The sequence below is a fragment of the Chenopodium album genome, chromosome 3 (assembly GCF_948465745.1).
Source record: "Chenopodium album chromosome 3, dcCheAlbu1.1, whole genome shotgun sequence".
In the NCBI taxonomy this organism is placed as follows: domain Eukaryota; kingdom Viridiplantae; phylum Streptophyta; class Magnoliopsida; order Caryophyllales; family Amaranthaceae; genus Chenopodium; species Chenopodium album.
Window position 1 is genome coordinate 79,769,221 of NC_137836.1, and position 61,083 is coordinate 79,830,303.

Sequence of the window (61,083 nt, forward strand, 5' to 3'; positions counted from 1 at the left end):
TTGAAGAAGGAATGAAAGAGAAAGAGAAGAAAGAGAGGAAGGAGAAGAAGAAGAAGAGAGTCCGCGTTTTTTTTAAAAAAATGGGTCCGGTTCAATTGGCACCGGTTCAAACCGGTGCCATTTTAATTTTAGGCACCGGTTCAGGCCAAACCGGTGCCTTTTCTCTTCTTCTAAAATCCCGCCCATTTCTGGACCGGTTTTTGGCACCGGTTTAGCCTGAACCGGTGCCATATGGGGGGTGCCTAATGCTTTTTTTCTACTAGTGCGCCAATGTTGATTTTCGATCTTCAGACTCTGTTTTGTTAAATTATCTTTTTTGGATGATTTTCTCTATAAATATCGTATCAAAAACTCCGTTTTGATTCACCAATTCTCTTTATTCTTAAGTTTTAATCAACTTTTTCACCAACTCTCATCAAGATTTTCTTGATTATTCTCTCTCTTTTTCTAAACTAGCCTTTTCTCAAATACAAAATTCCGCATTCACAAGATCTAGAAACACCTAGCTATATTCGAAGTTGCCTTCGTCCTAGACGTGAAAGGTTTTAATTTCTGAGGGTTTGGTCCCAAATCTCTCTTTCAATTATTTAATTTAATTGTTTGATTATTATTTTCCTTGAAGTTACTAACGTGTGTATTTTGTTATTAGAAAGAGGTACAAGGCATCCAAGTAAGAACTTTAATGGTTTAATTGATATTATGATGTAGAAATCATGCTTAGATTGTTTTGATTCCTAGTATCATGTTAGGATATTTTCCTTAATTTGATGTTTAGGGTGACAACAATAAATTCCTAGTATCATGTCTAGGGTAACTTTAATATCGAGTATGATTAAAAGTACGATACTTCCTATATTCTTCCTAATATTTATGATTGTTAGTATCATGTTAGGGCTAAAGATTTGATTTTTATTGCTTAGTGACATGCTAGGGTTTGTTATTAATCTTGTTAGTATCAAGGATCTTGCTATGCTTTAACATGATTATGATTATTATTATTATTATTAATGATGTTGATTATTTATTATTGTTGCTTGATATATTATTTATATTGTTATTGCTTGATCACACCTTTTATTGCATGTTTAAAGGAAATTTGTACTTGTAACCACGCTTAATAAGATAATTAATAATCTTGTTAGGTTAATTGTGATTATAATTCGAGTGATCACCAATAATAGTTTATGTGTGCATTAATGTTCAACCAACATAGATAAACAGGTTTAGGGTTAATCCTATTGATTGCATGTTAGTCAGAAAGCGCACATGAATACGATCAGAATAAAGTAGAGGCCTATTATTAGGGCAGGTTCAATCTCTTTTAGGTTGGATTTGTACCTTCATCCCCGAACCCTTATTTGGTTCATGACCTTATGGAGTTGACGATCTCTTGGATCGTTAAGGGGTGTAACCTTCACCTCGTGAACGGTTTACAAGTTCCTAAAAAAACTTGTTGGCGACTCTTTTGCTCTATCTTCTTCCCTTTTGGACGCCACCGTACTTTAGTGTATGATCACAGTGGGGTTCAAGCTAGTGGGATTTTAAAGGCTTGAAATTATTCCCTACAATCATTATACGTTGTCATAAATATTCGTGATAGGCTAGATTTAATAATATCGATGCAAATATTAACCAATAAATTGGCCGTTTAAAGGAAAATTAGATGGTTACACCCAACCAATTGGACTCTCGGAGGTTATTAGGGACCACGTTAAACATTTCGGCAATTTTTATTTTACGGGAAGAAAAAAGTAAAAAAAAAATCCAAAATTGTAGGCTAAGATCCATGCTTTTTCATAATTTTCTAAGGTTTCGAGGACCGGTGTCAAAAAGCCCATAAATTTTAAGGGATACATCTCGTGATCATATAATGCCGTTTGGAACCATATATGATCTTTATATGTTGTCATAAATGTTTGTGCTAGGCATGAGTAAATGAAATCGGTGCAGGTTGTAAACCAGTAAATTGGCCGTTTAAAGACGAATTGGGGGGGGGGGGGTTCCACCTATCCAATTGGACTCCCGGAGAGTATTAAGGACCATGGTAAACATTTCGACAATTTTTATTTCCGGGCGAAATAAGTAATAAATTTCAAAAATTGAAGACTATTATCCACGTTTTATAGACATTTCGAAGGTTTCGAGGCCTGGTGTCCGAAAACAATGAGATTTTAGAGGATTAATCTCACAGTCATATAATTCCGTTTGAACCATATATGATCATTTTATGTTGTCACAAATGTTCGTGGTTGGTTTGAATTAAAAAAATCGGTTCCACCTACCCAATTGGACTCCCAGAAGGTATTAGGGACCATGGTAAATATTTTGACAGTTTAAATTTCCGGGCAAAAAAAGGTCAAAAAGTTCCAAAATTGAAGGCTAATATCCACGCTTTTTGAGAAATTTTAGAGGTTTTGGGGCCCGTTGTCGAAAAGCCTTTAGATTTTAGGGGATACATCTCGGTGTCATATAATGTCTTTTGGAACCATATATGATCATTATATGTTGTCATAAATGTTCGTGGTAAGCTTGAATTAATGAAATCAGTTAGAGTTGTAAATTGGTAAATTGACCGTTTAAGGGCAACTTGAATGGTTTCACCTACCTAATTGGACATACTCCCAAAGAATATTAGGGATCATGGTAAACGTTTCGACAATTTTTATTTACGGGCGAAAAAAGATCAAAAAATTCCAAAATTGAAGGCTAATATCCACGCTTTTTGAGAAATTTTAGAGGTTTCGGGGTCTGTTGTCGAAAATCCTTGAGATTTTAGGGGATACGTCTCGGTGTCATATAATGTCGTTTGGAACCATATATGATCATTATATATTGACACAAATGTTCGTGGTTGGCTTGAATTAATGAAATCGGTTAGAGTTATAAATCGATAAATTGGCCGTTTAAAGGCAAATTGAATGGTTCCACCTACCCAATTGGACTCCCAGAAGGTATTATGGACCATGTTAAATATTTTGGACATTTTTATTTCCGGGCGAAAAAAGGTCAAAAAGTTCCAAAATTGAAGGCTAATATCCACGTTTTTTGAGAAATTTTAGAGGTTTTAAGACCCGTTGTCAAAAAGCCTTTAGATTTTAGGGGATACATCTCGGTGTCGTAGAATGTCTTTTGGAACCGTATATGATCATTATACGTTGTCATAAATGTTCGTGGTAAGCCTGAATTAATGAAATCGATTAGAGTTGTAAATTGGTAAATTAGCAGTTTAAAGGCAACTTGAATGGTTTCACCTACCTAGTTGGACTCCCAAATAATATTAGGGATCATGGTAAACATTTCGAAAGTTTTTAGTTCCGGGCGAAAAAAGGTCGAAAAATTCAAAAATTGAAGGCTAATATCCTCGTTTTTTGAGAAATTTTAGAGGTTTCGGGGTCCGTTGTCGAAAAGCCTTGAGATTTTAGGGGATACATCTCGGTGTCATATAATATCGTTTGGAACCCTATATGATCATTATATATTGTCACAAATGTTCGTGGTTGGCTTGAATTAATGAAATCGGTTAGAGTTGTAAATAGGTAAATTGGTCGTTTAAAGCCAAATTGAATGGTTCCACCTACCCAATTGGACTCCCAGAAGGTATTAGGGACCATGTTAAACATTTGGAAATTTTTAATTCCGGGCGAAAAAGGTAAAAAAATTCCAAAATTGAAGGCTAATATTCACGTTTTTTGAGAAATTTTAGAGGTTTTGGGGTCTGTTGTCAAAAAGCCTTTAGATTTTAGGGGATACATCTCGGTGTCATGTAATGTATTTTGGAACCGTATATGATCATTATACGTTGTCATAAATGTTCGTGGTAAGCCTGAATTAATGAAATCGGTTTGAGTTGTGAATTGGTAAATTGGCAATTTAAAGGCAACTTGAATGGTTTCACCTGTCCAGTTGGACTCCCAAAAAATATTAGGGATCATGGTAAACATTTCGAAAGTTTTTAGTTCTTGGCGAAAAAAGGTCGAAAAATTCCAAAATTGAAGGCTAATATCCACGTTTTTTGAGAAATTTTAGAGGTTTCGGGGTCCGTTGTCGAAAATCCTTGAGATTTTAGGGGATACATATCGGTGTCATATAATGTCTTTTGGAACCATATATTATCATTATGTATTGTAACAAATGTTCGTGGTTGGCTTGAATTAATCAAATCGGTTATAGTTATAAATCAATAGATTGGCTGTTAAAAGGCAAATTGAATGGTTCCATCTACCCAACTGGACTCCCTGAAGGTATTAGGGACCATGTTAAACATTTTAGAAATTTTTATTTGCGGACGAAAAAAGGTCAAAAAGTTCCAAAATTGAAGGCTAATATCCACGTTTTTTGAGAAATTTTAGAGGTTTTGGGGCCCGTTGTCAAAAAGCCTTTAGATTTTAGGGGATACATTTCGGAGTCATATAATGTCATTTGAAATCGTATATGATCATTATACGTTGTCATAAATGTTCGTGGTAAGCCTGAATTAATGAAATCGGTTAGAGTTGTAAATCAGTAAATTGGCAGTTTAAAGGCAACTTGAATGGTTTCACCTACCCAGTTTGACTCCCAAAGTATATTAGGAATCATGGTAAACATTTCGACAATTTTTATTTCCGGGCCAAAAAAGGTAAAAAAGTTCCAAAATTGAAGGCTAATATTCACGTTTTTTGAGAAATTTTAGAGGTTTTGGGGTCCGTTTTCAAAAAGCCTTTAGATTTTAGGGGATACATCTCGGTGTCATGTAATGTATTTTGGAACCGTATATGATCATTATACGTTATCATAAATGTTCGTGGTAAGCCTGAATTAATGAAATCGTTTAGAGTTGTAAATTGGGAAATTGGAAGTTTAAAGGCAACTTGAATGGTTTCACCTACCCAGTTGGACTCCAAAATAATATTAGGGATCATGGTAAACATTTCTAAATTTTTTTGTTCCAGGCGAAAAAAGGTCGAAAAATTACAAAACTGAAGGCTAATATCCACGTTTTTTGAGAAATTTTAGAGGTTTCGGGGTCCATTGTCGAAAAGCCTTGAGATTTTAGGGGATACATCTCGGTGTCATATAATGTATTTTGGAACCATGTATGATCATTATGTATTGTAACAAATGTTCGTGGTTGGCTTGAATTAAAGAAATCGGTTATAGTTATAAATCTATAAATTGGCCATTTAAAGGCAAATTGAATGGTTCCACCTACCCAATTGAACTCCTAGAAGGTATTGGGGACCACATTAAACATTTTAGCAATTTTTATTTCCGTGCGAAAAAATGTCAAAAAGTTCCAAAATTGAAGGCTAATATCCATGTTTTTTTGAGAAATTTTAGAGGTTTGTGGGCCCGTTGTCAAAAAGCCTTTATATTTTAGAGGATACATTTCGGTGTCATATAATGTCGTTTGGAACCGTATATGATCATTATACGTTGTCATAAATGTTCGTGGTAAGCCTGAATTAATGAAATCGGTTAGAGTTGTAAATTGGTAAATTGGCAGTTTAAAGGCAACTTGAATGGTTTCACCTACCCAAGTTGACTCCCAAAGAATATTAGGGATCATGGTAAACATTTCGATAAATTTTTATTTTTCGGGCGAAAATACTTAAAAAAATTCCAAAATTGAAGGCTAATATCCACGCTTTTTAAGAAATTTTTGAGGTTTCGGGTCCGTTATCGAAAAGCCTTTAGATTTTATGGGATACATCTAGGTGTGATATAATATCGTTTGGAACCATATATGATCATTATATATTGTCACAAATGTTCGTGGTTGGCTTGAATTAATGAAATCAGTTAGAGTTATAAATCGGTAAATTGGCCGTTTAAAGGCAAATTGAATGGTTCCACCTACCCAATTGGACTCCCAGAAAGTATTAGGGACCATGTTAAACATTTTGGATATTTTTATTTCGGGCGAAAAAAGGTCAAAAAGTTCCAAAATTATCCTTTTTTTTTATGAGAAATTTTAGAGGTTTTGGGGTCTGTTGTCAAAAAGCCTTTAGATTTTAGGGGATACATCTCGGTGTTATATAATGTCGTTTGGAACCGTATATGATCATTATACGTTGTCATAAATGTTCGTGGTAAGCCCAAATTAATGAAATCGGTTAGAGTTGTAAATTAGTAAATTGGCAGTTTAAAGGCAACTTGAATGGTTTCACCTACCCAATTGGACTCCCAAAGAATATTAGAGATCATGGTAAACATTTCGACAATTTTTATTTCCGGCGAAAAAAGGTCAAAAAATTCCAAAATTGAAGGTTAATATCCACGTTTTTTGGAGAAATTTTTGAGGTTTCGGGGTCCGTTGTCGAAAAGCCTTAAGATTTTAAGAGATACATCTAGGTGTCAAATAATGTCGTTTGGAACCATATATGATCATTTTATATTGTCACAAATGTTCGTGGTTGGCTTAAATTAATGAAATAAGTTAGAGTTATAAATCGGTAAAGTGGCCGTTTAAAGGCAAATTAATGGGTTCCCCCTACCCAATTGGACTCCCAGAAGGTATTAGGGACCATGTTAAACATTTTGGCAATTTTTATTTACGGGCGAAAAAAGGTCAAAAAGTTCCAAAATTGAAGGCTAATATCCATTTTTTTTTTTGAGAAATTTTAGAGGTTTTGGGGTCCGTTGTCAAAAGCCTTTAGATTTTAGTGGATATATCTCGGTGTCATATAATGTCGTTTGGAACCGTATATGATCATTATACGTTGTCATAGATGTTCGTGGTAAGCCTGAATTAATGAAATCGGTTAGAGTTGTAAATTGGTAAATTGACAGTTTAAAGGCAACTTGAATGGTTTCACCTACCCAGTTGGACTCCCAAAGAATATTAGGGATCATGGTAAACATTTCGACAATTTTTATTTTCGGGCGAAAAAAGGTTAAAAAATTCCAAAATTGAAGGCTAATATCCACGCTTTTTGAGAAGTTTTAAAGGTTTCGGGGTCTGTTGTCGAAAAGCCTTGAGATTTTAGGGGATATATCTCGGTGTCATATAATGTCGTTTGGAACCTTATATGATCATTATATATTGTCACAAATGTTCGTGGTTGGCTTGAATTAATGAAATCGATTAGAGTTATAAATCGATAAATTGGCCGTTTAAAGGCAAATTGAATGGTTCCATCTACCCAATTAGAATCCCATAAGGTATTAAGGACCATGTTAAACATTTTGGCAATTTTTATTTCCGGGCGAAAAAAGGTCAAAAAGTTCCAAAATTGAAGGCTAATATCCACGTTTTTTGAGAAATTTTAGAGGTTTTGGGGTCCGTTGTCAAAAAGCCTTTAGATTTTAGGGGATACATCTCGGTGTCATAAAATGTCTTTTGAAACCGTATATGATCATTAGACATTGTCATAAATGTTCGTGGTAAGCCTGAATTAATGAAATCGGTTAGAGTTGTAAATTGGTAAATTGGCAATTTAAAGGCAACTTGAATGGTTTCACCTACCCAGTTGGACTCCCAAATAATATTAGGGATCAAGGTAAATATTTCGAAAGTTTTTAGTTCCGGGCGAAAAAAGGTCGAAAAATTCCAAAATTGAAGGCTAATATCCTCGTTTTTTGAGAAATTTTAGAGGTTTTGGGGTCCGTTGTCGAAAAGCCTTGAGATTTTAGGGGGATACATCTCGGTGTCATATAATATCGTTTGGAACCCTATATGATCATTATATATTGTCACAATTGTTCGTGGTTGGCTTGAATTAATGAAATCGGTTAGAGTTGTAAATCGGTAAATTGGCCGTTTAAAGCCAAATTAAATGGTTCCACCTACCCAATTTAACTCCAAGAAGGTATTAGGGACCATGTTAAACATTTTGGCAATTTTTATTTCTGGGCGAAAAAAGGTCAAAAAGTTCCAAAATTGAAGGCTAATATCCACGTTTTTTGAGAAATTATAGAGGTTTTGGGGTATGTTGTCAAAAAGCCTTTAGATTTTAGGTGATACATCTCGGTGTCATGTAATTACTTTTGGAACCGTATATGATCATTATACGTTGTCATAAATGTTCGTGGTAAGCCTTAATTAATGAAATCGGTTAGAGTTGTAAATTGGTAAATTGGCAATTTAAAGGCAACTTGAATGGTTTCACCTACCCAGTTGGACTCCCAAATAATATTAGGGATCATGGTAAACATCATTTCGACAATTTTTAGTTCTGGGTGAAAAAAGGTCTAAAAATTCCAAAATTGAAGGCTAATATCCACGTTTTTTTGAGGAAATTTTAGAGGTTTCGGGGTCCGTTGTCGAAAAGCCTTGAGATTTTAGGGGATACATCTCGGTGTCATGTAATGTCTTTTGGAACCATATATGATCATTATGTATTGTAACAAATGTTCGTGGTTGGCTTGAATTAATGAAATCGGTTATAGTTATAAATCAATAAATTGGCTGTTTAAAAGCAAATTGAATGGTTCCACCTACCCACCTGGACTCCCAGAAGGTATTAGGGACCATATTAAACATTTTAGCAATTTTTATTTCCGGGCGAAAAAAGGTAAAAAAGTTCCAAAATTGATGGCTAATATCCACGTTTTTTGAGAAATTTTAGAGGTTTTGGGGCCCGTTGTCAAAAAGCCTTTAGATTTTAGGGGATACATTTCGGTGTCATATAATGTCGTTTGGAATCGTATATGATCATTATACGTTGTCATAAATGTTCGTGGTAAGCCTGAATTAATGAAATCGGTTAGAGTTGTAAATTGGTAAATTGGCACTTTAAAGGCAACTTGAATGGTTTCACCTACCCAGTTTGACTCCCAAAGAATATTAGGGATCATGGTACACATTTCGACAATTTTTATTTCTGGGCGAATAAAGGTAAAATAATTCCAAAATTGAAGGCTAATATCCACGCTTTTTAAGAAATTTTAGAGGTTTCGGGTTCGTTGTCGAAAAGCCTTGAGATTTTAGGGGATACATCTAGGTGTCATATAATGTCGTTTGGAACCATACATGATCATTATATATTGTCACAAATGTTAGTGGTTGGCTTTTATTAATGAAATCGGTAAATTGGCCGTTTATAAGCAAATTAAATGGTTCCACCTACCTAATTGGACTCCCAGAAGGTATTAGGGACCATGTTAAACATTTTGGAAATTATTATTTCCGGGCGAAAATAGGTCAAAAAGTTCCAAAATTGAAGGCTAATATCCTTTTTTTTTTTGAGAAATTTTAGAGGTTTTGGGGTCTGTTGTCAAAAAGCCTTTAGATTTTAGGGGATACATCTCGGTGTTATATAATGTCATTTGGAATCGTATATGATCATTATACGTTGTCATAAATGTTCGTGGTAAGCCCGAATTAATGAAATCGGTTAGAGTTGTAAATTTGTAAATTGGCAGTTGAAAGGCAACTTGAATGGTTTCACCTACCCAATTGGACTCCCAAAGAATATTAGGGATCATGGTAAAAATTTCGACAATTTTTATTTCCGGGCGAAAAAAGGTCAAAAAATTACAAAATTGAAGGCTAATATCCACGTTTTTTGAGAAATTTTAGAGGTTTCGGGGTCCGTTGTCGAAAATCTTTGAGATTTTAGGGGATACGTCTCGGTGTCATATAATGTCGTTTGGAACCATATATGATCATTATATATTGACACAAATGTTCGTGGTTGGCTTGAATTAATGAAATCGGTTAGAGTTATAAATCGATAAATTGGCCGTTTAAAGGCAAATTGAATGGTTCCACCTACCCAATTGGACTCCCAGAAGGTATTATGGGCCATGTTAAACATTTTGGCAATTTTTATTTTCAGGCGAAAAAAGGTCAAAAAGTTCAAAAATTGAAGGCTAATATCCATATTTTTTGGAGAAATTTTAGAGGTTTTGGGTCCGTTGTCAAAAGCCTTTAGATTTTAGCGGATACATCTCGGTGTCATATAATGTCGTTTGGAACCGTATATGATCATTATACGTTGACATAAATGTTCGTGGTAAGCCTGAATTAATGAAATCGGTTAGAGTTGTAAATTGGTAAATTGGCAGTTTCAAGGCAACTTGAATGGTTTCACCTACCCAATTGGACTCCCAAAGAATATTAGGGATCATGGTAAACATTTCGACAATTTTTATTCTCGGGTGAAAAAAGGTCAAAAAGTTCCAAAATTGAAGGCTAATATCCACGCTTTTTGAGAAATTTTAGAGGTTTCAGGGTCCGTTGTCGAAAAGCCTTGAGATTTTAGGGGATACATCTAGGTGTCAAAAAATGTCGTTTGGAACCATATATGATCATTATATACTGTCACAAATGTTCGTGGTCTGGTTGAATTAATGAAATAAGTTAGAGTTATAAATCGGTAAATTGGCTGTTTAAAGGCAAATTGAATAGTTCCACCTACCCAATTGGACTCCCAGAAGGTATTAGGGACTATGATAAACATTTTGGCAATTTTTATTTCCGGGCGAAAAAAGGTCAAAAAGTTCCAAAATTGAAGGCTAATAACCACGTTTTTTTGAGAAATTTTAGAGGTTTTGGGGTCCGTTGTCAAAAGCCTTTAGATTTTAGCTGATACATCTCGGTGTCATATAATGTCGTTTGGAACCGTATATGATCATTATACGTTGTCATAAATGTTCGTGGTAAGCCTGAATTAATGAAATCGGTTAGAGTTGTAAATTGGTAAATTGGCATTTCAAAGGCAACTTGAATGGTTTCACCTACCCAGTTGGACTCCAAAATAATATTAGGGATCATGGTAAACATTTCTAAAGTTTTTTGTTCCGGGTGAAAAAAGGTCGAAAAATTACAAAATTAAAGGAATATCCACGTTTTTTGAGAAATTTTAGAGGTTTCGAAGTCCATTGTCGAAAAGCCTTGAGATTTTAGGGGATACATCTCGGTGTCATATAATGTCTTTTGGAACCATGTATGATCATTATGTATTGTAACAAATGTTCGTGGTTGGCTTGAATTAAAGAAATCGGTTATAGTTATAAATCGATAAATTGGCCATTTAAAGGCAAATTGAATGGTTCCACCTACCCAATTGGACTCCCAGAAGGTATTAGGGACCATATTAAACATTTTAGCAATTTTTATTTCCGTGCAAAAATATGTCAAAAAGTTACAAAATTGAAGGCTAATATCCACGTTTTTTGAGAAATTTTAGAGGTTTGTGGGCCCGTTGTCAAAAAGCCTTTATATTTTAGGGGATACATTTCGGTGTCATATAATGTCGTTTGGTACCGTATATGATCATTATATGTTTTCATAAATGTTCGTTGTAAGCCTGAATTAATGAAATCGGTTAGAGTGGTAAATTGGCAGTTTAAATGCAACTTGAATGGTTTCACCTACCCAGTTTGACTCCCAAAGAATATTAGGGATCATGGTAAACATTTCGACAATTTTTATTTTCCGGGCGAAAATAGGTAAAAAAATTCCAAAATTGAAGGCTAATATCCACGCTTTTTAAGAAATTTTTGAGGTATCGGGTCCGTTGTCGAAAAGCCTTTAGATTTTAGGGGATACATCTAGGTGTGATATAATGTCGTTTGGAACCATATATGATCATTATATATTGTCACAAATGTTCGTGGTTGGCTTGAATTAATGAAATCAGTTAGAGTTATAAATCGGTAAATTGGCCGTTTAAAGGCAAATTGAATGGTTCCAACTACCCAATTGGACTCCCAGAAGGTATTAGGGACCATGTTAAACATTTTGGATATTTTTATTTCGGGCGAAAAAAGGTCAAAAAGTTCCAAAATTATTCATTTTTTTTTTGAGAAATTTTAGAGGTTTTGGGGTCTGTTGTCAAAAAGCCTTTAGATTTTAGGAGATACATCTCGGTGTTATATAATGTCTTTTGGAACCGTATATGATCATTATACGTTGTCATAAATGTTCTTGGTAAGCCCGAATTAATGAAATCGGTTAGAGTTGTAAATTGGTAAATTGGCAGTTTAAAGGCAACTTGAATGGTTTCACCTACCCAATTGGACTCCCAAAGAATATTAGGGATCATGGTAAACATTTCGACAATTTTTATTTCCGGGCGAAAAAAGGTCAAAAAATTCCAAAATTGAAGGTTAATATCCACGTTTTTTTGAGAAATTTTAGAGGTTTCGGGGTCCGTTGTCGAAAAGCCTTGAGATTTTAGGAGATACATCTAGGTGTCAAATAATGTCGTTTGGAAACATATATGATCATTATATATTGTCACAAATGTTCGTGGTTGGCTTAAATTAATGAAATAAGTTAGAGTTATAAATCGGTAAATTGGCCGTTTAAAGATAAATTGATGGGTTCCCCCTACCCAATTGGACTCCCAGAATGTATTAGGGACCATGTTAAACACTTTGGCAATTTTTATTTCCGGGCGAAAAAAGGTCAAAAAGTTCCAAAATTGAAGGCTAATATGCATTTTTTTTTTTTGAGAAATTTTAGAGGTTTTGGGGTCCGTTGTCAAAAGCCTTTAGATTTTAGGGGATACATCTCGGTGTCATATAATGTCGTTTGGAACCGTATATGATCATTATATGTTGTCATAAATGTTCGTGGTAAGCCTGAATTGATGAAATCGGTTAGAGTTGTAAATTGGTAAATTGGCAGTTTAAATGCAACTTGAATGGTTTCACCTACCCAGTTGGACTCCTAAAGAATATTAGGGATCATGGTAAACATTTCGAAAATTTTTATTTCCGGGCGAAAAAAGGTAAAAAAATTCCAAAATTGAATGCTAATATCCACGCTTTTTGAGAAATTTTAGAGGTTTCGAGGTCTGTTGTCGAAAAGCCTTGAGATTTTAGGGGATATATCTCGGTGTCATATAATTTCATTTGGAACCATATATGATCATTATATATTGTCACAAATGTTCGTGGTTGACTTGAATAAGTTAATTAAATCGGTTAGAGTTATAAATCGATAAATTGGTCGTTTAAATGCAAATTGAATGGTTCCATCTACCCAATTGGACTCCCATAAGGTATTAGGGACCATGTTAAACATTTTGGCAATTTTTATTTCCCGGCGAAAAAAGGTCAAAAAGTTCCAAAATTGAAGGCTTAATATCCACGTTTTTTGAGAAATTTTAGAGGTTTTTGGGGTCCGTTGTCAAAAAGCCTTTAGATTTTAGGGGATACATCTCGGTGTCGTATAATGTCTTTTGGAACCGTATATGTTCATTAGACGTTGTCATAAATGTTCGTGGTAAGCCTGAATTAATGAAATCGGTTAGAGTTGTAAATTGGTAAATTAGCAGTTTAAAGGCAACTTGAATGATTTCACCTACCCAGTTGTACTCCCAAATAATATTAGGGATCATGGTAAATATTTCGAAAGTTTTTAGTTCCAGGCGAAAAAAAGTCGAAAAATTCCAAAATTGAAGGCTAATATCCTCGTTTTTTGAGAAATTTTAGAGGTTTTGGGGTCTGTTGTCGAAAAGCCTTGAGATTTTAGGGGATACATCTCGGTATCATATAATATCGTTTGGAACCATATATGATCATTATATATTGTCACAATTGTTCGTGGTTGGCTTGAATTAATGAAATCGGTTAGAGTTGTAAATCGGTAAATTGGCCGTTTAAAGCCAAATTGAATGGTTCCACCTGCCCAATTGGACTCCCAGAAGGTATTAGGGACCATGTTAAACATTTTGGCAATTTTTATTTCCGGGCGAAAAAAGGTCAAAAAGTTCCAAAATTGAAGGTTAATATCCACGTTTTTTGGGAAATTTTAGAGGTTTTAAGGTCCGTTGTCAAAAAGCCTTTAGATTTTAGGTGATACATCTCGGTGTCATGTAATGTCTTTTGGAACTGTATATGATCATTATACGATGTCATAAATGTTCGTGGTAAGCCTGAATTAATGAAATAGGTTAGAGTTGTAAATTGGTAAATAGGCAATTTAAAGGCAACTTGAATGGTTTCACCTACCCAGTTGGACTCCCAAATAATATTAGGGATCATAGAAAACATTTCGACAATTTTTATTTCTGGGCGAAAAAAGGTCGAAAAATTCCAAAATTGAAGGCTAATATCCACTTTTTTGAGAAATTTTAGAGGTTTTGGGGCCCGTTGTCAAAAAGCCTTTAGATTTTAGGGGATACATTTCGGTGTCATATAATGTCGTTTGGAATCGTATATGATCATTATACGTTGTCATAAATGTTCGTGGTAAGCCTGAATTAATGAAATCGGTTAGAGTTGTAAATTGGTAAATTGGCAGTTTAAAGGCAACTTGAATGGTTTCACCTACCCAGTTTGACTCCCAAAGAATATTAGGGATCATGGTAAACATTTCGACAATTTTTATTTTCGGGCGAAAAAAGGTAAAAAAGTTCAAAAATTGAATGCTAATATCCACGCTTTTTATGAAATTTTAGAGGTTTTGGGGTCTGTTGTCAAAAAGCCTTTAGATTTTAGGGGATACATCTTGGTGTTATATAATGTCGTTTGGAATCGTATATGATCATTATACGTTGTCATAAATGTTCGTGGTAAGCCCGAATTAATGAAATCGCTTAGAGTTGTAAATTGGTAAATTGGCAGGTTAAAGGCAACTTGAATGGTTTCACCTACCTAATTGGACTCCCAAAGAATATTAGGGATCATGGTAAACATTTCGACAATTTTTATTTCTGGGCGAAAAAAGGTCAAAAAATTCCAAAATTGAAGGCTAATATCCACGCTTTTTGAGAAATTTTAGAGGTTTCGGGGTCCATTGTCGAAAAGCCTTGAGATTTTAGGGGATACATCTAGGTGTCAAATAATGTCGTTTGGAACCATATATGATCATTATATATTGTCACAAATGTTTGTGGTTGGCTTGAATTAATGAAATAAGTTAGAGTTTTAAATCGGTAAATTGGCCGTTTAAAGGCAAATTGAATGGTTCCACCTACCCAATTGGACTCCCAGAAGGTATTAGGGACCATGTTAAACATTTTGGCAATTTTTATTTTCGGGCGAAAAAAGGTCAAAAAGTTCCAAAATTGAAGGCTAATATCCTTTTTTTTTTTGAGAAATTTTAGAGGTTTTGGGGTCCGTTGTCAAAAGCCTTTAGATTTTAGCGGATACATCTCGGTGTCATATAATGTCGTTTGGAACCGTATATGATCATTATACATTTTCATAAATGTTCGTAGTAAGCCTGAATTAATGAAATCGGTTAGAGTTGTAAATTGGTAAATTGGCAGTTTAAAGGCAACTTGAATGGTTTCACCTACCCAGTTTGACTCCCAAAGAATATTAGGGATCATGGTAAACATTTCGACAATTTTTATTTCCGGTCGAAAAAAGGTCAAAAAGTTCCAAAATTGAAGGCTAATATCCACGTTTTTTGAGAAATTTTAGAGGTTTTGGGGTCCGTTGTCAAAAGCCTTTAGATTTTAGCGGATACATCTCGGTGTCATATAATGTCGCTTGGAACTGTATATGATCATTATACGTTGTCATAAATGTTCGTGGTAAGCCTTAATTAATGAAATCTTTTATAGTTGTGAATTGGTAAATTGGCAGTTTAAAGGCAACTTGAATGGTTTCACCTACCCAGTTGGACTCCCAAATAATATTAGGGATCATGGTAAATATTTCTAAAGTTTTTTGTTCTGGGCGAAAAAAGGTCGAAAAATTCCAAAATTGAAGGCTAATATCCACGTTTTTTGAGAAATTTTAGAGGTTTTGGGGCCCGTTGTCAAAAGCCTTTAGATTTTAGCGGATACATCTCGGTGTCATATAATGTCGTTTGGAACCGTATATGATCATTATACGTTGTCATAAATGTTCGTGGTAGGCCTGAATTAATGAAATCGGTTAGAGTTGTAAATTGGTAAATTGGCAGTTTAAAGGCAACTTGAATGGTTTCACCTACCCAGTTTTGAAGGAGTTATGTCTTCGATAAGTGCAATTACTAGATATATCAAGGATCACTATTATGGAGATAATAAGTTCGTTCTCTTAGGGCGTCATCATCTGTTGGTAGACTATGAGAGATGACCTTTGGGCTAGTCAAATGGTCCATAGCCCGCTAGAATGGATCCTATGAGGTCACACAAAAGGGTATTGGGTTAAGCAAGTTAGAGGCCCATTAATGGGCCTCATGAGCAATTAACTAATCATGAAATGGATTGGGCTAGCATAGTTAGAATGGAATTAAGTTTTGGGCTTTTAACATGGGCTCTTATTTAGAGATGAGATCTATAAATAAGATCCATGTTTAGGGTTGCAAGCAAGTAGTCATAATTCACACATAGTGTACTTTGACATCAAGGCAACCAATCCCAAAACCCTTATTCCCTCTCTAATTCACGGCTCCCTCTCCTTCCCCTTTGGACTCACGGCCGGCCACCCTTGGTGGCGCGTGTGGTGGTTTATGGTGGTTCATGGTGGTTCGTTGCTCGCACTTCTCCATAGAAGGTCAATTGAAGGGTTCAATTGCAACTAACTAGCATTAGTGGAGGTCTTAATCTGTGCCCGTTGACCAAGTAGAGGAATCACGCTTGAGGTTCTTTATCTCCCATTGTTCTTGCTCGATCGCACGTGGAATCACGCTTCAAAGGTACGATTATATGTCCTTTATGTGTTATGCATTAGATCTTGGGATTAGGTACTGTATGAATATGATTCATGTTTATTTCCGCTGCGTAGTACCTATAATACCCTACAAGTTTGACTCCCAAAGAATATTAGGGATCATGGTAAACATTTCGACAATTTTTATTTCCAGGCGAAAAATTGTCAAAAAATTCCAAAATTGAAGGCTAATATCCACGCTTTTTAAGAACTTTTTGAGGATTCGGGTCCGTTTTCGAAAAGCCTTGAGATTTTAGGGGATACATCTAGGTGTGATATAATGCCGTTTGGAACCATATATGATCATTATATATTGTCACAAATGTTCGTGGTTGGCTTGAATTAATGAAATCAGTTAGAGTTATAAATCGGTAAATTGGCCGTTTAAAGGCAAATTGAATGGTTCCACCTACCCAATTGGACTCCCAGAAGGTATTAGGGACCATGTTAAACATTTTGGAAATTTTTATTTCCGGGCGAAAAAGGTCAAAAAGTTCCAAAATTGAAGGCTAATATCCATTTTTTTTGAGAAATTTTAGAGGTTTTGGGGTCTGTTGTCAAAAAGCCTTTAGATTTTAGGGGATACATCTCGGTGTTATATAATGTCGTTTGGAACCGTATATGATCATTATATGTTGTCATAAATGTTCGTGGTAAGCCCGAATTAATGAAATCAGTTATAGTTGTAAATTGGTAAATTGGCAGTTTAAAGGCAACTTGAATGGTTTCACCTACCCAATTGGACTCCCAAAGAATATTAGGGATCATGGTAAACATTTCGACAATTTTTATTTCCGGGCGAAAAAAGGTCAAAAAATTCCAAAATTGAAGGCTAATATCCACGTTTTTTTGAGAAATTTTAGAGGTTTAAGTGTCCGTTGTCGAAAAGCCTTGAGATTTTAAGGGATACATCTAGGTGTCAAATAATGTCGTTTGGAACCAAATATGATCATTATATATTGTCACAAATGTTCGTGGTTGGCTTAAATTAATGAAATAAGTTAGAGTTATAAATCGGTAAATTGGCCGTTTAAAGGCAAATTAATGGGTTCCCCCTACCCAATTGGACTCCCAGAAGGTATTAGGAACCATTTAAACATTTTGGCAATTTTTATTTCCGGGCGAAAAAAGGTCAAAAAGTTCCAAAATTGAAGGCTAATATCCATTTTTTTTTTAGAAATTTTAGAGGTTTTGGGGTCCGTTGTCAAAAGCCTTTAGATTTTAGTGGATACATCTCGGTGTCATATAATGTCGTTTGGAACCGTACATGATCATTATACGTTGTCATAGATGTTCGTGGTAAGCCTGAATTAATGAAATCGGTTAGAGTTGTAAATTGGTAAATTGGCAGTTTAAAGGCAACTTGAATGGTTTCACCTACCCAGTTGGACTCCCAAATAATATTAGGGATCATGGTAAACATTTCGACAATTTTTATTTCCGGGCGAAAAAAGGTATAAAAATTCCAAAATTGAAGGCTAATATCCACGCTTTTTGAGAAATTTTAGAGGTTTCGGGGTCTGTTGTCGAAAAGCCTTGAGATTTTAGGGGATATATCTCGGTGTCATATAATGTCGTTTGGAACCATATATGATCATTATATATTGTCACAATTGTTCGTTGTTGGCTTGAATTAATTAAATCGGTTAGAGTTATAAATCGATAAATTGGTCGTTTAAAGGAAAATTGAATGGTTCCATCTACCCAATTGGACTCCCATAAGGTATTAGGGACTATGTTAAATATTTTGGCAATTTTTATTTCCGGGCGAAAAAAGGTCAAAAAGTTCCAAAATTGAAGGCTAATATCCACGTTTTTTTAGAAATTTTAGAGGTTTTGGGGTCCGTTTGTCAAAAGAAATGAGATTTTAGGGGAAATATCTCGGGGTTATATAATGCTGTTTGGAACCGTAAATGATCATTATATGTTGTCATAAATGTTCGTGGTAGGCTTGAGTTAGTGAAATTGGTGCAAGTTGATTGTAAACCGGTAAATTGGCTGTTTAAAGGCAAATTGGATGGTTCCACCCACCTAGTTGGACTTCCGGAGGTTATTAGGGACCATGGTAAACATTTTTGCAATATTTATTTCTGGGCGAAATAAATTCAATATCCAGGAATATACAGTTTAATAACCCCAACTTTACTCAAATTACTTTAAATAATCCTAACGTTTGATTATTCTGCACTAATCCCAACTTTTACCTCTATTTTCTTCTATCCATTCCAACCCGATCAACAAATTTCAACCATCTTTTATTGTAGGTAATTTGCCATGTGTCAAGTTGTAAATGGTCCAAAATATTTTTTTTAAAAAAAATCAGTAAAAAAAAAAAAACAATACATGCCACCACCAGCCCACAACCACTGGCGGTGGCCATTCCCTTCCCCATCCCAACCGAACCACCACGTCCCAAGCCTCGGCCTCCCTAACCTCCCCTTAAACCGCCCCACCCCCGCAAAACCGGCCTTTCTCCTACCCTTACCCCGTAAAACAGCTATAGCCAAAACCCATAACCCCGAAACAACCACCCATAACCTCGAAACCACCCATAACCAAAGCCCCGTCCTTAAAGTCGTCTTCCTCCCCTGTCCCCGCCCCCGAAACCACCTGAAACACCATCCCCTGCCCTTGAATTCACCTTCTGACCAGCGAAACAACCAAAAATGCAAATTCCTAATTTCTTTCTCCTTCATGCGCCAGAAAACGCAAACAACAGGTGCGAGGGGAAGGTTTCCGGTGGATAAAGGGAGTGAGGGAGTTTGGAAAAGTAGGGTAGAGGGATCTAGAAGGGTGGTTTGGGAGTGGGACTTGGCAGATGGGGAAGGAAGGCCACCAGCATTTGGTGGCTGACTGGCTGGTGGTCTTCTTTATCCTTTTTTTTTGTTTATTAATTTAATTTTTTTCGAAGTAATTAGAATGCAACACGTGTCAAGTAATTTGTTTTAAATTTTTTAAAACCTTTTTTACAGGTAACTGGTAATTTGGCTTGAAGAAAGAAAACGCAGGTGAAAGTTGGATCGTTGAAGAATAATCAAAATTTGGGATTATTTAAATTAATTGGACAAAGTTGGGATTATTAAAGTGCATTTTTCCTAATATCCACGCTTTTTGAGAAATTTTGGAGTTTTCGAGGCTTGGTGTCTAAAAGTCTTTAAATTCTAGAGAATACATCTCGGGGTCATATAATGTCGTTTGGAACTATATATGATCATTATTTGTTTTCATAAATGTTCGTGTTAGGCTTGAGTTAATGGAATTAGTGCAAGTTATAAACCAATAAATTGGTCGTTTAAAGGCAAATTGGATGGTTCCACCCACCAAATGGGACTCCCGGGGAATATTAGGGACCATGGTAAACATTTCGACAAATTTTATTTCCGTGCGAATAAAAGTCAAAAAATTCCAAAATTGAAGGCTAATATCCATGTTTTTTGAGAAATTTCGAAGGTTTGAGGACCCGGTGTCAAAAAGAAATGAGATTTTAAGGGATACATCTCGGGGTCATATAATGCCATTTGGAACTATAAATGATCATTATATGTTGTCATAAATGATTGTGGTGGGTCTGAGTTAATGAAATCGGTGCTTTGATATATCTCGGGGATACATCTCGGGGTCATATAAACATATGTGATATTTGTAAAGGATTTGATTAAATCATATTTATTGATATTGTTTAATTTATAGTTAGCAATTCCTTGATTTACTCTTTAGATTGATAGTCAAAGATATCCCTTATTCTTAGCTAATGTTCCTAGACAAGTACTCCAATGTATCTAGTCGTATTATATTGCTTACTCATGTACTATATATACTCATGGAATCATATCAATATAATCAAGCTTTCCAACATTCTCTTTCTCATAACTCTATCATGGTATCATGAGCTTTTGATCCATCTTTTCTTGCTTCCGCTACTACCATGGTTACACTATCAAAACCTTTTGTTGACGCCGACAAATGATGGTGACCATATCAAACTTTCTTCTCGGAAAGCTTCAAACCAAAATCACATTTTTCACTCAACTCTTTTTGGCACCCCGTATTTCATATACCAAGAGATGCCATTGATATATATATTTTTCTCCAAACCCCTTACATCGGAGAAACAAACCTTTTTCGATATCCCGTAGTCTACCTACCATGTGTTACCATATACGAAATTCTCTCCAAAACCATTATGGAGAAACATAACATTCTATTCTAAACCACCATCACCACCATTAATATTTTCTATCTCGCCTTCAATGGTGGTGAAGGATCGGAACCTCTATATTTTTTCCCTCCCATTTGTTGCAAGCATACGCTAGCAAATTTTTATTTATTTTTAAATATTTACAATCAATGATTCATGTGTTTAAAAACCGTGAAAAACACCCATTACACAACTTCTTATTCTCTCTCTATATACTATCTTTTTACTTCTTCATGCAACTCCTCTATCTAAAATTTTGAAGGTTTCAGGACCTGTTGTCGAAAAAAAAAAGAGATTTTAGGGGATACATCTCGGGGTCATATAAACATATGTGATATTTGTAAAGGATTTGATTAAATCATATTTATTGATATTGTTTAATTTATAGTTAGCAATCCCTTGATTTACTCTTTAGATTGATAGTCAAAGATATCCCTTATTCTTAGCTAATGTTCCTAGACAAGTACTCCAATGTATCTAGTCGTATTATATTGCTTACTCATGTACTATATATACTCATGGAATCATATCAATATAATTAAGCTTTCCAACATTCTCTTTCTCATAACTCTATCAATATTAACTGTTTGACTTATTTTTCTATCTGTTAGATGTGAAGCGGGCTGCCCAACTCTGTGGCTTTGATATTTACTCTTGACCTCTACAAGATTTTGATATAAATTGAACGTCCCATTTCTTCAAATTCAAAAAAAAAAAAAAAAGAAAAAAAAAAAAAAAAAAAGAACGTCCCATGATTCTTAAAGTAAACTGTAGCGTATAGGCTTAATATGCCTTCAAGTTTTAGCTTTCATACTCGTTGATACAACCTTTGGGTGTGATCCTAAACTATTACTACGGAGTACTACGTAAACAGATGTATAATAATTATCATTCTAATAAGCCAATAAATGTGAGAAAACAAGATAATAATATCATAGATTATAAGCAATTCAACATATACATTCATATTTTGTAATTTGAAGTATCAACTAATCGGCCCCATAACTTTATAATTCTATTTCTGGCTTCGATCTAATGAAAAGATAAAAAATAAGACAAGTATAAAAAGATGAAGAGAGTAGTATGTAAACTCGTACTTATAATAAGTGGAGTACCTTATTCACTGAGCTAGCTAGCTTAGTCTACATTTTTAGTTTAGATTGGAGGGTGTGACATATATATGCAAGATTTATTAATAATCTTGTATGATATGATGCATGTGTGAGCTACGTAGTACGTACTGAGTATTATACTACTATACGCTGAATCGCTGGTAGGTCACAAGACCGAATACAAGTCTTTAAAAAGTACCCCGTATTTAAGTAACAATTAGAGTTTATTATTTTATATACAATAGTAAAACCTAAAACGATCTGATATCGTATGCTAAAAACAAATAATCCCTTATATTTTTCCACATTTTCTTGAATGATCGAGTCATTCCTAACCAGCTTGCTATATATAATATGGAGAAGAAGATAGAACTATACACTCTACAACTACTATTCGAAAATGACAATCTAACAACATACCAGTTCAATTTGAATATACTTTCCATTTAATCAATTAATTATGGAGTACATGGGTGAATTAACCCACTAATTTAACTACACTTACGTTGGAGGTTTATTGATAGATAAAAAAGTACACGATACAAATAGTCTGATCTCTCTACCGCCGAGAAAGGTCAAGAATGGCTAAATGGTTATCCTATCTCAGAGAGAGAATCGAATAAGTTAGTAGTATATAATACGAAGCTAAGTATTATGTCTTAGTGACCGGACCTTGAGCTAGAACCTCTTTAAGTGTAAGTTTCAAATTCAGTTTTAAGGTTGCTTGGCCTTTAGGTATAAATTTTTTTAATAATTTTTGTAAGCTTGTAAAATTTTATGATGTTTTCAATTACACGTCATGTTTTTGTGAAAGAACTCAGCTCGTCACATTCACCATAGGTCAGCTATGTTGCCTATGTATAATGTATTCCCAAGTGGCACCATATAAGAAAGTTATAAATAAAACCAATGCAAATAAAATCGCTACTTCACAAATGCATGCATTATTATTTTCTATAAGTAGGGTTATTCTTGCTTCAATCACTATAAGTATCCCCTATTGAATTCAACTTGAAAAATATAAACCCTCAAAAAAAAAAAAAAAAAAAACATAAAAAAAAAAAGTTATTTCCATTTTTAGCTTGAACACCAATGGAGGCACCATCTTTGGCCGTTAATGTGCTTGCATGGCTAGCGGCCATAGCCATAGTACTCCTTACCAACCACCTTCGCCGTCATAAACTTAACCTACCACCAGGCCCAAAACCATGGCCTATCATTGGGAACTTTAACCTTATTGGATCCCTTCCTCACCACTCCATCCATGAGCTCTCAAAAAAATATGGACCTATAATGATGCTCCATTTTGGGTCAGTTCCAGTGCTAGTAGGCTCATCAGTAGAAATGGCGAAAAATTTCCTTAAAACACATGATGAAGCATTTGCCGGAAGGCCTAAAAATGCTGCCGGAAAGTACACAACTTATAACTATACCGATATAACATGGTCTCAATATGGCCCTTATTGGCGCCAAGCACGAAAAATATGCTTGATGGAGCTATTTAGCTCCAAGAGACTCGAATTGTATGAGTATATACGCGTAGAAGAACTTAATTCCATGTTAAGAAATATATTTAACACTAATGGAGAACCCATTGTGTTAAGAGATCACTTATCTACTATGAACCTAAATGTGATTAGTAGGATGGTGTTAGGTAAAAAATACTTGGATAAAAATAATGAAGAAAAATCGGTCTTAACATTAGAGGAATTTAAGTTAATGCTTGATGAATTATTCTTGTTAAATGGGGTATTAAATCTTGGAGATTGGATACCTTGTTTAAAGTACATGGATGTACAAGGTTATGTGAAGAGAATGAAAATTTTGGCTAAGAAATTTGATAGATTTTTGGAGCATGTGTTGGATGAACATAATGATATAAGGGAAAAAGAGAAGGAAAATTGGGTGGCTAAAGATATGGTGGATGTTTTATTACAAGTTGCTGATGATCCTACAAATGAAGTTAAGCTTGAAAGAATTGGAGTGAAGGCCTTTAGTCAGGTATGTATTTTCTAATCTATCTTTGTTTATATTTGTCAAATATTAGAATTTCTTAAATTATAATAACCTAACCAAAATAACCTACATTATTTTTTTTCTTATAATTGAATATACATGCTTTTGAAATTATGTGGATTTAAGTAACGCAATTTCTTGCTTGATCTTCCCTTCATTTTTTAAATTCTTTTTTTTTTAAATTCTTTTTATTTAATCATCAGATCAAGCTTTTTTTGTATGTATTTATTAAAAAAATTATATTAGGACATGATTAATGGGATTTAGAGAAAATACAAGTTCATCTTCATGATAAACAGAAAAACGTTTATCTAGTGGCATTTTTGTAAATAATAAAAAACTTTTGTCAAATGTGGACCCTAGTAATGTTGATTAGCCACTAGATAAATGATTTTTTGTTCATTATGATGACGAATTGGGGCTCCCTCTGGGATTTAATGTTTAGTAGGGCCAAAGTAAACAAAATAATATGCAAAAAATTAAATTAAGTAAGTGTATTAATTAACTATAAATGGAATAGATTAATAAGGTTAAATAGGTCAATTCATGTTGACACCATTTCCCTGGCTGGCCTCACCCTTTCCCTTGTAATAAAGGTATATATATAGTACAATGTATATTAGAGTTTTATGTAAAAATTAAATAAATTTCAGGATTTAATTGCGGGAGGCACTGAAAGTTCATCAATAACCGTTGAATGGGCAATTTCTGAACTCATACGAAAACCTGACATCATAGCCAAGGCAAGAGAAGAGATTGATCGTGTCATAGGAAAGGAAAGATGGGTTCAAGAAAAAGATATACAAAACTTGCCTTACATTTGCGCAATAGTAAAGGAAACAATGAGACTGCACCCGGTAGCACCTTTGCTATCGCCTCGCCTAGCGAGGGAGCAAGTTAAAATTAAAGGTTATGATGTCCCTAAGGGTTCTGTTGTGCTTGTAAATATCTTTTCTATACATAGAGACCCTGAGGTGTATGAAAGGCCTAACGAGTTTTGGCCGGATAGATTTATTGGAAAGAGTATTGATGTCAAAGGTCGCGATTTTGAGTTGTTGCCTTTTGGATCAGGAAGAAGGATGTGCCCTGGGTATAGCCTTGGCCTTAAGGTTATTGAGACGAGTTTGGCTAATCTTCTTCATGGTTTTGCATGGAAATTGCCTTATGACATGAAGCCTCAAGATTTGGATATGGAAGAGATTTTCGGTCTCTCAAATCCTAAGAAGATTCCTCTTAGTGTTTGTGCTGAGCCTCAACTTTCTCACCATATGACTTAGAATATAAGCGAGTACAAGTACTACCTCCGGTCCAAATTACTCGCAACTTTGGGGTATTATTTGTGAAATATAAAATATTTAAAAGTTGCGAGTAATTTGAACCGGAGGTAGTATATATAAATTAGTGCTAGGAATCAAACAATTTAGCTCACAAACGAAAGTATGTGGTGGTGGCCTGGTGGGGACATTATTTTGTGAAGTTAAGTTGAACTTGTTTTCTTTGTTGTTAGCAAGTTTCTTGTGATATGTTTTATAATAATCAACAAATATGAGCTAAGGTTGAATATATGTTCTTGTACTGTTAGATAATTATAGTCCTATTTACAAAACCTAAAAGTTCATATACCAAAATATATGTTCTTGTATCTGCTAGATATTTGATAATCGAGTTAGCATCAACTTAATTAGACACGAGATCTACTACCACCACCCGCGACTAGTAATATGAAGATGAAAATAAATGAAATATAAAATAAAATTATGGGGAATAATCACGCCAAATACGAATATGTGTGTCTTTTATTTTAAAATATACGGACTTTCTTTGCTAAAAAAAATGTAATAACTATCATTTAAGGAGTGGCCTTAACACTTTCTCCGCACCTTTTCACTTCTTCGCACTTTCTTTGCTCTAAAATACTCCTTTGACCATCAATATCTATCTTTAATTTAATATTAACAAAAATAATTATAAATTTTTAATACTGTAAAGCTACACGTCAAGACGAATCTAATAAAATATCACATAACTTCGTAAATATTTTATATACATTTGGTCGGATATTTTACCAAAACGGCTAGTTTGACAAAAGTATTTACCAAAACGACTAATTATAAATTTTAATTCCCAAACTAGCTAATTTATTAACTTGGAAGGAATCTATCTTTTTCTTATTTCCTTTGAACCGATTTGGTTCTTTTTTTTTTTTTTTTTTTAACTTTGTTTTTTTTTTTTTATTTACTCAAAGATTTTTTTAAGTTGGAAAATTTAAACAATATACTTGTTAAAGGTATTGTTTAGGGATGGCAATTTAATCCGAGTTCGATTCGAATCCGATCCGATCCGAAAGAAAAAAATCCGATTCGAATCCGTTTAAAATTAGTCCGAATCCAAATCCGATAAAATAGATCCGAATCCGAATAGGAGGTGGATCGGACTTGGACCCTACGCAAAGTCCGACGGAGTCCAATCCGAGTCCGAATCCGAGAGTGTAAGCATATGCTCTATAACTTGGGACAATTATTTGCTTGTTTTGTAGCAAAATTTTGTTATGTAACTTAGTTTATAATTTAAATATGTTATGTTTATACTTTAATTGGTATGACAATACAAGCAATTATAGATATATGACATTACAAAAAATAAAAATAAAAAAAAATATTCGGACCATTTCGGAGGTCCGAATAAACAGACCGGATTCGGATCCGAAAATTACGAGTCGGATCGGATTCGGACTCGGATTTTTCGGATTCGGACTCGGATTCGGATCCAAGTCCAGGGTCCGTTTACTAAACGGATCGGATTCGGATTTAGCCACATCCGACCCGAATCCGATCCGTTGCCATTCCTAGTATTGTTCATCTTAGAAATTAAGGTATTAATAGGTTTATCTTAGAAAACCATCGGTATTATTTTTACCGATGGCTTTTCCATCGGTATTTTCTGATTTCCCGACGAATTGTTATCCGATGGCCAAAATATCGATGGCAGCCATCGGTAAACGTGATTCCGATGGTTTTTTATATGTTTACCGATGGATTTTGGCCATCGGTATTAGGCTATATTCTAGTAGTGAATTAATAGTTGTATTTTTTTTTCCTTTTGTGGTTGTTTATGTTGTGTAACTTTTTTTAAAATTGAGAATTGCTGCATATATATTATGTTGATTGTTATTGTTCAAAGTAATGGAATATTTTAAACTATGGCCTTAGAATTTAAATAAAACCAAAGTAAAAAAAAAAAAAAAAAAAAAAAAAAAAAAAAAAAAAAAAATTCTTTTTAAATAAAAAAAAAAAAGAATAAAGTGAACTTTGGGAATTAAATTTTATAATTAGTCGTTTTGGTAAATACTTTTGTCAAATTAGCCATTTTGGTAAAAGATCCCATTTGGTCAGAGTTTAAAAATTCGATTTGTATTATACTCCGTAACGATTAGTCCAACAAAGGCAGTAGGAAAAGTATTTGCATCAATTCATGCATGATACAGAGTAATGTCACTTCTTATGCTGCATGCATTAGATTTTAGTCCAAAAAGACGATGGGAAAAGTGTTGATTTCATGCACCATGTTTCATTTTTTTTTCTCCATTAATTTATAAATACTTCATACATTTCAAAATCTACTTACAAAACATAATACCACAAAACAATTCACCAAAAAAAAAAAAACACTTTACCAATGGAGGGTTTAGAGGCACCAACTTGGGCAGCCTATGCAGTTGCATGGCTAGTAGTCATAGTACTCCTTACTAACCACATTACCCGTCAAAAACTTAACCTACCACCAGGCCCGAAACCATGGCCCGTCATCGGGAACTTCAATCTTATAGGGCCCCTTCCCCATTATTCCCTCCATGAGCTTTCTAAGAAATATGGCCATATAATGATGCTCCAATTTGGGTCAGTCCCGGTGTTAGTAGGATCATCGGCGGAAATGGCGAAAAATATCCTAAAGAAACATGATGAAGCCTTTGCTGGGAGGCCTCAAAATGCTGCAGGAAAGTACACGGCGTATAACTACTCCGATATAACATGGTCTCAATATGATCCATACTGGCGCCAAGCACGAAAAATATGCTCGATGGAGCTTTTTAGTGTAAAGAGGCTCGATTCGTACGAGTACATACGTGTAGAAGAGATTAAATCCATGTTAAGAGGCATATTTAACACTAAGGGTGAGTCCATAGTGTTAAAAGATCACCTCTTTGCTATGAACCTACATGTGATTACTAGGATGGTGTTTGGGAAAAAATACTTGGAAAAAAGTAATGAAGAGACTAGTAAGGTAACAACACTAAAAGAATTTAAATTAATGCTTGAAGAATTGCTCTTGCTAAATGGGGTGCTTAATATTGGGGATTGGATCCCCTTGTTTAAGTACATTGATGTATATGGTTATGTGAAAAGGATGAAGATTTCGGCTAAGAAAAGTGATAGATTTTTGGAGCATGTTTTGGATGAACACAATGCAAGAAGGAAGAAAGAAAAGGAAAATTGGGAGCCTAAAGATATGGTAGATGTATTGTTACAACTTGCTGATGATCCTAATAATGAAGTTAAGCTTGAAAGAGTTGGGGTCAAGGCATTTTGCCTGGTATAATAACCTAATTTTTGTTTTTTTTTTTTAATTAAATTTATTATTAATCTTTTTTTTTTCTCATTGCACAATGATTTTCTATTAATACATAAATCCTAGTAAACTAATATGAGTTTTACATGGTAATTAATTATTACAGGATTTAATTGCTGGAGGTGCAGAAAGTTCAACAGTAATAGTAGAGTGGGCAATTGCTGAGCTCATAAGAAGACCTGACATTGTTAAAAAGGCAATTGAAGAGATGAACCACATAATTGGGAAGGAAAGATGGGTTCAAGAAAAAGACATACAAAACTTACCTTATATTCGCGCAATAGTAAAAGAAACAATGAGGCTGCACCCAGTAGGGCCTTTGCTCGTGCCTCACTCGGCAAGAGAACAAGTTAAAATCGAAGGCTATGATATACCTAAGAGCTCCGTTGTGCTGGTAAATACTTTCTCAATACATAGAGACCCTAAGGTGTATGAAAGACCTGACGAGTTTTGGCCAGATAGATTTATTGGAAATGATATCGATGTCAAAGGTCATAATTTTGAGTTGTTGCCTTTTGGATCGGGAAGAAGGATGTGCCCTGGATATAGTCTTGGCCTTAAAGTTGTTGAGTCGAGTTTGGCTAATATTCTTCATGGTTTTGCATGGAAATTGCCTGATGACATGAAGCCTCAAGATTTGGATATGCAACAGATTTATGGTCTCTCAAATCCTAAGAAGATTCCACTTAGTGTTTATGCTGAGCCTCGACTATCTAACCATATTTACCATTTGTGAAATTTTAAGTTTTCTATTGAGCCTAAAGTATCTAAACTTAATCTTTCAAGTTGGGTTTTGGGTTACTAGAATAGGGCCTTTTGTAATGTTCTTGTTTTAATAATTAATAGAGTGTGTAAACTACTGGTCATGATAAAATAAGTAAACACTACCTATGTTCGTTCTTTTAAAGTTTTTTGTTTTATTGTTTAATTAGTCATGATTGTCAATATACAGTTTCATAATTTCATTCACTAATATTTGTACAAAAAATGATATTTAATCTATAATCCTTAACGCTACATATTAAAAATTTAAAAGTTGGAAGAGAAAAAATTTTGGCAAAAGCTAACGAACGTCCCGACCAGAGGCGTTGGATAAGATAACTAAAAGTAGTAAAAATATTGGATTAAAATAATATTAATAACACCGACAAGGCGACAATCGCGTGATTTTAGCATATATGCTTTTCTAAATAAATACGGAGTACTCATTTAAAAAATGTTTTAAATGCTTAACTAACGCCCCATGGCGTTCGTTAGCTCGATTTTTTATTACAGAGTATATAATAAGAACCATCTATCATTCTAAAAACAAATAGCGTGTGAGACCTGTTCAAGCGCATGAGCTTGGACTTGGACTGCCATGGCAGTGGGCACTAGAGCTCAATCTTCCTCGAAAATTGTGCACTAGATTTTTCCACAATTTGAACTTGAATTTCCTCAACATATATATGTATAATTTTCATGTTATTAGCTTTAAGTCACTTAACTTCTACAACGGACATTGTAACAATTTCTATCAAGTCCCGAGTAATTTAGAAATTTTGTAGTTGACGATCTACCATACCAAATCCAATAATATAGACAAATATTCAAATAAATAAATAAATAAAATAAAAAACAAAATCAACTCGAGAAATATATCCAAATGGGTAAGTCTTGTATGTGGCTAGCCACACGGTATGGTCACATTAGTTTATAAGAGTAATATTCATTTATATGTATGAGTATAGTAACCTCAATTTATTCATAAAAGTAACCTCATGTTGTCTATAAAATTAAAGTAACCCAAATTCATTATACAAGTGAATTCAAGTAATTTAGAAATAAGTAAATCTATTTGTTCATTCGAGTAGCCCATATTATTTTGTTTTAGAAAATGAAAGAACAATTCTACTTATTTGAGATAATAACCCCTATTTCTCATTTAAGTAACCTACATACGCGTTAAAGTAACCTTATTTGCTCATCACCGTAACCTCATATTACTTAATTAATTGTCTTGTATGTGATTATGTGAAGTGGGCACATCATGTGACTAACCACATATAAGACTTTGTGGTAATGTTATCAAGTAATGTATACAAAATATCTTTTACATGAACTTGTAGACTAGTAGTAGCTAGCTAGCAACCGAAATAGACTTTGAAAATTTTCAGTTTAGCCAAAAAATTCCCGTAAAATAGAACCACACATACAAAATGAAGATCCTTGACATACTAGTTACAGTATATGTTAATGTAGGATTATTATATTTATGAGTGGTTATTATGAATTGAAGAGTAGCTTTTGCGTTCATTTTAATTCTTAGTCCAAAAAATACGACGTGAAAAGTATTTACTTATTTATTTCATGCATTGATTATATTTTAAATTCTTTTTGCTTAATTTACTATAATTAGTACTCAAAAAAAAATATAACATTATTCTACATGCAAACGTAAACCCCCCTAAAAATTTAAAAACAAAAATCTTTAATATTTTACCTTCACAAAATGGTCACCTTACTAGTGGAGGCACCAACTTGGGCAGCCTATGCAGTTGCATGGCTAGCAACCATAGCCATAGTCCTCCTTACTAACCACCTTCGCCGTCGTAAACTTAACCTACCACCAGGTCCAAACCCATGGCCTATCATTGGGAATTTCAATCTTATAGGGTCACTCCCCCATCGTTCACTTCATGAACTTTCTAAGAAATATGGTCATGTAATGATGCTTAAATTTGGGTCAGTCCCGGTGTTAGTAGGCTCATCAGTGGAAATGGCAAAAGTTTTCTTAAAAACAAATGATGAAATCTTCGCCGGAAGGCCTAGAAATATCGCCGGAAAGTACACAGCCTATAACTATTCCGATATAACATGGTCTCAATACGGTCCATATTGGCGCCAAGCTAGAAAAATGTGCTTGATGGAGCTTTTTAGCTCTAAGAGGCTCGATTCATACGAGTACATACGCGTTGAAGAGCTTAAATCCATGTTAAGAGGCATATTTAACACTAGTGAGAAACCCATTTTGTTAAGAGATTACCTCTTTGCTTTAAACCTAAATGTGATTAGTAGGATGGTGCTAGGAAAAAATTACACGGAAAAGAATAATGAAGAGAAATCGATCGTGACAATAGAGGAATTTAAGATGATGGTTGATGAATTATTTTTGTTAAGTGGGGTGTTTAATCTTGGAGATTGGATCCCTTTGTTAAAGTACATTGATGTACAAGGTTATGTGAAAAGAATGAAGATTTTAGGTAAGAAATTTGATATGTTTATGGAGCATGTGTTGGATGAACATAATGCTAGAAGAGAAAATGAGAAAGAAAGTTGGGTGCCTAAAGATATGATGGATGTTTTATTAAAACTTGCTAATGATCCTACTAATGAAGTTAAGCTTGAAAGAGTTGGAGTCAAGGCATTTTGCCAGGTATTATTCCCATTGATTTGTAAGTTTTACAACTAACAAAAATTAATTAGTCGATCTCACTCTTTAGACTACTATAATTCTAAAGAAGAAATATATTTATTCTAGTAAACTAATATCGGTTTTATGCAATGATGAATTTCAGGACTTAATCGTAGGAGGTGCAGAAAGTTCAACAATAACAGTAGAGTGGGCGATTTCAGAACTCATAAGAAGACCATACATTGTAGAAAAGGCAACAGAAGAGTTGGACCGCGTGATAGGAAAGAAAAGATGGGTTCAAGAGAAAGACATACAAAACCTACCTTATATCCGTGCAATAGTAAAAGAAACATTGAGGCTACACCCTGTGGCACCTTTACTTTCTCCTCGCGTGGCAAGGGAGCAAGTTAAAATCGAAGGATATGATATCCCTAAGGGTTCTATTGTGCTTGTAAACACTTTCACTATACAAAGAGACCCAAAAATTTATGAAAGGCCTGAGGAGTTTCAACCAGAGAGATTTATTGAGCAGCATTTTGATGTCAAAGGTCAAGATTTTGAGTTGTTGCCTTTTGGGTCAGGAAGAAGGATGTGTCCAGGGTATAGTCTTGGCCTTAAAGTTATTGAGTCAAGTTTGGCTAATCTTATTCATGGTTTTGAATGGAAATTGCCTGATAATATGAAGGCTCAAGATTTAGATATGGAAGAGGTTTATGGTGGTTCAAATCCTAAGAAAATTCCTCTTAATACTTGTGCTAAGCCTCTACTTCCTCGTCATGTTTACCATGTGTAATCTTTTTAAATTATGTAAACTTTACATGTCTAAACTTGTTTTTCCAAGATATTGTATTCCAAGGCCTTTTTGTCTTTATTTTAATTGATCAGCCAAATAGTGTAAGTTGTACGTTAGACGAATAATAAAAATACTCCCTTTGTTTATTTTGAGTTGAGATCCCAATAGTCTAATAATGTGCAATATGTTACTAATCTTTATGATCCATATTAAATTAGTTACATATTGACTGAAAATAAAAAGATATTAAATGAAATGAATGCGAGATATTCTTATATATATCAACCATATCGGTCATGTGCTATATACTCCATATATTGTATTATTAATCAAAAATGTGTTGAGGGATCAAAGTCTAACTAAAATTTAAGTGATATTAATTTGGGTTAACGGTTTTGTATAAGGTTGGATTGAAACAAGTTTATTTGGTTGGCAGGTGAGTTTAAATATGCTATGAAATGAAAAGTAGTATTAGCCGGTTACGAACTTATTTATTATTTTGGTTTGCTCCGAATTTCGACATGTTTTGTGACTGAAAAGAACTTGTCTTTATGTATTTTTACAATTCACAACTTTGTTTTTGGACCTCTCTTTTATGCACTTTAATCAACACTTCTTTTTGAACTTTTATATGAGTGAAATTGATTCACATTTTTATTAGACAAGGCATGTATAAAGACAACCCCCGTCACCGCCTACACATGTTGAGATCAAATTATCTATAGTTCTTCGTTGACAGTTGGGTTTAAATCGGTTATGAAACGAAAATTATTAAAGAACTTATTTATATTGGTTTAATGCGAATTTAGACATTTGTAATTGAAAATACGAATGAAATTAATTCATATATGTTTAGGCAAATCTCAATAAGGACATTTAAGAATTTGCTAGGTTTGAGGGGTAATAACAATCATTCTACCAATAGCATATGAAATAATTAAGAACGATATTGAATCAACAAATAATCAACAAGTAGGCAATAAGTATTCAATTATATAAAGAAGATGAGTTTAGAGATACAATACTGAGTAAAGACAAGCCTTCCTGTTCAGTAGGGATGCAATTCCGTAGACAAAAGCAGAGTAATTTTATTATATTTAAATGTATGCGTGAGTACATGAATGCTAAGAATGTCTAATTATGCTTATTTATACCTAGGGATTACTAGGGTTTACAAATATCTTCAGAATATATTTGAAATGAGGAAGATTTTCTTGATTTATCTTCTTCCTTGTTCTGTAGGTGTATCTTTGGCAAGTATCTCCTTGATTGATATGTATAATGCTGCTTTCCTTGTTTTCTTTAATCAGGCAGTTTTGCATATTTTGCTGGCTTATTGGTCTTGGATTGATGCCCTAGATGTAATGGGTCGTATGGTAATACGAGCCCAACAATATACTTATATTTATATCTATATTATAAATATGAGGCATGCTTGACAACACCCCTACCTATTTTGAGATCAAACCAGCAATAGTTTTTCATTGTGTGGAAAGCAAGGTCAACTATAACAATTTTCAACTCAAATTTGCTCAACATATTTAATTTAATGTAGATTTTGCATGTGCGACAAATTTGGATGTGGTCTAAATCAATCAACTTGTAAGACATTTTTAACAATTTCAAGCAAAAACACGGTAGTTTAGTAATTTTGAGTCAAAATTGTTGGCAACGCCTGAAATCTAATGGCTATAGGATCCAAAATAAGACATGAGTTCAAAGTCATATATTGATATACTTGTATGTAAATAAGTATATATAGATACAAGTGGCTAGCCTGCAACATATTCAATAATTTTTTCATGATGTAATAGGAGAGAGGTGAGATTTTTATCCGATGCCTTAAACAACAATCTTATAATAACCTATCACACCCAACATATATCTGCATTAATTGTCTCTAAGCCTTATTAGAATTGTTGGAAATTCATTTGTCTCCCATTAACGACCTATCAAATTCAATAACACCACATAAAAGTCAGTCTTATACCGTTGCTTATTAAGGCCTTGTTCATTTCACATTAAAAAAAAAAAAAAATATACAGTAAAAATAATTTTAGTTCAGTAAAATTTATTTCATTTCAGTAAAAATAAGTTGAGCCCAACAAAAATAATTTCAATTCAGTAAAAAAATTCATTTCAGCAAAAATAATTTCATTTCAGTAAAAATAATTTAGTTCAGTAAAATTATTTTTACTAGTTCAGTAAAAATAATTTAACTTTAGCAAAAATAATTTCATTTCAGTTAAAATAATTTTAGTTCAGCCAAAAAAAGTGAAGTGAACGGGGCCTAAGACTCAAAATAAAAATCTAACAATAATCTTACCAAGTACTAGTACATAACTAGATAATATCTTTTATTTCCTTCGTTTTTTATTAGATGCATCAGTTTCTATGCATGAATGTTTCAATATAGATGCATCACTTTCCCTTTAGTTAATAAATTCCATGTATCTCTCTCATATCACATAGATCCTTTTTAGTTTTTCTCTTCATCTATCTCTACTCCAAAAATTGCCTAAGAATCGGCAATTTCAAAAATGATACATCTAATAAAAAAAATGGAGGAATTACATTACATAAATGAGTAACAATCAAAATTGACTAAACAATTTCCAATTCAGACAACAATAATGTTTCTTCATGCATAAGATCAAAGAACAACAAAAAGTATAGATCCTTTACAATAACATCTAATTGGTTCAACAAAGTCGATGATGATGATGAAGAGAATAATAGCAAGAAATTATCTTGATATTATTCTCCAAACATATTTGTCATTTTTGACTTGTGTAAATTATATCCCTTAATTTCCTCCCCTCTCTTAGCTGTAATTTATTATGTACTTAAAATAGTCATTAGCTTGTATATTTATAGACGGTAACTTTATGCAAAGAAATACAACTCACCAATTATCTTTTATATATAATAATATATATTTCATGCATTATTTTAGTTTCTTATTACTTTAATTTTGCGTTTATTATTAGTCCAACAAAGACAAATGGAAAAATATATAATTCATTCATGATATCCAATTGTCTTCTTAGGTGTTCTTTATAGTCCAACAAAGACGATATGAAAAGAATTCATTTCATGCAACATATTTTATTTTTTTTCTTGATTCTTATATTATAAATACCTTCATACATATCAACATCTACTTCCATAACATAAAACCACAAAACAATCAACAAAAAAAAAACACTTCAACTCCACAAACTAATCATATAACCAATGGAGGGTTTAGAGGCACCAACTTGGGCAGCCTACGCAGTTGCATGGCTAGTAATTCTAGCCATAGTACTCCTTACTAACCACATTACCCGTCAAAAACTTAACCTACCACCAGGCCCGAAACCATGGCCCGTCATCGGGAACTTCAATCTCATAGGGCCCCTTCCCCATTGCTCCCTCCATGAGCTCTCTAAGAAATATGGAGATATAATGATGCTCCAATTTGGGTCAGTCTCGGTGTTAGTAGGGTCATCAGTGGAAATGGCAAAAACTTTCCTAAGAATGCATGATGAAGCCTTTGCCGGAAGGCCTCAAAATGCTGCAGGAAAGTACACAGCCTATAACTACTCCGATATAACATGGTCTCAATATGATCCATACTGGCGCCAAGCACGAAAAATGTGCTCGTTGGAGCTTTTTAGCATTAAGAGGCTAGATTCATATGAGTACATACGCGTAGAAGAGCTTAAGGCCATGTTAAGAGGCATATTTAACACTAAGGGTGAACCCATAGTGTTAAAAGATCACCTCTTTGTTATGAACCTACATGTGATTAGTAGGATGGTGTTAGGGAAAAAGTACTTGGAAAAAAGTAATGAAGAGACATCAATGATAACACTTACAGAATTTAAATTGATGCTTGATGAATTGTTCTTGTTAAATGGGGTGTTTAATATTGGGGATTGGATCCCCTTGTTTAAGTACATTGATGTGTATGGTTATGTGAAAAGAATGAAGATTTCGGCCAAGACACTTGATAGGTTTATGGAGCATGTTTTGGATGAACATAATGCTAGAAGGGAAAAAGAAAAGGAGAATTGGGAGCCTAAAGATATGGTGGATGTATTGTTACAACTTGCTGATGATCCTAATAATGAAGTTAAGCTTGGAAGAGTTGGAGTCAAGGCATTTTGCCAGGTAATTTATCTAATTTTAGTTTTATCAAGTAATTTAATCTCATTTTTGTATTTTCTCTTTACACATAATTAATGTTCCTATGAGATGTAAAATCTAGTATATAGTACTAATATTAGATCTTACACAATAATGAATTGCAGGATTTGATTGCCGGAGGTGCAGAGAGTTCAACAATAACAGTGGAATGGGCAATTGCTGAACTCATAAGAAGACCAGACATCATAGAAAAGGCATCAGAAGAGTTAGACCGCGTGATTGGAAAGGAAAGATGGGTGCAAGAGAAAGACATGCAAAACTTACCTTACATTCGCGCAATAGTAAAAGAAACAATGAGATTGCACCCAGTGGCACCTTTGCTGGTGCCTCGCTTAGCTAGGGAACAAGTTAAAATTAAAGGCTATGACATCCCTAAAGATACCATTGTGTTTGTAAACACTTTCTCCATACAAAGAGACCCTACGCTTTATGAAAGGCCAAACGAGTTTTGGCCAGATAGATTTATTGGAAATGATATTGATGTCAAAGGTCACGATTTCGAGTTGTTGCCTTTCGGGTCAGGAAGAAGGATGTGCCCGGGATATAACCTTGGCCTTAAAGTTATTGAATCAAGTTTGGCTAATCTTCTTCAAGGTTTTGCATGGAAATTGCCTGAGGATATGAAGGCCCAATATTTGGCTATGGAAGAGATTTATGGTGCTTCAGAGCCTAAGAAGATTCCTTCTTGTACCGAGCCTCGACTTCCTCATCATATGTATGAGTGATCATCTTAAGTTTCAATGAACATATATTGCATAAACGAACTTGACATTTCAAGTTTTGGGCTTTGTGGTAATAATCCAAGACTTTTCGTTTTCTTGTTTTTATTAACCTAAGTATGTATGTTACATGTGATATTAGAATAATATTCAAGTTTAATTTTTTATCAAAAAGTATAATATTCAAGTTAATTAGTTGAAATTCCTAATAATTGAAAGGCAAAAGCTAATGAGCGCCCCCGGGCCCGGGGCGTTAGATAAGAGAATTAAAGTGCAAATATCAGAGTAAAATTAACATTAATTACACCGAACGACGCGTGATTTTGTCATGAATTCCTAACTTAATACCATTTCAACCAATATAATTTATCCTTATCTAACGTCCCGGGGCGCTCGTTAGCAAGATCCTAATTGAAAACATGTATGAAAACTTTGAAGGAGCAGAAAATAATGATTTCATTAAATTAAAATATTTTAGTGCAGTTATATAGCACGAAGTATTTGTTTAGACCCAAGTGGTGATATGTTTGTTTAGAGGTCAACCAATATTTCAACCAATATTATTGACACGGGAAATAAATTGATTTCAATTGTCAGTACCTTTCATGTTATTGAAATAAATTGTTTAGACCCGGGGTCTAACGTACCTTTCATGTTAATGAAATCAATTTATTTCCCGTGATGATGTTGCAATTTATTTCAACCAATATAATTTATCCTTATCTAACACCTTTTAATTTGTGTTAGGCTAGATTAGAGGTCAACCAAATCGTTTGTCATGTTGCTTGGGCTTGGCCATATCATTCACATGAAAGCAATATATTAATAATAATTATTATTATATATAATGAAAGAATAATAAAAGATGAAGATTAATGACATGCATAGTAGTACTTTGAATATTATATTGAGCTGAGTTCAGGTGGTACCAGCAATAGTATCCAAATTCACATGGCAAGAGAGATGCATGATGAGGTTGAGGTGGTAAAGTCGTGGTAATATTTCTCTTCATGTATAGTTCATTCAAGAGATTTTCCTTGTCCTCTCTATTAGCTGAATAATCCCCCTTTTAATTTTCTTACTTATTACTAAAGTAAAATTCAACTAAGAGTGTAACTAGTCTAGTAACAAGAAGTCAAGAGGTGGCAATTGTGGCATGCATATATGACTAATAATTGACTATGTGATGAGCTTTATGCCCAGTCGCATATGAGTAATAATATAACATATATATTAGGTGCCAATTTTGAAAGGTTTTGACCTTGTCAAAGATAACATAAAAGGTATTGAATAACCAAATTGTTTTCAATGCAAAACATTAATTTAAGGTCTCGTTTAATTGACACGGTAAATAAATTGATTTCAATAACATGAAAGGTACTGAATAACCAAATTGATTTCAATAAAATGAAAGATACTGAATAACCAAATTAATTTCAATGCACTTTTCATTATACACTTTGGTGGTTTTGTGTATAGTCTAAGCACACTGAAGATTGTCTTCCTAAGAAATTACTCTGTATTTGAAGAGCTCCAAATCAATCAACCCCTTTAAATAATGGGCACTCTCTTTATATGGGATTATGAGAGTACCACATATATGTTACTGATAGAGTATAAAACATATTCCTGGGCCTCAACTATTTGAGATGGTCCACTAACATGGTATCGGAGCCAGCGTGACATATAGGTCATGGGTTCGAATCTCATCCAGCCCCCACTTTCAAGTGAAATATTAAGCGTTGGGTATGAGGAGGGCCCATGCTGCATCCACACTTCTAGCCCAAACGGGCTCTCGTGTGAGGGGACGTGATAGAGTATAAAACATATTCCTGGGCCTCAACTACAAGCTTAAGCTTTTGGTTGTGATGGTCCACTAACAGTTACTTTGTTGGATATTAAAATATGGGTGCACGTGATCAAATATTTAATCTCTTCCATTAGATTAATACAATTGAAATTGCGCATTGTCAGATTTTTCACACATGATTTGTTGGTAAAGATGGACCGTCCCATCAACGACCACCCTTATTTTGGCAGTGTGCCATTTTTTGGTTGTTGATACAAATAATGTCACAACAAATAATTACGAGTATATAACACGTACTAGAAAATAGCCATATATATAGGCATTAAGGCATATAGCACATTAGCACATAGGTCCCTTAATCTACTTTGTGTGGAATCCTTGTAAATTTGCAAAATCACGTTGCTTGATAGGGCCCAAATGTTACTTGACCTACTTCCATGGAGATTGAGGCTCTTCAATAATCAATTCAATGCACAAGTACATTTCAATTTGGAAATTTTACTTTCACTTTCACTTTCTTTAATTTTCCCACTCCAAACTTGTCTTTTTATTACCTTTACTTTTCTCAATATCAAGTAATCATCATCAAAGTAATAAATTATAGAAATGAATACTATCACAATAATCTTCTCAAGTGAGAGTGAGGAATAGCTCAAGTGGTTAGAGCTTCCCTCCCGGTTCTAAGAGATCATGGGATTGATTCTCACCCCCGCCCTTGTGGCTCTCTAAGCACCAAAAAAAAAACAATAATCTTCTCAAGTTCATTCAATTTTATTAAAACCTTTTTTTCGTCATATATGATATTTTATTATGTATGACTTTTATATGGGTCGGCGTGGCGGGCTGGCTGGCCTTCATGAGGATTAATTCATTAGTATTATAGGAGTTATTGTTCAGTATTCCAAGGTTACTTCTACAGTGTTATAGGGAAAACTTATTCAGATTTATAGAGGTTACTTTATTGATTTACAACTAGTTATATGGTGTGATTAGCCGCATGGAACAAAAAAATTATTATTAATCTCTTTTCAAAATTTATTTATTTTAAAAATGTGCTTTACAATATCACATCAAAGCCAATTTTTTTTTTCTTTTTTCATTTTTTAAAGTATAAATATAAATTAACCATAACTTATTGCATAAAATTTTACAAGAAAATAATGTGATGATTGAATTATGAGTCACTACCGCAATTTTCAGTTGCCTATAATTAAACAAGTACTCCCTATAACGTGTTTGATTGGCGTTTCGTCTCAAGAAACCATCTCCAACCCAACATATATACATAGTACTTTCCACTTTAAGCCAACTTCCCTCTTATACCTAGCGTCCTAGCCCGCAATAATAATGTTCTTTTGAATAAAATTATTAAGTAAAATAACAATAACATAATTTTGAGATGGAGAGAGTAATACGTAATACCTATAATATTAGCCGGTAATACTTTGGGAATGATGATATCCGATACCCTGAACAAAATTTGTTTACAATTTGATGAACATAGTGCACAAGAAGAAATCGTCATCAAAATAATTGAAAATTTGGACCATTTTAGAGCGTAGGGCACGGGTGCCCACTGACAAAGGGGTAACCCAGTAATTGTCCATCAGAATATTTGCTAAAGGTCTAGTCTTGGTCAGTTACACAGTAATACTTTCGCCATTTCATAATAATTACTCCGTAACACTAGTAGAATTTTAACTCTATGATTTTGTATTGCATCTTTATCAATTTAAGGGTATTATTGGCGATGTCTCAAATAGTTAGTTTGTACTTTTTTTGTTCTATTTAACTTGGCTTGTTTTGACTTTTATACTATTCATCGCTTCTTTTTTTATCATATTTTGTGAATTATAGGTAAGAAAAACATATACATGTAAGATATTGTAATTATTGTCTCAATAATTACTATCATAACATGCAACTTTTACAATTTTTACTAATGCAAAATTATAGTTATTAATGGGTAAAGTTCTGCAGTGGCAAGCATGATAAATGAAACAGGCTAAGTAAAAAAGAACATAGGAAATACTTGTTTAGTTTGATAATTATGTTCGGCTGTTTCATTTTAGAGTTTTGATAATCATCTTGAAAAATTCATAATTGAAAAAAGGTATTCAACTATTGACAATTTAACTTTAAAACAAATACATAGTATATTATTTTTCATAAAATCAAAAAACAATAAGAGTTTGTCAAACTTCAAAATTAAAGTGACTAAATTATTTATGATATTATGGGAACAAATTAAATAGTGTAACTAAATACTACGAGTAATAATCTCATATACGTAGTATTAAAGTGAACTAAAATATAATTTTTGTTGGTTAAAAAGGCACTATAAATGGATAGCTTAGGTGATACGAGTACGACTTGTAACTTAATACTCCTTCCGTCCCAAAAAGAACGACCCATTTGAGTTGATTACACGGGTATTAAGGAAGTTAAGTAAAAAGAAGTAAAAGTATATTGGAAAGATAAATTTACATGGGGTTTGTAAAAAAATAGAGAGAGAAAGTAATAAAATAACATGGAAAATCAAATTTTTATATGGGGAAGCTAATTTTGCACAAATATTGTTGCAAATTGGTGGTGTTTTAATCCAAATGGGTCATTTTTTTTGGGACAAAGTTTTGGCCAAATGGATCGTTCTTTTTGGGACGGAGGGAGTACAATACATTTATATACGTTGGTCTCAAGTTCAAATCTAAGCATTTTTAATTGTCAAATTTGATACATGTTGTTAAGATGACATGATATGTTTATAGCGGTAAAAAATGTATCATGTTTATATTAGTGGCATGTCATATTTATGTGAATAGTGCAAAAGTCAAACTGATTCTTTTTATTTATTTTTTATTTTTTTACACGTTAAGGTACAAGATGAACCCTTTTTCTATGATTCTATCACAGAAATGAGAGCTAAGTGAGGAATCCAACCCCCAACAATGGGAGATGGAAGGAGAAACTATCCTTTTATTCAAACACAAAGGAATTGAAGTTGTAATTTAAGTAGTGATTTGAATCTTCTAAGTTATACTAGTAACAGTAAAGAACGAAATTTAAGTCAAATAGGTTGGCAAATAATAATTTAAACTAGAAAATCACAACAAAGTTTCTCCTACTACCTATATCTTCAGGAAAAAAAACAATAAAGCATTTACATTTCCCTCAACATTTTTTTTTCTTATTTCATGAATGTTCTTTGAAATATTCTCTTCTCCTTTCCTCCTTTTTTTTTTTTTTTGTTATTTTTTATTTTTTTTTGTGGGTGTTGTTGTTGACTACAGTGTTCTTTGAATATTCATGTTTAGAAATAAAAACCAATTCTGTCTACAGTTTACTTAATGTTTATAATTTTCTAAGACAGTGTTTAGTGTTTACTGTTTAGTCCTAGTATAGACGTCAAAAGTAAATCGATGAAAAAAAAATGAGTAAATACTCCGTAATAAACATTTTCTAGAATGATTTTTTTTTTCCTTTAGATTTTTTAGACTGAGAGATATTATGTGGGTCATTGTGGATATCTGTGATTGAATAATTTTTTTAAAAATACTTCATAGCAACATACTCTATTATATATTTTATGAGAGTGAAGGATAGCTCAAATGGTTAAAGCTTCTCTCCCAATTTTAGGAGATCTTAGGATCGAGTCTCATCATCGCCCTATTAGCCCTTGAGATAAGGAATTTCGATGGACCAACTACTTAGTCAAGTCTAATATGGGATACTCATTTAGACGGATTAATATTAATTAGCTTCTGTCTAGGCTATACAAAAGAAATTGCACATGAAATTTACAAAAAGGATGGACCATTAGGTTATTACTTAGCATATGTTTAGCAGTTTAGCCTATACAAAAGAAATTGCACATGAAGTATTTACGGTGTGTTTGGATTGAAGGAAATGGAGGGAAAGGAAGGGAAGAGAAATGGAGAGATGGATTATCTTTCATTTAGATAGCAAATGAGGAAGGGAGGGAATTGGAGGGAAGAGAAATGAAATGATTAAATTGTAGGAAATTAATCCCTTCAATAATGGAGAGATTTGAAAGGAAAACTCACCATTCTTCCCTCCCCTCCTCTTCTCCTCCCTCCACTTCTATTCCTTCCCCTTTCTTTACCAAACAAACTATTTGTGAATAATGAGCAAAATTTACACTTCGATTTCTAAAAGTTGATAATTTAATTTAAATTTATACATAGAGATAAATCTAACAAAACATACTAGCATATGACCTTGTCATTTAAGGCCTTTTTGGTTCAACTTATTATTATTTGTTTAAAATAAATAAGTTCAGATCTATTTTATGCTCTACCATAGTTTAGAAATTTTTTTCATGGTTGTAATGGAAAGTGAAAAATCAGAAAATCTTTCCCCAAACTAGTCAAATTGCTTTCCTTCAAAAAAACTAGTCAAAATTGCTCATTTGGAGTTGAACAATGTGGAAAAGGACTGTACAATTCCTTACTGACTTACTCGTGTATAACGAAAATGTCTGGCAATTACTTCGTATAACGCAATGGCAAAATCCCAAAAGTCCAAAACAATAGAGTGAAGTCTAACAACCACAACTTTATGCATGATTTCTTATTGGAAACAACTTTATGATGCATTACTATGTAACTTCTTTTTGCAATCTTTCTTCCATCATACTACCTCCGTTTTTTTAGTTGACACGTTTTGATTTTAACACTATTTATATTCCCCTTTAATCATGTTTTTTGCTTTATACATAATGAAAAATATAGTCATTTGGTATCTTGTTAGATTCGTCGCAAAAAATATTTTAAAAATATCAAATTTTCATAATTTTTGGTTATCTGTAACAAAAGATATTTGTGGTTGAATTTGTGCATTGATAAACGTGATTAAAGAAACAGGTCAACTAAAAAGAAACGGAGGAAGTACTATTATTATTTTGGAAAACCATTATTATATTAATATATTTATTTAAAAGTGCATTATTATATTACTTATATATACCCCTTACCATAATTGAGTTATGCCAAGCCAAATCCAACTTTCAATTCCAAGCCACAAGCCAAAACATATTACCTCAACCACCAACACAACCCAATTCACCAATGGAAGCACCAACTTGGGCCGCCTACGCGGCCGCATGGCTATCGGCCATAGCCTTAGTACTCCTTACCAACCACCTTCGCCGTTGTAAACTTAACCTACCACCAGGCCCAAACCCATGGCCCATCATAGGGAACTTCAACCTTATTGGGGCCCTCCCCCATCGTTCCATCCATGAGCTCTCTAAAAAATATGGGCCCATAATAAGGCTCAAATTTGGGTCAGTTCCGGTGGTAGTGGGCTCATCAATTGAAATGGCTAAACTTATTCTTAAAACTCATGATGTAATTTTTGCCGGGAGGCCTAAAACCTCGGCAGGAAAGTACACAACTTATAACTATTCCGATATAACATGGTCTCAATATGGTCCATATTGGCGCCAAGCGCGAAAAATGTGCTTGATGGAGCTTTTTAGCGTAAAAAGGCTCGAATCCTTCGAGTACATACGTGTAGAAGAGCTTAATTTAGTGTTAAATGACATATTTAACACTAACAACAAGCCAACGTTGTTAAAAGATCACCTTTCAACATTGAGCTTAAATGTGATTAGTAAGATGGTGTTAGGGAAAAAATACTTAGAAAGAAATAATAAAGAGAAAATGTTCATTACGCCCGAAGAATTCAAGATGATGCTTGATGAATTGTTCTTACTAAATGGAGTGTTGAATCTTGGGGATTGGATACCTTGTTTGAAGTACATTGATGTACAAGGTTATGTGAAGAGAATGAAGGTTTTGGGTAAGAAATTTGATATGTTTATGGAGCATGTATTAGATGAACATAATGCTAGAAGAGAAAATGAGAAGGAAAATTGGGTGCCTAAAGATATGGTGGATGTTTTGTTACAACTTGCTGATGATCCTACTCTTGAAGTTAAGCTTGAGAGAGTTGGAGTCAAGGCATTCAGCCAGGTACGTCTTAATCTTAAATTTTCTTTTTTATTGTTAGACAAGAGTACACCTGTGCTAATGAACGGAATATATTTTTACTTTATTTTTACATGGAAAGAGAGATATTATTTGATGTTGCACATGTAATGATGTGATAATGGAAACGATAAAGAACGTTATTGTACTCCGTGATATAGTGAGAGCAACTTTTTTTGGGGGGGCTTACGGGTTAAGATGGAGCCAAATTTGTATTATTGGTCATGTAATTATGACTTATGAGGGCTCTCTCGCGGTAGTTACTACTTCGTATATGACTATATATGTTACCATACACTTGATAAGGAGTAATACGTTTATTTTTACTTGCAACACTTTTAATTATACAATACACAAGTTTATATACTACCTCCGTTTCATATTATTTGCAACGATTTGACATAATAATCGTTGCAAATAATATGAAACGGGGTAGTACTAGCTTAACACATATGAAGTACTTCGTATATTATTTTTAACACCATAAAAATAAACGTACTTAACAATAATGTTTAATGAATTTCAGGATTTAATTGCTGGAGGTACAGAGAGTTCAGCGGTAACAGTAGAGTGGGCAATTTCAGAACTCTTGAAAAAACCCGAAGTTATTGCCAAGGCAACAGAAGAACTCGACCATGTGATAGGAAAAGAAAGATGGGTTCAAGAGAAAGATGTACCAAACTTACCCTACATTCGTGCAATAGCAAAAGAAACAATGAGGTTACACCCAGTGGCACCAATGCTCGTCCCTCGAATGGCAAGGGAGCATGTCAAAATCAAAGGCTACGATATTCCTAAGGGTTGTGTAGCGTTTGTGAATACCTTCACCATACAAAGAGACCCCGAAGTGTATGAAAATCCAGATGAATTTTTTCCCGAAAGATTCCTTGGAAATAATATAGATGTCAAAGGTCACGATTTCGAATTATTGCCTTTTGGGACGGGAAGAAGGATGTGTCCGGGGTATAGTCTTGGCCTCAAAGTTATTGAATCAAGTTTAGCTAATCTTCTTCATGGATTTATATGGAAATTGCCTATTAACATGAAGCCTGAAGATTTAGATATGGAAGAAATTTATGGTCTCTCAAATCCTAAGAAGATCCCTCTTGTTGCATGCGCTGAACCTCGACTTCCTAATCATATGTATCATATGTGATTATGTGAACATTATGATTTCCTTGAACCTAGAAAATGAGCGTTACCCGATCTTATGGTTTAGTTATTTACTAGTGAACTAAGGATTTTGATTTATTTGCACTTTTGCTGTGTTGTCTTAATTAAATCTTGGAGTTTAGTTTTTCCTTTTGTGTGTTACTATTTATATAATGTCTTGAATAAGAGATGATTATTGTTTGATTTCCTACAAATTAAGGTACTCATTTGATGTTTTGCTTGAAATAATTAATTATGGATTTGTAAGAGATATGATAAAATTATATACAAGTATATAGTTATGTAGCATATGTTTATCCAGTATATATATTACGTACAGAAGTATATTACTAGCTAATCTTATTTTCATAACTTATTTTTGTGAGACAATCGCTGTCTTTATATGAAGAACTTTTAGAGACAGAGAGAGTATAAAATCTTAAATGTCATTAATTAGTAATTTTTATGAGTAACAAATTAAATTTGCATAATCATCACTTATTTTAGAGCTGAATGAAAATTATTTTCTAATGATTTTATATACTAATACTCCATACAAGAGCGAGGTTAATTGTAAATGTAGTATTTACGATGACAATAATTGTTATTTTATCTCATTGTAAATTTAGTATTTACGATGACAATAATTGTTATTTTATCTCATTTGTAGTTTGTATTGTCCAAACATCTCACTAGAAACAAAAACGAATAATTGTTGTTAGCTAGAGTCGTTAACAATTTGCAAGGGCTTGCCTAACGCGATAAAATATGTCGTTGTTAGTTGATGATCCATAATTATGCGATTTGGGAAAATGAATGAACATATTAAATGATACTGTAAATTGATAACCAATCTTGAGTTTCTGTAGACTGTTGTAGGAGTTATTAGCTGTTGGCCTAGGCTCATTGCAAGTTGCACATGACTAATTGTCAGTAATTGACTAATATACAAGAGGGTCTTTTGATCCCACATTTCCTTAACTAATTTGGATGGGAAAACTTAAAGGATATGTTTGGTAATTAACGAGTAGACAATGAGTAGTTGGTGATTAAATTTGATTCCGTACGTTGTTGTTTCAGGAAAAAAAAAAAATCGTTGAGTAATTTAACTAGATAATTACATTCAATATCTTAGTTAGCTGTTATTTATACAAAATCGTTGGATAAAAATAATCCCATGCTAGACCATCTCAAATGGTGACTAGACTCAATTAAGTACTACCTCCGGTTTTTGTTACTTGCAATTTTTAGAGACATTGTGGACACCTAGGCAAAGATCCTAAGCATGTTTATTGAAAGATAAGAGCAAATTTTTTTTTTTGAAAGATAAGAGTATATACTTGAGTATTAATCCAACTAACAAAAAAAAAAAAAAAAAAACAAATTCAACCAAATTTAAAATAAATTACCCACCACCACCAGCACCACCTAGTTGTACATAAACCACCCACCACAGGGGCGGATCTATTAAGGTGCACAGTGAGTCACGTGACTCACCAGCACAAAAAAAAAAAACTAAGAGATCGCCTATTACAGATAGGCGGTCTCTTTGTTACTTCTATTTGAGATTAGCCCACTGTCAGTTTTTTAAATATCAAAGAGACCGCCTATTATAATATAAGATAGGTGGTCTCTTTGTTGCTGCTATTGCCACCACGTCATTAGTTTGTCATTCGTTGAATTAGAATAATTTTTTGTGCTGCTTTCATTATTTGATTAAAGAGACCTGTTATATTTAATAACCGGTCTCTTAATTTATCTAACTTTTTTTTTTAATAATTCTTGTTTTTAAGTAAAAAATCATAAAGTTAGTTTAATGTAATAGTTTTATAGTATGTATTTTTATATCCTATTTTTGGATTGAAATCATTTTGGTGAAATATAATTTTTTTTATATAATTTTTGGATTGAAACAAGTGATCAATTATTGATCGTGACTCATAAGTTCGAAAATCCTGGATCCGCCACTGCCCACCAGGCCACCACCACCACGTACCAACACCTACCACTGAACCTAGCAAACCCAACACCGACGACCCCTGAACCCTGCGACCCAAGCACCGACGAACCCAGCAACTACCGAACCTAGCACTGTCGAACCCACTAACCTACGAATCCAGCAACCACAGCACCAAACCACGACCCCACCTAACTCACCGATCTCAGCCATGACCACACCAAACCCACCTTAACAACTAACCCACCAAATCACGTACCCATCAAACCCACTGATCTAAAATACGGCGAACCAAACCCATCGATCTAAAATACGGCGAACCAAACCCATTAATCTATTCCACGAGCCCACGACCCACCAAACTCACCGATCTAAGCCATAACCCACCGACCTCAGCTAACCAACGAACCTTGACAATCTGGAACACTGACGAACCCCGACGATCTGGAACACACCAAACACCGACGATGACGAACCACCGACGATCTTGAACTACCAACGAACCCACACTTGGAACACCGACAAACCCACCTTGAGATTGGGGTTGGAGGAGGAGAGAAAAAAAAAATTGAGGATGAGAGTAATTTAATTAAGCTTGGGGTTTAATTTAATATAATCAGATTTGTAGTTTAATAAGACTGATTAGAGAAAAAAAGCAAGGGTCAAATGGTAAACTTAACCCTAAAAAGTTACCATAAAAGGAAAGAAAAACAAAAGTTGCAAGTAATGTGAACCATCCAAAAATGGCAAAAGCTGCGAGTACAAGAACCGGAGGTAGTATTAAAATACAAAATAAGTTGCTTTTCACATCCAATGGTGATACTCAACCAACTTCTCAATTTAGTAACTCATGTGACATATAATTTTCCAATGGTGAGACTGTATTAAGTATTACGTATATATTAATTCCATTATAGCCTACTATATCTTTTTTTTTTTTTTTTTTTTTTTTTGTGAGAGATTGCTGTGATTAGAAATTAAATAAATAAAAAATAATTACGCCCCCATTTTTAAATACTTGCTCCATCTCTCCATGCGTGGTGTTTTAGGATAATTTGGAAAACGTAATAAAATATGGATGTGGTGGGGTAGGGAGAATAATAAAAAATTGTAAAAAAGCAAAAGTAGTTAAGAAAATTGAAGGAGAGAGAATATAAAATTAATAAAATATGATTTATGCAATGGTAGGTTAATTAGGTGAGAGAAATAAATTAAAAATTGTAAAAGCTTTTCAAATAAGAAAATAGAGCAAGTATTTAAAAACGGTCAGAAAAGAAAAATACGGAGTATTTAAAAACAGAGGGAGTATAAAATTGATAAGGGTCCACATTTTTTGTCAATCAGTCAAAAATTATGTTTGGTAGTTGGCTTTTTTGTTGAGTTTTCCGCCAAAAGCTTATAAACAGTCAAAAAATATGTTTTGTATCTTTTTCTATTGGCTTTTGGCTTGTTGCACACTTTATCACTAATAAACAGTAACGAACATTAATAATTTTAATTACCAAACACATTTGTAAACAGTTGGTTTAAACAACTAACTTAAAAAGTTCATCCATACAGCTAATACTTCAAGGTAATCAAACAACTCAAGCAAACAAGCCAATAGCCAACCGCCGATTGCCAAATAACCCCTAAAACTGTTAGAAGTTAGACAGATGAGCACAACCAATTCCTTATTCATTCAATAAGCTCCTTTTTTCTTAACAAAGAATAAGCTCTTATAAGACAACTAAAATAGTAAATATACATAGTCAATCTTCTAAGTTAATCAAATAAGCTTTTATTTTATCCTAAAAACTCTTTACTACACAATTATTTGTTGAAATCCTATAGCATAATTGGCTAAAATTTTAAGATTGAATCAAAACTTGAGATATAATCTCGTCCTAGATTATTTGTTTGTTGTCGCTCTCTACAACTTATCTGAAAAGAAATATATACATAATAATTATCTGAAAAGAAATATATACATAATAATTTACTTAAAGTTGATATCTAGCTTAATGATATTTTACAAGAACCCAATCTACTCATGAGTCATGTCTTGGTCAATCACCAATAATACTCCACAAAGTAAGTAGTAGCACTATTTAGTAGTTGCTCTGATATCTCAAAGTATTTACACATGAGATTCGTGGGAAATTTCACTTTGCTAAAATTTGAGAATTTTAAGCAAAACAGTCCGCAACAAAACACTGGTCAAGTACGTGCGTAAGACAATTCAAAGAACCAAGTCACGAAATAAGCCAAACACACACCTAACAAGTCCATGACATGAGGTCTCTCTCATAAACATATTTGAATTTGGATCGATAAATCAATTTTACAAGAACTCATTAAAGTCTTTGGAAATTCTTTCTAAAAGTAGTCAACAAACGTTATTATGTTACATCAAACATGAAATTATTCGGTCTAAAAAAAACATGAAACAATTCATTTTTATGTATATATATATTTTTTAATATAATCTTGTTTATGAACTTAGTGAACAAGTTTTAATTGGGACTTATATTCAACCCCTATATGTTTAAACTTTAAAGTATAGAGTGTATAATACTATAGTTGCATTATTGATTGATCAATACATCATCACTTGTTTTTTTTATGGTCAACTTAATTAATTTATTAACAAGGAGGGAAACTTTCTTGCAATTACACCGCAATATCAAGTACCATTAACAAAAGAGTAAAGTTTACCAACCGCAACTTCATGCATTATAAACTGCTTAGTTTCTCCTTGCATATAACGTACTATATATACCCTTACAATCATATAGTTTGGCCAAGCTACTCAACCTAACACTTTCAAATCACAAACAAAAATATTTTTTTTTTCTTTCACTACCACAACATAAACCAATCGCTAATGGAGGCACCAACTTGGGCCGCCTACGCGGTTGCGTGGCTAGTGGCTATAGCCTTAGTACTCCTTACAAACCACCTTCGCCGTAGTAAACTTAATCTACCACCAGGCCCAAAACCATGGCCCATTATCGGAAACTTTAACCTTATTGGGTCACTCCCTCACCGTTCCCTACATGAGCTGTCTAAAAAATATGGGCCTTTAATGATGCTTAAATTTGGGTCAGTCCCAGTGTTGGTGGGCTCATCAATTGATATGGCAAAATTATTTCTTAAGACTCATGACGTAATTTTTGCTGGAAGGCCCAAAACCTCAGCAGGAAAGCTAACCACTTATAACTACTCCGATATAACATGGTCTCAATATGGTCCATACTGGCGCCAAGCGCGAAAGATGTGCTTGATGGAGCTCTTTAGTGTTAAGAGGCTCGAATCGTACGAGTACATACGTGTAGAAGAGCTCAATTCCGTGTTAAAAGGTATATTTAACACGAATGGTGAACCTATTGTGTTAAAAGATCACCTTTCAACTTTGAGCTTAAACGTGATTAGTAGGATGGTGTTAGGGAAAAGGTACCTAGACAAAAATGAAGAGAAACCGATCATTACACCGGACGAATTCAAGTTGATGCTTGATGAGTTGTTCTTACTAAATGGGGTGTTTAATCTTGGTGATTGGATCCCTTGTTTGAAGTATGTTGATGTACAAGGTTATGTGAAAAGAATGAAGGTTTTGGCTAAAAAATTTGATAGGTTTATGGAGCATGTGTTGGATGAGCATAATGCTAGAAGAGAAAAGGAGAAGGAAAATTGGGTGGCTAAAGATATGGTGGATGTTTTGTTACAACTTGCTGATGATCCTAATAATGAAGTCAAACTTGAAAGAATTGGAGTCAAGGCATTTAGTCAGGTATGTCCTAGTCTAACTTTTATGCTTTTCAATTATTTTAAGACTAGACTTTGAAATTAAATAAATAAACAACACTATCGCTTTTTTATAGTCCACATAATATTTTTTTTTTCCATCTTTTTGACGGGCTCTTAATTTTCTTGACTAATCCCTTAAGATAAGAACGATTAATCTCCTTTTGTAGGATTCCTTTTTTTTTTTTTTTTTTTTTTTGACACAAGATTAAGGGTGTGGTGGCTGTTAGTTGTGATGGTGGCTATTAGTCAAACCACTAAAAGCTACCTAAAAGCTAATGCCGAACACACCCTAAATTACAAAAAGCAAAATGTTCCAAAAATTAACTAGCTACTCCGTATTATAAAATTGACAACTATATAAGTCAACTATATATATGATTTCAGGATTTAATTGCTGGAGGCACAGAGAGCTCAACGGTAACAGTAGAGTGGGCAATATCAGAACTTGTAAGAAAGCCAGACGTATTAGCCAAAGCAACAGAAGAGCTTGATCGCGTAGTTGGAAGAGAGAGATGGGTTGAAGAGAAAGACATACCAAACTTACCCTACATTCGCAACATAGTAAAAGAAACAATGCGATTGCACCCAGTTGCACCTATGCTCGTACCGCGAATGTCAAGGGAACCAGTTCAAATTGACGGGTACGATATACCCGTAGGCTCTCTAGTACTTGTGAATACTTTCACTATACAAAGAGACCCTAAAGTGTATGAAAGGCCAGAAGAGTTTTGTCCCGAAAGATTTATTGGAAAGAACATAGAAGTTAAAGGCCACGATTTCGAGTTATTGCCTTTCGGGTCAGGGCGAAGGATGTGTCCAGGGTATAGTCTTGGACTTAAAATCATTGAGGCAAGTTTGGCTAATATTCTTCATGGATTTACATGGAAATTACCGGATAACATAAAACCCGAATATTTGGACATGGATGAGATTTTCGGTCTCTCAAACCCTAAGAAAATTCCTCTTGTTGCTTGTGCTGAACCTCGACTTCCTCTTCATATGTATCAATATTAAGGTCATATGTATACCTATGTTGTGTACTTAATATCGTCTTAATTAAACCTAAGTATTTTCCTTTCCTTAATGTAAGTTATAATACTAAGTCGTAACGATTGGCAATAATATAATCAGCTCAATTTCTTAGCTAAATAAGAAATATATGAATTGTTTACAAGATTGTGAATTAGATATTTCATAAACGTTGATTTTTTAGTGGAATGATTGCATAATCAATTGTCAATGGTGTAGTAATTTAAGAGTATACTTGCAATAAAAGTCTCATAATACAATTTGTCGTTGGGCTTATGCTGTTTATAATACAATCGAAAAATTTGGGCTTCTCAGCCTGAGCCCGTTAATAAAGGACATCTGTGTTTTGATATCGTTTAGCCCATTACAGCTTAATCTCCAGAAATAAAGCGTATTTCTTAATCTCCAATTGTAACTTCATGCTTGAGTAGTTGAGTTAATTACTTTAAGTCTATAATTAATGCTATCAATTATTCTTCTTGATAACTCATCGTTACCTTTTTTTTTTTAATTAATTTTTTCCTAAAAATTGCGCTGAATGCTTAATTAAGCTCTACTCAGAGTTATGGACTTTTCTTTAAGGAACTAAAGTTTAAGAACTAATTCATACATAATTTGGTAATCATCTATACTGAAGATAATTCTTACCTTATTGTTAATAGATTATAAGTTCTTTAGCAAAGCCTTAAGGTACTCTAAACCTCTCAATAGGGTATCAATTGCTTGTTTTCTTTTTGACATCAACCTGTAAACCAAAAATAACGTAAAACTCTGTATATTTAACTATATACATTTATTTTTGCGATGTATAAAAGATGAATAGAAAAAACAAGTACGCAAAATTAAAGTATATATACCTTTAAAGTCATTTTTACCTTTTGTGAATATGAGACATAGTTATAAATAAACCCAAAAATATCAAAATGAAATAAATATTACATCCACATCTATCAAAAAAGAAGTAATTACACAATGGTAGAGTATAAAACATATTTGTAGGCCTCAACCATCAGCTTAAGCTTAGCGTTTAGAAAGAGGAGAGACAATGGTACGACGTTTGCTAGGAAAACAAACAAACAACAAACCACAAACAATTCCAACTCCAATAGGAAACATAACAAGTTTCTCTTTAGTTTCTTGAGATGGCAATGGAAACAAACATTTAACAACATTTTGATCCAACAAAGCAACACCCATAAACACCAATATCCCCATAATTGCATGAACAAAATCCAAAACCCTAATTCGATACTTGGCTGCTTGTTCAGGGCTAAGAGTTACAGAACCATCAACTATCCATATACCTTTAAATGTTGCAATTCCATATCTAACTTTACCACGTTCGTCCCTTACACTATCAGTGAAACACATTATAATACAAGATAAACCAACGAATGCTATGAGGCATAATGTTGTAAGTTGGCTTTGGTAGGTTTCGCAACGGCCTTGGTTTGTTAGAATGGGAGAAAACATTTCAAAGATGAGAACTGAGCCTGAGGGAAGGAGGCTAGATAAGTGAGATGTGCTCTTGAATGTTTTTCTAATGGCTTTTTGGGTTTGAGTTTTTGATTGTTTTGTTGGTTCTAATTCATTTTCTAGAAGAGGTTTTCTCTGTTGTTGTTGTTGATTATCTAGAGATTCTTGAGCTTCAATTTTAATATCCATGATAAAATTATACTTGAGAAAGATATATTCAAGTATATGTAAATGTATATAAGGATTACTAGCTAGAAAATTTTTATAGGAGATGGAGAAATGGTACAAATTTATGAAGGTATATATTCTGTTTTATATTTCAAAAATGTAGGTTTTAATGGTTAAAAATGAAAAGAGTAGTAGGTATATTATTTAACAAATTAATGCTCAAAATAGAAACTCCTTGCTGGATTAAAGTTTTTCATCTCGCACGCATGTAGCTCAATTATCGATCGAAGTTTTTGTTAAGAACTCAAGTTGTTAATCTATTTATGAGGTGCTTGACTGTAACATTCACAACGCTTTTAATACAGTATAATCAAATATTTTATAAATACTTATGTAGTTATGTGCATTAATTAATTGAAATATTATACTTCTAAATAAATATTGAAATAGCATAACATATCATGCACAAATCACCTTCCCCCCTCCTCCCTCCCCCCTTTTTATTTATTTATTATACTCCATACGATGACTATCATCCCAATGCATGTAAGTGTAAGGGAGTATGCACTTCGCCTGAATTTCACCTATTTTATTTTACCGGTGAACTTATCTTATCTAAATTTATTAACCATTATAATATTTTATATTAACTTATCAACCCGTATCAATAGAGTTGTTTTCACCTAATAGCTCATTTTAATCCTTACATTAGTTTATCTGAACTTATCAAAATTTATTAGCCCTTATATTATCTTATTAAACTTAAAATTAGCAATGAGGTGAGATCGATCTACCCCTTTAATTTATCTCATTTAAATTTCAACCGTTTATAGTATCTTAATTTAATTTATCGTGAACTTATTAAACCTAAATAAAATAGGCGAAAATAAAATAAGGAGAACATAGCCTAGCTAAGTAACACATACTTTTCATAGGTTTTTTTTTTTTTTTTTTTTTTTTTTTTGTCAAAAACTAACTAATAAAACCCATATTTTGTACAAAATACATAATTAAAAAAAAAAAGTTGCAAGAAACTACGTAATAAAGGGTAAAATGATGTAAAATAATACCTCCTCTAGCTGGATTTCCACCATATTGACCTAATAATCCAACATTGACCCATCCACCTCAAAATACCCCTGAAGTCACCATCTCGTGGCCCAAAACCACCCCCACTAATTCGGAATATCCCCCAACAATCCCAAAATAGCTTTACCACCTTGAAAACGAACCCTTATGGTGGTTTCGGGGTTATTTTGAGATGGATCAATGCAGGAAAATAAGGTCAATGGTAGAAATTTGGCCTGAGATAGTTCGTATCTTACGACATTTTACCTTTTATTAGGTAACTTTACCAAAAAAAAAAAGGTAATTTATCGCAAAATCAAAGTTTTATTAGTTAGTTTCTAACCTTTTTTTTTAATATAATTTTTATTGTTTTAATATGATCATCAAAGGCTTCATTCGAAGTTCAAAACCATCAAGTTTCGCCCCTGGTTTTAAGTCTTATAACACAATATAGAAACCAGATTATAAAACGAGGCCACAATGACAGTTTGAGAATACTTCTTTCATCAGTACTCCATTGACCAAGCAAATACCAATTAATTCTATCAGAACAATTAGACAATAATTAACAAATAATCCGTACTGTAATAATAAAAGGTATCTAGTGGATGTAGTTAAATTAATAGCTTATCACTCTTCCTGTTGATACTCTCAAAGCTTACATTGATTAAGAAATAACTAGCACGGAGTATTAATGAAAGTGAGTCCAAGTCAACACTACCGAAGATTTTTAAAAAAAATCTATTTTTTAACCCACTGATCGAATAGATGTACTAGTAATAATGTTCGTGAGTAACATTGTTATTTCAATACAGTATATACTACCTTCATTTCATATTATTTGCAACAATTAAACATATTCATTTTCGATCACTTGAATATAACTTGAGAAAAGGACTTATAGTGGGTTATTAGGATCCTTTCAATCCATTATTCTTTTTGGCCATGGACGTTACATCAATGCATAAGCATAATAATATGAATGTAATGACGATATACATAACAACATCACAACTATTATTCCATACACAAGATATTCTACCAAACTACACTATTATTCCATAATAATAATATCAAGATATTCTTTTTGGGCCATCTAGAGTCCTAAATGTCTTATATACAATCATGTTGATTGAACTAGTTACTCGTATATTGTACGAAGTATTGATTAGTACGTAGGGTTATGTGGTACTGTTTGACATTGAATATTGTAACGTACTCCCTTCGTTTTTAAATACTTGATCCACTTTCCTTTTTCGACCGTTTTTAAATACTTGCTCTATTTCCTTATTTGGAAAGCTTTTACAATATTTAATTAATTTATCTCACTTAGTGGACCTAACATATATTCTCTTTCCTCAAATTCTCTCCACTACTTTTTCTTTTTACAATTTTTTCTTCTTCCACCGACCTCACTACCTCTATATTTATTACTTTCTCTAATTTCTCCTAAAACTCCGCGCATTGAGAAATGGAGCAAGTATTTAAAAACGGAGGGAGTAATTCTATATCATGTATCTCCGTACAATTCTATCCTTTATATGATTCATTATACATCCAATACATTATTTATTCATTAAAGAATTATATAGGAATAATCTTACTAAGGATCCTAAGATTATATTGTACATATAACAATTGACATCATGATGATATTAACGACATTGTACTTGTATAAAATATCTTGCACAAAGTTGAAAAAGTGCATGAGCCATGCCCCTAACATGTAATTAAGTCATCCATTGAAATCTTCACAATAATAATCTTTTATTTATTTTTTTTGATAAAATAGTAATAATTCTACTAGGCTACTACTATAGTACGGAGTAAATGAGTAATTTGTAATTATCATAAACTAAACTATTAGCTACAACTATAATATATCAAACATTAATTTAGGTTGATGAAGTAACACTCATACACTAATAATAGTTGCACAATTTATTGTTATTTTTATTTTAAATTCTTCTAAGTACTCATTTGACTTTGAATGTCTCTAATTGCAAAATAAGTGCAAAAATTAAAAAGTTATTATTTTGAGAATAATATACATTACGAAGAAACTAACAAGATGTCATGAAAAATATAGTTATGTATAAAATTATTAGTAAATGTAATATCAATATTTTACACTAGTAACACTACCAATGAAAAATTGAAAATGATAAGAGCCGTTACTTGATTGGCAAATATGATGAGAGTAAGATTCTAACCTTCTAGAAAGCTGACAATGTATTATATATGTATGTTTATTTGTCTAAGAATTAGGCATGCCCACATTTGAATAAACCCCATTAAATGGGCAAAAAGTCAGAGAATTAAGGGACATGTTAGTTGGTACATCAATTCCTAAGGCTCATGACATGTACGTGATAATGTACCCGTTCTTTAATCATATAATTCTTCGTTAATTAGTTCATAAATTAACTGTATTTGGCCGGTTTGCTAATTAATGCAACTGAATTAGTATAACAAATTATTTAATTACTATCTTAATAGTACTATTTATTTGGAGAAAATATATATCTCTAGGTGATGATATTGTGGATTATGAATGAAATAATTCTGTGAATTAGAGCACCTAATTGATTTGAAGGTTGTAATTATGACTAAAAAATATAAGTGTTGACTAATCATTATGACATTTTGGAAGAAAATAAGATTCAATCTAGTTTTGTAGCATAGGTTAATTAAGTGAGTTTGGTGAATTTCTATAATTAAGATGAACTTTAAGACTAGGTAAGATTAATTTGTTACTAATGGTGGACAAAAATTAGGGTCACTTACTTGAAGGATCGGGGATTGACTAGTAGGAACTACTCCAAGAGAGAAGTATGACTCTATTTCTCGATTGATAGAAATGAAGAATCTAAAAGGTTGAATCACCAACCTTCCTTATTTAACCAAAATTTGAAATGTCTAAAAATCAGGATAGAATCTCGACCTCTAGTATTTTCTATTCTACTCATAATAAATAAATAAATAAAATATAAATATAATTTTTTTTTTAATTTTTTTTCCCAAAAATTAATTAAGTAAATTTATAAAGAAAATTTAAAGTCCAAATGATTATGTATTAGGAATAGGTGGAAATCGGACACAACCAAAATTTAATTAAAATTTTGATGTTAGTTTTTTTTTTTTTGGTGCAAAAATTTTGATGTTAGTTAAGTGATTGTCTTTGTAACCTTATAAAATCACGGAGAATAATATACTACTAGTATTCAATATCAACACTTCATTTCCAAAGTGGATAAAATCTAATTTTGGATTTTCTTGAGCACTAAACAATACGAGATTACGAGTACAATATTTTTAAAATTAAAAAAATATACATATAAGCCCATTTTAAATATGACTAAATACTCATGTAAAAATGAACAGAGAAAGTAACTGAGTAATCAATACTCGTATTGTATGGTTAAATGATAGATGACATACAATAGCAGTACTCTAAGTAAATTACACTCTCAAAATGTGTTTCACACAATTAGCACTAATTAGTGAACCATATGGCAAGCAACAAAATAAAGGTAAATGGTGTAATGATACAAATCCATAACTAATGTTGTAAAGAAAGTGGCATGTTAGCTTAATTAGTGCATAATTTTATTGATGTAAAAAGATTAACTGACTTACTTTTCCCAAGAACATAATAACTAGTCATCACTAAAATTTTAGTGATGATTGCTTTCATTTAGGACGGAGCAGTAATCCACATAACTGTCCAATATCATCATATATTCTTTAATTTGCTTGTACATAAATGGAATTAGTTGTCAATTAACACATTTAACCCAAACTCCACCATCACATATAATTATTGTTGATAGATATTGTTGTCAAGCACTTTTCAAGTTTTGAGTATAACATTAACATATCCTTACAAGAGACTAATAAGAGAGTAATGAATAATGTTACATGATAACATGATGTATATCTATACTACTTATATGTTATCGAGTATGAATAAATATCTATGTAGTGACAACATGATAACATGATGTATATATAAGGTATCTAAATATAAAATCATAGAAATTATACATCATTTTTCATATTTCTCTTTGATAAAAGTTTGAAAGAAATACAAGCTTAAGCCGTTTTTTGACCATACAGTATTCACTATTTACATCATTTTTCTTTCTTAAGAGTATTATGTTCTTTAATTTAAGCTGCTAGTCAAAATTAAACTCCACACTAATTAAAAAATTAACACCTTTGTAGTTTGCATGTATGTATATGTATGTATGTATGTATGTATGTACATATTATGCTCGAATTAAAGTGATGTATTCTTGATTTCTTCATCTATGGAAACCAGGGGAATCCGTATCATTGACAAGCCTCCTATGTAAATTGTTGTGTCTAACTCTATTTCCATCTCTACTTTTCCTTTCTTTAACTTGGTTTACGTACTCTTTCTTTTCACCATCTTTTGGTACAACGTACACAAAATGGCTCGGAATGTCGTTCATTTCCAATAGTGGCTCCAAAGTCTTAACCACTAGACCCATAGTAGGCCGCGACTTGGGGTTGTGGCTTAGGCATTGATAGGCTAACATAGTGGTTATCTTAGCCCCTTGGACTGAGTATTGACCCTCAAGCCTTGGGTCCATGATTATATCGAGTTTTCGTGGATCCTTAAGGAGTGGCCTAGCCCATTCCACTAGGCAATGCTCTCTTCTTGGACGAATCTTGTCCATGCATCTTTTTCCGGTCAATAACTCTAGAAGAACAACCCCGAAACTGTATACATCACTCATCGTTGTCAAATGACCTGAAAATTTAATATTATGGAATATGTTAGAATATTGACAATTTTATTAGTGGTTAGAATAGGTATGTCTTGCTTGCTACGAAAAACCATAAAATTTGCAATGTATTATGTGACTTAATTATATTAGCACTAATCGTCAACGTTAATTGTAATTAAAATTGGTAAATTCAAATATATTAAATTACTAATTACCTGTCATGACATATTCTGGTGCAACATAGCCTTTGGTGCCAAGAATGTGTTCAGTAGTTACATGGCTTTTATCTCCTT

General features: G+C 33.3%; 5 protein-coding genes and 3 pseudogenes across 5 annotated transcripts in view; 6 read left to right on the top strand and 2 right to left on the bottom strand.

Moving 5' to 3' along the window:
* Positions 1-22,926: 22,926 nt before the first annotated feature.
* On the top strand, positions 22,927-25,127 carry LOC145625476 (trimethyltridecatetraene synthase pseudogene; annotated as a pseudogene).
* A 2,223-nt stretch (positions 25,128-27,350) lies between these two features.
* Positions 27,351-29,377, top strand: LOC145618657 (trimethyltridecatetraene synthase-like). The gene is made up of 2 exons (XM_081673433.1): positions 27,351-28,440; positions 28,583-29,377. Exons 1-2 carry the CDS (start codon positions 27,526-27,528, stop codon positions 29,210-29,212), a joined length of 1,545 nt encoding a protein of 514 aa, XP_081529559.1. The 5' UTR covers positions 27,351-27,525; the 3' UTR covers positions 29,213-29,377.
* A 1,590-nt stretch (positions 29,378-30,967) lies between these two features.
* LOC145625477 (trimethyltridecatetraene synthase pseudogene) lies at positions 30,968-32,663 on the top strand (annotated as a pseudogene).
* Positions 32,664-35,853: 3,190 nt separating this feature from the next.
* Positions 35,854-37,755, top strand: LOC145618665 (trimethyltridecatetraene synthase-like). The gene is made up of 2 exons (XM_081673444.1): positions 35,854-36,818; positions 36,959-37,755. Exons 1-2 carry the CDS (start codon positions 35,901-35,903, stop codon positions 37,577-37,579), a joined length of 1,539 nt encoding a protein of 512 aa, XP_081529570.1. The 5' UTR covers positions 35,854-35,900; the 3' UTR covers positions 37,580-37,755.
* A 6,612-nt stretch (positions 37,756-44,367) lies between these two features.
* Positions 44,368-46,651, top strand: LOC145618673 (trimethyltridecatetraene synthase-like). Its single transcript, XM_081673452.1, has 2 exons — positions 44,368-45,379; positions 45,921-46,651. The coding sequence occupies exons 1-2, from the start codon at positions 44,471-44,473 to the stop codon at positions 46,548-46,550; spliced, it is 1,539 nt and encodes a 512-aa protein (XP_081529578.1). The 5' UTR covers positions 44,368-44,470; the 3' UTR covers positions 46,551-46,651.
* A 4,661-nt stretch (positions 46,652-51,312) lies between these two features.
* Positions 51,313-53,376, top strand: LOC145618682 (trimethyltridecatetraene synthase-like). The gene is made up of 2 exons (XM_081673463.1): positions 51,313-52,275; positions 52,677-53,376. The coding sequence occupies exons 1-2, from the start codon at positions 51,370-51,372 to the stop codon at positions 53,304-53,306; spliced, it is 1,536 nt and encodes a 511-aa protein (XP_081529589.1). The 5' UTR covers positions 51,313-51,369; the 3' UTR covers positions 53,307-53,376.
* A 965-nt stretch (positions 53,377-54,341) lies between these two features.
* Positions 54,342-54,986, bottom strand: LOC145625478 (protein DMP7 pseudogene; annotated as a pseudogene).
* Positions 54,987-60,068: 5,082 nt separating this feature from the next.
* Positions 60,069-61,083, bottom strand: part of LOC145618693 (EPD1-interacting receptor-like cytoplasmic serine/threonine-protein kinase) — a 2,176-nt gene continuing 1,161 nt past the window's right edge. Inside the window, exons 4-5 of the mRNA XM_081673473.1 lie at positions 61,006-61,083; positions 60,069-60,813 (exon numbers count right to left, since the gene is read on the bottom strand). The exon at positions 61,006-61,083 is cut by the window's right edge and continues 49 nt beyond it. Coding sequence (XP_081529599.1) covers positions 60,341-60,813; positions 61,006-61,083 — 551 coding nt within the window. The 3' untranslated portion in view covers positions 60,069-60,340. The remainder of the gene's footprint in view (positions 60,814-61,005) is intronic.

Excerpts from the sequence above, each read along its gene's own strand:
- LOC145618657 (XM_081673433.1), top strand. The coding sequence starts at position 27,526 with ATGGAGGGTTTAGAGGCACCAACTTGGGCAGCCTATGCAGTTGCATGG. Across the intron at positions 28,441-28,582 it reads GGGTCAAGGCATTTTGCCTG|GATTTAATTGCTGGAGGTGC; the intron begins GTATAATAACCT and ends TAATTATTACAG.
- LOC145618665 (XM_081673444.1), top strand. The coding sequence starts at position 35,901 with ATGGAGGGTTTAGAGGCACCAACTTGGGCAGCCTACGCAGTTGCATGG. Across the intron at positions 36,819-36,958 it reads GAGTCAAGGCATTTTGCCAG|GATTTGATTGCCGGAGGTGC; the intron begins GTAATTTATCTA and ends AATGAATTGCAG.
- LOC145618673 (XM_081673452.1), top strand. The coding sequence starts at position 44,471 with ATGGAAGCACCAACTTGGGCCGCCTACGCGGCCGCATGGCTATCGGCC. Across the intron at positions 45,380-45,920 it reads GAGTCAAGGCATTCAGCCAG|GATTTAATTGCTGGAGGTAC; the intron begins GTACGTCTTAAT and ends AATGAATTTCAG.
- LOC145618682 (XM_081673463.1), top strand. The coding sequence starts at position 51,370 with ATGGAGGCACCAACTTGGGCCGCCTACGCGGTTGCGTGGCTAGTGGCT. Across the intron at positions 52,276-52,676 it reads GAGTCAAGGCATTTAGTCAG|GATTTAATTGCTGGAGGCAC; the intron begins GTATGTCCTAGT and ends ATATGATTTCAG.